Here is a 72,089-nt window from a genome sequence, read left to right on the forward strand (position 1 = left end):
AGCACAGAGCTAAATCTCAGAGAACACAAAAAGACCACAACTACAGTGAAGAAGGTCCAGTTTGCCCCCAGATTTGGAAGAACTATTTGCAATTTCAGACTGCTGGAATATTTGCCCAGCTTTACCCCAAACTCTGATCACATTACAGGAGGCTGTTACAAATCAGATTATCACATGCTGTCTATCCCATTTGTTGTCACATAGATTAGCAACTAATTGTGGTGGTGGAAATCCCATGAACCTTGTTCAAAGGAGAATAAATAATCGTGATTTTGATAATTAGAAGGGGAATTGGGAACGAGACTTGGCCATAAAAGTGTGCCGTTGGAGAAAAGAGTTTTGTTTGACTCAGGAGAATAATCCTAATTTGAGAGTCGAGAAAGAGACAATTCAGGGAAGCTTGAGTGCTTTTTAGTCTCCAAACTTTTTCTTGAGATTGTAAAGATTTAAACGTGGAAAAACAGTTCAACACTCTTGAACTAGGCAGTGGGCCATTATAATTCTTATTTTGTCTGGTGTGGATGAGGCCATCTTCTTCAGTGAAGGTTTGATACTCCAGAATGAGTTAACTCCTGATCATGACATATTGAACCACCTATTATTATTGTTGATGGTGAGCCACGGTGATGCAGTGGTTAAGTGCAGCACTGCTGGCTACTTCTGCTGATCACCGGCTGACAGCAGTTTGGCAGATCGAATCTCACCAGGGTCAAGGTTGACTCAGCCTTCCATCCTTCCGAGCTCGGTAAAATGAGGACCCAGCTTATTGGGGACAATAGGCTGACTCTGTAAACTGCTTAGAAAGGGTAGAATAGAATAGAATAGAATAGAATAGAATAGAATGGAATGGAATGGAATGGAATGGAATGGAATGGAATGGAGTGGAGTGGAGTGGAGTGGAGTGGAGTGGAGTGGAGTGGAGTGGAGTGGAGTGGAGTGGAGTGGAGTGGAATGGAATGGAATGGAATGGAATGGAATAGAATGGAATAGAACAGAACAGAACAGAACAGAACAGAACAGAACAGAACAGAACAGAATAGAATAGAATAGAATAGAATAGAATAGAATAGAATAGAATAGAATAACAGAGTTGGAAGGGACTGTGGAGTTTCGTACCCTATTTTATTCTTGTTGAGTTCATTCTTATTGAGTGCTGGGTTCTGAGATGGTAAACAATTGGAGAGAAAAAATGTTTCTTATCTTTACAGATAGCCTAGATGTGGCTAGGATAGATTCGACACTACAATGACATAAATCAAGATTAGGACAATCTAGAATCCGGATTTAGCATAATGAGTGAAACCGATCAGTATGTGAATTAAGATATATGGAAATTGCTTTGCTTTTCCAATGCTTTCTCTATATCGAAAGAGAGTGTAGAAGGCAGAGGAAATGGCATTGAGAGACCATTGCCAAGTCAAGGTCAGATAAAAGTAGTACTGACTTATATGATGTAGCTTTCCTAATTTGGAATACAGCGAAGGCTGACTGACAAAAAGACCAAGACCAAGAAAGGATACATGCACAAAAATATATTTATATATTTATAGGTAAAGGTTTAAGTGGGTATAGGTAAAGACTTCCCCTGTCAGTCATGATCAACCCAAGGGGCAGTGCTCATCTTTGATTCACAAATGAAGAGCCTTTATCTGAAGATGCTTCCATCGTCATGTGGCTGGCATGACTATGCACTGAAGGTGCATGAAACATTGTTACTTTCCCGCTGAATTGGTACCTATTTATCTACTTGCTTTTACATGCTTTTGAATTGCTAGGTTGGCAGGACACACACACACAGAAACAGACACTGTACACTGTATGTACAGTATATGGAAATAGAAATGGATATTGAAATGGATATGGACATGGATAAAAAACAGGAACAAATTTTATTACTCAGAAGCACATCTTTATTGTCACATCATATCTACATGATTTCCCCCCCAAAAAAAATCATTCCGAATTGTACATATTTTTCTTTTGATTGAAGACTGTCAAAAATAATTTGTCTCATTAATTTATTCAAAGGGACGGAGAAAAAAATTAAAGTTGCTCCAATGTTCATGTTGATATTTTATCTATTCTTAATCTATAGAATGTTATCTGTCACTCTCTTTTTCTCTTTCTTGATCTCTCCCATCTATGTATATCTATCTATTTATCTATCTATCTATCTATCTATCTATCTATCTATCTATCTATCTATCTATCTCATTTATCAAACTATGAATGATCTTATATCATTGAGCCAGAAGAGATCCATCAAATATATATATATAATATTTGAAATTAACTATTTTTTAAAACAAAGTCAGAACATCGCCCCAGAAAATAAAATATAACATCAGCACACCAACCTATATAGTAACAAAAACAGACATCATCATTAGCCATAGTCTTTAATTTAATCTAAAACCATATCAGAACATCTCGGGTCAGTTTATCTGGCCTGGTTTCAGAAATTTTATTAATGTCATAATATGAATTCAGATTAGGACAATTGAAGGATATGATTATTTCAAATATTTTGAGTTGGTTTAGCAACTTTACTACTCAATTATTATAATTCAAAATTCACATGGAATGAAGAAGGAGAAGTGACAACACATAAAACATTATTTCAAAGTATGTGATTTCATGTTGCATGTAAACTGTACAAAAATAAAAACCAACACAAGGAGACTTAATGATTTTTTATCATGAGATGTTCTTTGGTGTTCATGTCAGGTCTCAGGATAATAATGTAGCATTTGGGGATAAAGATGCAGCCCAGTAAACCCAGGCCAGAGGCCAGAATGGAGAAGATCTGCACGGCTACCATGTATTTCCCCTTGGTGCTCAAATATGTGGGAACAAAGGAGATCCAAACGCTACAAAAAACCAACATGCTGAAGGTGATCAGTTTGGCTTCATTAAAAGCCCCTGGCAGATTTCGAGCCAGAAATGCCACCAAGAAACAGATGGCAGCCAAAAAATCCATGTAGCCAAGAGCAGAGTAGAACATGGTGACAGAGCCTTCATTGCACTGCAGCAGGATGTGTTCTGGTTGGGAATGAAAGTCAGAATCTGGGAATGGGGGAAAGACTCCCAGCCACATCATACAGAGGCCTACTTGAATACCAGAGCAGGATAAAACAATAGAGTTGGCCAGACTCTTCCCCAGCCATTTCCTCATGCTGCTGCCTGGCTTTGTCGCCAGAAAGGCCACCACCACCATGACAGTCTTGGCCAGCAAGGAAGACACAGCAACTGAGAAAACAACACTGAAAATGGTTTGTCGAAGGAGACAGGTCATTTTCACGGGGCGACCGATGAATAGAAGGCAGGTCAAAAAAGAAAGCAGGAGTGAAACCAGGAGGATGTAGGTGAGTTCACAGTTGTTGGCTTTGACTATGGGAGTGTCTCGGTATTTCATGAAGATTCCCAGAATAAAGGCGGTGGTTAGGGACAAAGTGATCGCAAAAAAAGCCAGGATGAGTCCCAACAATTCTTGATAGGATAAGAAGCTTATATTTTTGGGGACACACTGATCTCGCTTCTTATTGGAATACTGGTCATCTGGACACTTTTCACAATGGGCTGCATCTGAGAAAAAAAATGGTTATCATGAATCTGTTTCTGCAGCTGTAGGAGCATGAAAACCACATCAGAAATCAATTACTTCATTTTCAAAGAATAATATAATATTTCTGCCCAGGGATATCCATGCGATACTACATTAGTTAACCCTCTTTTTAAAGATGAATGAATGAAGATGAATGTGATTATCAGTTCTCAAATCTTCTTTCCTAAAACAAAGCAAGAAAGTAGCAACTCAGTAGAAATCAGCAAACTTTTATTATTTATTTTAATGTTCACATCATCATCCAAATTTGGCGATAGTGCCCAATCTTTGAAGTTTGTGGATGCCTTCAAGAAATGTAATGTTTTTCTTACTTCTTGATCAAATACCTCCCCCCCCAAAAAAAATAAGATAGAATATTGATTGTATCTTGAATTTTTGGGGTTATTTTTGGAGCCACCTACTGTACCTTCTTGCCCAGAGAATGTTCCTTCCATACACAGAGAACAGTCATAGCAGCAAACTGGGGCTCCCTCTCTCACAAGCTTGGAATAACCTGGAGAGCAACTTTCTGTATATCTTGAATAAGGCACCATCTAAACATAAACAGAAAGATTAGTCAGGTTGATATACTGTATGAATTAGAAGGAATTACTGAAATCAAGTGGCTTCCAAAAGCTCAGGAGCACATTGAGCGAAATCAGTCAAAAAGTAGTGGCATGAACTGTAATTACTCTACTTGCAAGGGGCAAATGAAAGATCATTCTCTTTCTCTATCAATCTCTATTGTAGATCCCAAAATAGACTCACTGCCTTATTTTTTTCCCCAGAGGAAAGTAGTTCCATTACAAAAGGTGTTTCTCCTTAGGGCATGTATGAGAATGCTTACCGTATTTTTCGGACTATAAGACACACCCCAAAAGAGGGTGAAAATTTCAGTGCATCTTATACACCGAACGTAGCCAAAAATGCGAGGCAGGGAGGAAGCAATGGTCTTCGGCAATCCCTGCAGCCTGGAACAGCTGATTGGGGGTATTCTGGGAGACCAATCCACCCGCCAATCAGCATTTATGAGAATGCTTACCGTATTTTTCGGACTATAAGACGCACCAAGATGTTGAAGAGGAAAACAAGAAAAAAAGTTTTTGTCCTCCCGAGACCCCTATGAGCACTCTGTAGGCCTCCCAAACCTCTGTGCATCCTGTTTTTACAAAAAACGGGCCTGTTTTTCCCAAAAAAAGGATGCAAAGGGGGATTGGGAGGCCTGCAGAGTGCTCCTGGGGTCTGGGGCAGGCAAAAATGCAATGGTTGGGAGGGGTATCTTTTTTTTATTAAAAAGTTTTCTTATTTTAAACACATTAAAACAAACACAAAACAGACAACACTTATATACCTATCATTTTTCTGTTGTTAACAGCTCATTTAAGGTGATCCTTTCTTATTATTTACTTATATTCTAATTTATCTTATTCTACTTAAATAATCTAATTTCCCTTATATCAACTACTCTTTCCTTTGATCATCAACACATTCAAGCAACATTATCACAGAAATAAACATTGAAATATTATTTCACTTCCCCCTATAAGAGGGTTGTCTTATACTCCAAAAAATACGGTATATATTTTTTCTCCATCTTTGCTTTCTCAGGAAACCTCCAACATCTAGATTTGTTGAGAGTCCCTATCTTTCTCTCCTACAAATGATCATGGTATCATCATATGTAAATGACTTTTTTAGCTGCCCTCATTTCCTTTGCCACATTCTTAGTGATATCTTTCTTTTATGCAATTCAGTGGGCTAAATCCTTCATATTCTGGATTTTTCTCCCAAAGGTGCTTTTTCAAAAGACAACTGATCTTTGTTTTCCCTTGAAGACTTTTCGCTTATCATTCCAGAAGATTCTTCAGTTCTGACTAAATGGTGGAGTATGGAAGGATCCATATTCCATACAATCATTTGGTCATTAGCAGTCTTTCTGAAAGTTGTTGCGGCCACTTGGAATTTATCTCTGCCCTCAGAGTCACGTGAATAGTGCAAATGATTGTGGTTACAACACTGTCTTTTCAGCAGTTCCAAATCTTTCCATCCTCCACTATTTAGTCAGAACTGAAGAAGTTTCTTGGATGAGAAGTGAAACATCTTCAAGGGAAAACAAAGTCCTTGTGCCTTTTGAAAAAGCAATTTGATAAAACCTGGATGACTGAGAATCTCCATAGACATTCTGGATTTTCTCTTACTGAGAACAAGATAATTTGATGTATTATAAATTATGGCAACATATTCCAGTTCAATAATGTAGATTGCAAATCCCACAATACAATGCAGCAGGTTCCAGTGTATGATAGATTATTGTAAAACCTCTAAAGTAAAATAATATCTAAAGAATTAATAAGGCTTTATGTTCTCTTATTTGGAAGTTATCTCAATTGGCCTCAATAAGACTTATTTCTGAACAGAAAAATTTCCACATCTGGAGATAAAAAGATGAGCAAAATCCAAGCAGCCTCAACTACTTTGTTAAATAAAGTTGGCCATTATAATGGCCAACTTCCCGTGATCTCGATTCTATCCCTCTGTTTATGCAGCCTGCAACTGTGTTGGCTTTTTAGGCAGCTGCTGCACACTGCTGGCTCATATTGAAATGGTTGTCCACTAGGACTCCAAGATCCCCCTCACAGTTACTACTATTGAGCAAGGTACCATATATACTGTACCTGTGCACTTTGTTTTTCTTGCCTAAATGTAGAACCTTACTTTTTTCTCCATTGAATTTCATTTTGTTAGATAGCGCCCAATGTTCAAGTCTGTCAGGATCCTTCTGTATCTTAAGCCTATCTTCCTGAGTGTTGGCTATTCCTGCCAGCTTGGTGTCATCTGCAAATTTGATGAGTTCCCCATCTATCCCCTCATCCAAGTAATTCATTATCTCACATTCTTGAAAACATGGAATAGATAACACCACCATCAGGTGGTCTTGTAACTGGCTAACAAATTATATTCAACATGTAGTGCTCTGGGGAACCTCATCCATATGGAGGAGAGTAAGCACTGGGAACCTCAAGTTTCCATTTTAGGCCCAGCACCCTTCAATATCTTCAAAAAAGATCTAGGTGAGGGAATTGAAGGGTAACTGATCAAATTTGCAGATGACACTAAGCTGGCAGGAATAGCCAACACCCCAGAAGACAAGGTCACGATCCAAAAAGATCTTGACAAATTGAACATGGGCCCCTATCTAACAAAATGAAATTCAAATTAGATAAAAGTAAGGTTTTATACTTAGGCAAGAAAAACCAACAGTATAGGTACAGACTACGTGAAATTTGGCTTAGTTCCAGTAACTGTGAGTAGGATTTTGGAGTCCTAGTGGACAATCACTTAAAAATGAGCCAACAATGTGTGGCAGCAGACAATAATTCCAATGCAATCCTAGGCTGTGTTAATAAAGGGATAAAATCAAGATCACATGAAGTTCTAATATTGCTTTACAAAGCCTTAGTAAGACCATATTTAGAATACTGCATCCAGTTCTGGTCAACACAATATAAAAAAGATATTGAAACACTGGAAAGACTGTAGAGATGAGCAAGAAAAATGCTTAGGGGGCTGGAGGTTAAAACATACCAAGAACAGTTACAGCAGTGGTAAAATCCTACTGGTTCGGACAGGTTTGGGGGAACCGGTAGGGATGATTGGCATCAGTTCGCTGAACCAGTAGCAACCATCCCTGATAGCCCACACATGCCCGCTCTCCTTCAAAATAACATATTGAAATATTGAATCATTAAATAATGGAGGGTTATAGTTGAGCATAAATATGTGTATTACTATTAGAACCATAAAGCCTATTAAATATAAAAACCTGTTAAAACCATAAAAGCCTGTAAATTATAACAAATATAATTATTAATATTTTATTTGCAGTAAAAGGAATGACACTCAGAATACAGTGATTGGCATAAAAATAAAATATGGAAATATGGAATAACTAATAATGTAAGGTTATAATTCAACAAAATATGTGTACTATTATGAGAACTATATATGCTTGTCAACTGTAGCAAATATGATGAATATTATTATTTTTTTGTACCAAAATGTAAGTCACTCAGGTGCCACACTGTTCAGGCACTGATATGGTTGTAAAAAATGAAAAAATAAAATTAAAAAAAACTTAAAAAAAAACATTTAGAGACTGTTTAATGTTAGGGTTCCAAATAATAGGTCCATAGCAAACAAGACTCTAAGGCAAGCAGGTTCCCCAAATATCAGTTTTATTGGACATATATAGGCACAGGCTGGTGAAAACTGACTCTAAATGTTCCCACAGTTTTCACCTAATTAAAGTAAAAGTTTTCCTCCTCTTGCCAAACAGTCAGTCACATGGTCCAATCAAGATATCATCTGGTTGCCTGGTGACTTTACTCATCCTCCCTCCGGCCATCAGTGGGAATATCTTTGGTTCCCATGAGAAAGTATTTTGTTTTGGCTACAAACTCCAGCTATGTCTATTCCTCCCCTCCCTCTCTACCTCTCAGATCCAATGTGGCAACACTGAAGCTTCCAACATGGCCTCAGTCAGGTCAGCTTCAGGGTTGACACTCACTCTCAAATACCACAAACTGGGCAACTGCTCTTTGGAATATCTCACCCCTTTCTACATCTAATTTAATATTAAGGAATTGGAAGGGGAGAATCAATGGAACCTCAAAGAAGAAGACTTACCTGCCATGGCTGTACAATCTGGGATGGTTGATGGTCTCCAACTTGCATTCTCCTCTTACTCCGTTGGGAGGAGGAGGCAGCACTGAGGACCCAGGCCACAATTTGAATTATTTGGGAAATACTGGAGGAATCCTGAGACAGGATTCTTGCAATCACATCATGGGGTGGGAATTCCCAATTCTCTTTTTCTCTGCATTTTTTCCAAACTTTCTTAGATAACACAGGACTTGAATAAGAACATTGAAACGCTTTCTTTCCATACAATAAGACCATGGATGCATAAGATTTGTCATAATACATAGTCCTTCTCTTTGTCTGGATGTGGAAGGAAAACAAAGCATTTTTATTTTGGAGATCAACGAAGAAGTCAAAACTACCTACACTTAAAACTGTCAAAGTTGTTGCAATCCACACCCTTCCCACAATGGATCTATCAATCGTTTGTATTATTACTGCTAAGATTCCTGAGGCCTGAAAATCCAGTTGGAATACTATAATTTTTATTTGACTCTTGATAAGAGAACGGAACTTTTCCCTTTTTTCTTGCATGTGAGTTTCTCCAGCACTTGTCTGCACTTTTGCTTCTGGGACGGTTCCTGAGAGGACAATGCAAATCCCATTTTTTAGAGCAAGAACTTCAAAGTGTCTTTTGAATTTTTCTCCTATTTCATTGTCCTGAGAGAGGAGGCCGATCCACGTCCATTGGAACTGCAGGAGCAGCTGGACAATAGCTGAGTAAGGAGGTTCTTGGTTTGGGGTCATCCGGTATGAAGAAGGAAAATGATGATTTTGCTCAGCCGTCTGGTTGATGACATTATAGTTGATCTAAGATTAAAGAGAGCATAGGAAGTTAGCACCAAACCCCCTCCTAGGAAAATGAGATATTTTAGGGTATATTAAAAGGGAAGAACATTTCCTCTAAAAGGGAGGCAGAAAGTATAATTTGTCTAGAAGAAGTGCATATTAAAAAGCAACATGAATAAATATTGGTAGAGCCAAAATTAGGGAAAATATTCTCTTCATTGCCACAATGTAGGAAAAGAGGAGTTGTTTTATATATTAGAGATACAATCCGAATGAAGTCATGTTAAAGATGAAATTACCCAAGTCATGGGTAATATATATTACACTTATTCCCAAGGAGGACACCGACCCACAACAAATCAAGAATTATAGGCCTATTTCTCTGCTAAACTCAGACTACAAAATCTTTGCTTCAATATTGGCAGAAAGACTTAAATGATATTTAAATAATTTTATACACTCTGATCAAAATGGGTTTCTGCCAAAAAGACAAGTTAAGGACAATATGAGAATAATTCTGGATACTTTGGAATATTACGAGGCACATCCTGAAAAGCAAATGGCTTTGATATTTCTAGATGCTCAGAAAGCCTTCGATAATGTGAACTGGCAATTTATGTTATTACAGCTGGAACAGATGGGCCTTGGCAAAAAATTTATTCAAGCCATAGAAGCCATATACTACAAACAAACAGCAAAAGTAATGATAAATGGAGAATTGACAGAGTCTATTGAAATAAAAAAAGGTACAAGACAAGGTTGTCCACTGTCACCTTTATTGTTTGTATTAACATTAGAAGTGCTAAACAGAAATATTAGAGGAGATAAAGATATAAAGGGGATGAAGATCCAAAAGGAAGAATACAAATTGCAAGCATTTGCTGATGACCTGGTTTTTATTCTTGAAGATCCATTAGAATCAACAACTAAATTGATTGACAAGATAGGAGAATATGGAAAAGTAGCTGGTTTGAAAATAAATAAAGACAAAATGAAGTTTTTGACAAAAAATATGTTAATAAAACAAAAAGAAGAATTGGTGGAAGTATCGAAGATGAAGGTCACAAATAAGGTTAAGTACTTGGGGATATATCTGACAGCAAGATGTAGTTCATTTAAAGAGAATAACTATAATAAACTCAAGCAACAGATAGTGACAGATTTGGCAAAGTGGGAAAATTTACAACTGTCATTGATAGGGAGAATATCAATGATTAAGATGAATATATAGCCTAGAATTCTGTACTTGTTCCAGAGAATTCCAATCAGATTGGGGAAAGATTATTTTGAAGATTTGAATAAAATAGTGATGAAATACATTTGGCAGGGTAAAAAAGCGAGGATAAAACTAAAGTTGTTGCAAAATGCTAGAATGCGAGGAGGTTTTGGCTTGCCTAATTGGGAACTATATTATCAAGCGACATGTTTGATGTGTGTCAAGGAATGGATAATGTTAAAAAATGTTAGATTATTGACTTTAGAAGGACATGATTTGTTATTGGGTTGGCATGGCTTTTTATGGTACAAGGAAACATAAACACAGGGGTATTTTCGAAGACATTTTATACGAGATGCTTTGCTATTAAACTGGGAGAATGTAAAAAGATAACATTATTTAAAAATTCCAGTCTGGTTATCATCTATTGAAGCTTTCTCATATTTGATAATATTTAGAAAGGAAGATAAAATGACAATGTCAACTGCATATAAAGAAAATTTGTATAAGATGTTTTAGAGGTGGCACTTACCCCCAACGAGAATAGTCAGAATGTTCAAGAATAAATTTGAAAAATATTGGAAATGTCATCAGATACCGGGCTCATATTACCATATGTGGTGGACGTGTGTAGAAGCTAAGAGATACTGGACTAAAATCCACACATGGGTGGAAAAAATGACACAAAAACACATAGATTTTAAACCAGAGATTTTTTTATTGGGGATTGTACCTGAAATATACAATAGAGAATTGAGATATTTGATTGTGCATGTATTAACAGCGGCTAGAATTCTGTTTGCTAAAAATTGGAAAAATGAGAAAATCTCAACGCAAGAAGAAGTTATTGAGAAAATAATGGAATGTGCAGAAATGAGTAAATTGATATTTGAAATTAAAGAACAAGAAGATAAACAATACTATAAGATATGGGACTTATTTTATCAATGGTTAGATAAAAAGATATGGAAATGAAATATGGTAGAGATCTTTCTAATACAAGTAATGTAGAATTATATAAAATATAATATAAAGATGTACTATTATTGGAACGATGTAAGAGGATAAAATGAACGGTATAATACAAATTAACTCAAACTTTGAATAGGGTGAAGATGCACAAAAGACTTGTAACCAACCGACACACTGTTTGTATTTGTAATTAAAGATGGTTTTTTGTTTTTTTAATATTTGTTTAGAAATTTTTTTTTTCAAAAAAAAAAAAAAGATAAATAATAAAGCTCAAATTCAAAAGCCCGGAGAGGGCATAAAACTCAGTCACTCACAGCATCTCTTCCCTTTTTTTCTTCACCCAACATCATCAAGGCAAATGATCCTGTCCACCATTAATACCATCTTTCCAAGCAACTTCCTTGAATCCTGCGTCTTTCCCCCCACCTTGGAACTGAACCCAGAAGGATATTTCTTCCAACAGTAGTTTGTGCCACTTTTAATGATAAAAGTCAGATGGTAAATCTAAGGGCCTTTCCACACTGCTGAGAGATGTTTCAAATGATAACTGCATGAATTTTGCTGGTTCTCTGGATGTTCTGTCCTGTTGTCTTGTATGCTGCCTTTGAAACCAGGGAGCTCTGAATTATCTGTGGGTGATGTTCATTGGTGGTCCTCATAGAGCACACCCTTCTGTAACATTATAACTCTGTGGGTCACCCATCCACTCAGTCAATTAGTCAATCAGAATAGAGCTGGAAAGTCTTCTAGTCCAACCACCTGCTCAAGCAGGAGACCCTAGTCCAGGGGTATCAAACTCAAGGCCTGAGGGCCAGGTTGCTTCCCTCCTTGATTAGCTTCCATCCATTGCTTCTTGTCATGCCTTCTGGTGCTTTGGAAAATAAATTGACCTCCTCCTCTTTATGGCAGCCTCACAAATACTAGAATACTGCTATGCACTCATGGAATATCTTTTTAAACTGACAAACATATTAATTTTTTCATAGATTATAACTGCTTATTTGATTGTTTCATACGTTGGGCTTGAAATATTGTTATATCCCCCCTCAGGAATTGTTTAATATTGGTCTATTATTTCATTGTCTTCATTCATATAATTGATTTCAAATAACTCTATATAAACTCTTTAATTGGCTGGATTTCTTTCAGACATTTGAAATGCAGAAGTCAGTTTACTAACCTCCTTTAAAAAAAAAAAAACCCAAACCAACTGACATTTTGCCAAGCTACAGTTCAAAATAGGAAATAATATTATGACATACTTTCTTCTGTGTTGTACATTAATTGTTGTTGTTAGTTGTGAAGTCATGTCTGACCCATCGTGACCCCATAAACAATGTTTTTCCAGGCCTTCCTGTCCTCTACCATCCTCTGTAGTCCAGTTAAGCTCACACCTACTGCTTCAGTGATTTGATCCAACTACCTCATTCTCTGTCGTCTCTTTCTTCTTCTTCACCCAGCATTAGTCTTTCCTCCAGTGAGTCCTTCCTTCTCATTAGGTGGCTAAAGTATTTGAGTTTCATCTTCAGGATCTGGCCTTCGAAAGAGCAGTCAGGGTTGATCTCCTCCAGGACAGTGGTCACCAACTGGACCACTGGTGGACCACAAGAAAATTTTGGTGGTCCACAGAAAAATTATTTGCAGTTTTTATATTGCACTAAATCAGGGGGTCCTCAAACTACGGCCACTGGGTCGGATATGTGCAATGAATGTTTGCATTGCTGCAGAGACAACTGGGGTCTTTGCTGGGGTCATCTTGTGTGGGTCAGAGGAGGGAAGAAATTTTGACTTGGATCTGTTTCAACCTCCTGGTGCGGGGCTTTGGGCAAAGGCTGGAGAGAAGTGCAGCTAGTGGTGAAGAGCCAGACGGCCTTGTTGCATTGAGACTGCATCATGGCCTGGAATTGGCTGACCATCTCAGCCTGCTGAGCCTCCAGGTGTTGGCAACTGGCCTTGTACTCCCGCAGGTCTTGCCTCTGCTTGAAAAGCCTATGCTCATAGTCCTAAGTGAGGTGCTTCTGCTGAACCTCTAGGACTAACCGGTTGATCACCTTGCAGTCCAAGGGACTTGCAGGAGTCTTCTCCCACTACCATAGTTCAAAGGCCTCAGTTCTTTGGTGCTCAGCCTTTTTTATGTACACTATTTTATATATATACACTAGAGAAAGTATGTAAAAGCTGCTTTCTGGAGGTGCCTTCTACTTATCTTGACCCATTCATTGTTTTTTCATATCTTTCTTTTGAATTTTTTACTTCAGTCTCAAGATTATAAAAAAATGAGGAATTCCTCACTGTGAGAGTTATTAAGAGTTGGAACAGCCTGCCTCCTGGAGCTCCACTGCTCGTTATTTTCAAGGAAAACTTAGACAGCAATTTGTCTGTAGTGGTCTGACCATTCCTCCTCTGTGTAAGGAGTTGGACTTTTTATTCTATGATTCTATGGAAAAAAAACCCTCTTTTGTATTGGTCACTAAATTTTCAAAGTGTTTAAAAGTCACTGATTCAACCCTCATACATTCTTTGATAAAGTCTTACTTTTCAAATGTCATAATTTTCAAAATTCCCAATGGTCACATCCAGACTTTTTCTACTACCAGAGGCCTGCTGGCCACAGGGCCCGAAGCCAAAGGATAGATAGATAGATAGATAGATAGATAGATAGATAGATAGATAGATAGATAGATAGATACAGTGGTGGACTGCAACTGATTTAACAACTGGTTCTGTGAGCACACATTTTGCATTCGTGTACAGCGCTCAAAATACACCAATATCAAGCTCTATAGCTTACCTTCTAGGGAAGCCCCGGTAAGTAAAACAGCTGAGGGGTGGAAATCCACCATGCCACGCAAATCAGCTGGGCTGAGAAACACAGAAATATAGGACAGGATAGGGTGGGGGCGGGTAGGTGGGCAGGGACAACTGATCGCCGGAACCACCGGTTTGCTAGAACTGGTCCAAACCAGAAGCAGCCCATCACTTTATGTAAAGACACATATACTTTGTGAATGAACAATTCTTTCAAATCTTCTAATATTTACTCTCTGACTTTCAATTTATTTGGAGAAATATATACAAGTGCTGCTTTCTAGGCAAATATGAACAATTTACAACACGGAATTAGTTTCATTTGGCTTTATACCTGTGGAATTTTATAGATGCTCAGGACATTGGAAATATGATCAAAGAGTTCAGAATCCATCTCTTCAAGAATCGCCAGCAGGTTCTTTTGTCTTCCACATCTGTAGTTTGGGATGTTCTCCTGTCCTGTAGACAGCACATCCAGCATGGCCTCATATGTCATTCTTGCACTGAAAAAGTTCTCATAGATGTTGTAGCCCAGGGTGATGTTGGGTAAGAGCCTTGAATTCTGGTTGACTTCATGAACAGCCAACAAGAAGGGCAGAATGTTGTAGAAGGTGCTTTCACTGCAACGTAAGAAATTTCATCATCTTTTTTTGCTCTATAACAACGATTTATGTGATCAACTTAAAAGCAATTGCATTCTTTTTGCTGATGATGTAAAATTATTCAATTCTACAGATAATGCTGTTGTTTTGCAAAGTGATCACGATTATGAGTCTGAATGGTCAACTTTCGATTCATAAATGCTCTGTCTTACATATTGATAAACATAATCAGAATGTTAAGTATGAGATAGGTGGCATTGATCTAGCAGATGATCCTCATCTTGTAAAGGACCTAGGTGTACTTATCTCTGATGATCTATCCTCCAAAGCTCACTGTAACAGCAATGCTAAAAAAGCATTGAAAGTTGTAAGGTTAATTTGACGAAGCTTTTATTTCTGGAAACATTGTATTGCTAATTAGAATTTATAAAACTTACGCCAGACCAGTCTTAGAGTATTGTTCAACTGTTTGGATTCCCCACCATATATCTGACATCAGTACAATTGAGCGGGTTCACAAGTATTTCACGAGAAAAGTCTTGCACTCTTCTGTACACAAAAGAATTCCCTATGCTACTAGGCTCGAAATTCTCTGTTTGGATAACTTGAAGCCGTGTCGCTTGTGTTCAGGCCTAGGTATTGAATACAAAATTATATGTAATAATGTTTTACAGGTAAATGACCTTTTCTGTTTTAATCGCAATAATATGTGTGCGAACAACTGCTTTAAACACCATGTAAATTGTCTAAGTCTGGAATGCCCTACCTGATTCAGTTGTCTCAGCTACAAATTTCCACAGTTTCAGTCACAAGTTGAGTTCAATGGAACTTACATTATATTTAAGTGGTCAGTAGAGAGTGTGTGCGTAAGTGCACTAATGTGTCTATCGTCCAGAGATAAAATTCAGCAGGTTCTGACAGATTCTGGAGAACCGGTAGTGAAAATTTTGAGTAGTTTGGAGAACTGGCAAATACCACCTCTGGCTGGCCCCAGAGTGGAGTGGTAATGGGGATTTTGCAGCATCATTTCCCTGCCTTGCCCACCAAGCCACACCCACCAAGCCTCACCATGCCCACCAAGCCACACCCACAGAACTGGTAGTAAAAAAATAATTGAATTTCACAACTCCTATCGTCCCTGTCATTGAATTTATATTCTCTTATTCTTGTTCTCATTTTTCTTTGACAAATTTCAATAAAGAAAGAAATAAATCTTCAGTTTGGATTTTCATGAAAGCATGTCATATTTACTGTAGCTTTATATCTACATAGTGCAATGCCAAAAAGATAATCAACTTCTCCTTATTCATGTCAGGGATCTGACAGATGCCCTAATTAAATCATGAGCCTTGAGCCAAGCTTCAAAAGAAATCCAGTTAGTTATTAGGAGCTTCATGTAGGCACTTTCCCAAGTGAAGCCAAATCTGCCCCACGTAAATAATACCCCAACCATGACCTTGTTTTCCTCCTCCCCTCATGGTGTGTCATCAATCACATTTGCCAACGGAGCAATTTTGCGGGCTGTAGAGATCACTCCCCTCCAGCTGCTGTGGTAACCCTGGGATACAGCCTTGAGTGATATAATTCTAGAATGTGCATCTGTCTTTGGCTGCTGTGCTGTTTTGTTGGTTTCCCATCCCACTTGCCTATGGCAACTCGAGGGCAGGCCAGGGATGCTTTGCAAGTTGACGTTTCAATTAAATTATTCAATTTATTTGAATTTTGCAAGTGATAGACATTTTTGAAATTTCTCTGAGAAGAACAGTCCCATTGACACTACTAGGAGCTTCTTGCCAAAAAAAAATATCAGAGAGAGATAGCAAGCTTGTTATGTCAGGATCAAAGGAATCCTATCAAAATCACCAGAACTTATTCTGCCTTTTTCTCCACATTATGACTTGGAGGAAAAAAAATGAGGAAAATTATTCTTATAGTTTAGGAGCCAGGTAAGGAAAATGGTTACAATAGCAAGAAACCTCCACACCATCTTCTTCTCAAATAGAAAGTGTGAAGGTTTCTTACTATTGTAACTGTTTCAATCTGCTTAGAATAAACTTTTTGTAAAACCAAAGCATTTATTTTATCCACTTACCTATTTATAAAGCAAATATATTACTCATATCAATTCAAAACAATCCATAAAATGTAATTAAAATCATACCACTCAGGTGTGGTATCATACCACTCAGGTGTGGTATATTCATATCTCTGATGAATATACAGTAGGGGGGACAAATAGATTTAAGGAATTAGATCTGATAGACAGAGTGCCTAAATAACTATGGACGGATGTTCGCAACATTTTATAACAAACAGCAACTAAAAACATCCCAAAGAAAAAGAAAGGCAAGAAAGCAAAATGGCTAAATAAGTTAAATGAATAAATAAGTTGCTGACTCCACAGTACCAAGGTAATCATTTTGAAAGCAGGCAGAACCCCAAACAGGCAAGATTCATCATGGGACAGTGTTGGCAGTGCCCAGTGTTGAGGCTGACACTTGTGGAAGAATTTAAAAAGGTTTTACAAAATCATCAGGTTCCCCAAGAGCCTTTTCTCTAAAGCAAATTGGGATGAGCAATAATGACTTTCCTTTCTCAAGGTGAGGAATAGGGAAAAGGAAATCATTCCTAGAAAAGACATTGGAGGTATGTGGTTGGAGAAGATGACACAGAAACATATCAGTTTAAAACCTGAACTATTCCTGTTGGGGATTCTACCAGAAGTTTAGAGTAAAGAAAATGTATACTTGATTATTCATGTAATAATTGCAGCTAGAATTGTATTTGCACAAAATTGTAAAAGTGAAGAGATCCCTATGGATGAAAATATGATTAAGAAAATATTAGAATGTGCAGAAATGAATAGAATAGAATAGAATAGAATAGAATAGAATAGAATAGAATAGAATAGAATAGAATAGAATAGAATAGAATAGAATAGAATTCTTTATTGGCCAAGTGTGATTGGACACACAAGGAATTTGTCTTGGTGCATATGCTCTCATAAAAGAAAAAATACATAGATACATAGATTAACACTTGCAATTAAAGGAAAGGAAGAATCTGATTATTATAATATTCTATCAATGGTTAGAGAATAAATATAAAAGCAATGTATTATAAAGGCAAATAAGTTAAGAAGGGAAACGTTATAAGACTATGTATGTTTAATATTAGTAGTAATATAAGAATAAATACAAATAATGAATATGGTGGTAAATTTTAATTGTCATGACACAAAAACGTGTACTCAGACAACATGCTGTTTACTGAAAGAGGGAATGTTTGTATTAAAATAAAATAAAGAAAAGACATTGGAGCAAGTAAAATCAATCACCAGAATCCTTGGATGAGTTGACAATTACCTTTTCAGTTGATGGGTTGGAGGCTTGGAGAATGAAAATGGGTACACTGAAGCTACGAGTGCAGACATTATTCCCATAATCCAGTAGTCTCCTGGCTTGTAGTAATGGAACCACTCATTTTCTTCTACTATCACTTTAAATGGACATTTCATCAGCGTACTGACACAGGGAATTTGAGACAGAAACTGAAGCAGAAAAAGCTGGATATGCAGCAGCAGCAGCATTTGACATACAGTATACTGCAGGAGATCCTTCCTAGAGTTCTTTCTTCAGCACAGAGCTAAATCTCAGAGATCACAAAAAGACCACAGATTTTGTATCTTTGTATTTATTTGGAAATATTTCATTAAGATGTAATTTAGACCAGTTGGCCTGTTCATGGAACACAGCTGTTCTGGAGACTATAAATTTGTTATTATTATCAATGAATCTGTACCCTTTGGTGCCAGTCTCATATCCCATAAATCTGAGTCTTCTGGATACGTTTTCTCCCTTTCTTCTTAATTGCTTAGGTATGTGTACGTCTGCAGTGACTCCGAATATGTGCATGTGTGCTAATTTTGGTTTCCTATTATACATCACTTCATATGGTGTCTTATTTACAATGCTGGACCAGGTTCTATTTTGTGTGTAATTTGAATAATGTAAGGCTTCTGACCAGAATTGTTTGCTTAAGCCAGCATCTTCCAATGTGCATCTAATCATGGTTTGTAATGTTGAATTCTTCCTCTCTGCAATCCTGTTCTGGAACGCAGAAAATGGACTAGATGTGTAATGTAACATTCCTTTGTCTTTTAACCATTGGGAGAATTCTTTAGACATGAATTCACATCCCCTATCTGTCATGATTTGTTTTATTTTGATATTGTGTTGTGTTTCTATGCGTTTGTAAAATTCTTTAAATTTTTGAAAGGTTTCATCTTTGTGTTTTAACGTATAAACAAATCCATAGCGGCTATAATCGTCTACTATTGTCAAGAAGTAACGTTTTCTATAAGTGATTGATGGAGTTAATGGACCAACTAAGTCCATGTGTACTAAATCAAAAATTTTGTTAGTTGATCTAGTAGATTTTCTTGGCCTGGGACTAGTTTTTAGTTTTGTAGATTTACATACTGAGCATTCCAGATAGTTTTCACAATTTTTTATTTTAACACCTTCTGCGTGTTCAGTCATTTTTTGTACTACAGGAAATCTGGCATGTCCTAACTTCCTATGTAAGATGTGAGCACACTCATCATGAAGTGGCTTACCTATTTTTGGTTTTTTTTCATTGTGTGCATCTATGTGATCATGAGATATTTTACATTCATCATTATCACTGTTGCTAATATTTTCATCATCTACTTCAATACAATCTCCCATATCTGAATCAATGTTATGCAACCATTTTTCCTTTGTTATCAGATAAGGTAGGCCTCCTTTAATCATCACAGTGCCTATATTTATTTTATTCTTCTCCAAAGTCGCTTTTCCTTTTGAAAAAACAATGTTAATGTCAGAATCTCTACTTAGTTTTATGGCACTTAGTATGTTATGAGGTATTTCAGGTATTAGCAATACCCCCTCTATTTCTCCTAGACCAGGCAGGGTTACATTCCCTCTACCTAATACTTGAACCTTTTCTTGGTTAGCTACCTTTATTACAAATTTATCTTCTGTAAATGAAGACAATGTATTTTTGTTATTAGTGGTGTGGTTAGTTGCTCCAGAATCAATAAGCCAATTATTGTTCTCATTTTGCTGTATGTTAGTGTTGTCTTGTTTATTTAACCCATTCAGTGAGCCAGATTTTCTATCCTTTGAATTATCTCTGCCCCCTCTATTCTCTTTGTAATTTGGTGGGCTTCTGTATCTATGTCTATCTATGGAAGACTGTCTATAATTGTATTTGTTCCTATATTCTGACCTATGTCTTTCCTTTGAAATCTTGGGGCAATCTCTTCTATTGTGTTCCCTGGATCCACAATTGTGACATTTAAATGTTTCATTATATTTTTCTTGGAAAGCTACTTTCCTATATGGTTTGTGTTCTGTGTGATTGTTAGAACGATTTCTTCTTGAATTGTCTTCTGCTATCAATTTATTGGATAGACTTTCTATGGATAAGTATCCTAGATTGATTGTGTCTAAATGTGACATAAAATTGTCCCATGATGGATCAAGTGAGTTGATAATAACACTTTTCATTGTTTGGTCTGAAATCACCTCCCCCCTCAAATGCAGCTCAGCTCTTATTTTGTTTAAAGATATTAAATGCTCACTTATGGAAACCCCTGGTTTTATCCTAGATGAAAAGAAATCTTTAGACATCCTTGTGGTGGTAGCTACACTATCACTGTGAAACAAATTAAACATGCATTGAATAATTTCTGAAACAGTCAGATTTGGCTTAATGCTGTGATACATTGCAGGAGACACACTAGATATTATTAAGAAAAATGCTCTATGGTGTAAACAATCTATTTTTAGAGTCCAAGGTCTTTTTGGGGGACTAGTGATAAAAAATAGTAAGCTTTCCTTCATAAAGACAACCTGGAGCTGTTGATACCATTCTTGCAAGTTAATGCCATCAACCCTTAGCTTCGGGAAGTCACTGGGTAAATTTCCGACATTATTGGGTCCATTACTTACAACCTGAGGTAGTCCGTGGTCTCGTAAATGCAGAAAATTGCAAAACGGCGTGGGGATGCTCGCAACGAGTCTGCGCGGTCTTCTCGTCAGTTCATGTCTTCCCGGGCCGTCTGCGTAGTCTTGCGCATGCGCGTTGTCCATTTCTTCTTTGGAGTCGTCGTGGAAGGTTCTCCCCATTGCGGCTCGCTCGTTCTGCTCCTCCTCGGACGAATCGGTCCCTGGCTTGACCCTGGGAGTCCCGACGACGGCGGCTGTTCTTCCTCTTCTTTTGAGGGCGTTGGTGCTTGCTTCGGTCTGTGGCGTAGGGCGGTATCGGCAGGGCTCTCTGGGTTCGGGCGTCAGCTCTCTCGTAGTCAGGATGGGAGCGGTCAGGTCTTGAGGCATTGGCTTGCTCGCTCGCTTCTTCGTTAGCTTTTTAGTAATTTTTAGTTTTGGCCCAAATGCGGCAAAAAGCGTTTTCATTGCTGATTTTATTTGGTAGTTTGTTGAATCACCTTCACTTTCTGATTCTGATTCTTCTGAGGTGTTTGAATCTTCTTTTTCATTTTCGTTGTCTGGTAATGTTTTTCGCGCCAGAAATTTTGAATTGAGCTTTTTGATTGGCTCTGCTTCGCTCATCTTGGAGGCCTGTTGAAACCAAGATGGCTGCCATTCAAAATTTCACGCGGGATCACCGTTTTTCTTCTTCGCAATGATTTTCTCTGCAGTCATATCACTCACTATTTTTGGGTCTTTAGACTTTTCTTTAGTGATGTTTTTCTCTTTCGCTGCTCCGCTGTTCTTCAGCATATCTTGGAGGTTCGCGATGAGGCTTTCATCATTCTTCTGGCTCTTTAATAATTTTAATATCTCTGACCTGAGTTCGTTATTCTTTATCTCGATTTCCTCCTGGTCATCATTTTCATCTATTATTTCTTCGTCTTCAGTGGTGTATTCTTCGGATTCTCTCGAAATTGCGTTTGTGGATTCGTTGATTATTTCTTGTTCTGTTTCCATTTCTTTGCTGTAGGCCCTGGTGTTGGGCCTATCTTTCTTAGACATTTTTAAGTTTTTATTGAGTCAATTAACCATCCTCTGCTACCAGCTTGTTGCAATATTTTCAGGATCAGACTCAATAAGATTAGTAAGAATTAAAGGTTTAAATATATTTCCTTTTATTTACAATAGGCATTCTATATTCACTGAATATTCACAGATAGAAGCAAGGAAAAGGGTGCACGTAGCTCCTTATATATACAGTGGGTGGAGCTATATGTGGGAGTGGTGAATTATGAATACATTAAGAAGTGAAGAATAAGTTAACCCCTGATACCCCGTTCATGTACTATTTACACATTAGAGAATAAGGCATTTACATCTGACAGTTTGTATTAAAATAAAATAAAGAAAAGACATTGGAGCAAGTAAAATCAATCACCAGAATCCTTGGATGAGTTGACAATTACCTTTTCAGTTGATGGGTTGGAGGCTTGGAGAATGAAAATGGGTACAATGAAGCTACGAGTGCAGACATTATTCCCGTAATCCAGTAGTCTCCTGGCTTGTAGTAATGGAACCACTCGTTTTCTTCTATGATCACCTTAAATGGACATTTCATCAGCGTACTGACACAGGGAATTTGAGACAGAAACTGAAGCAGAAAAAGCTGGATATGCAGCAGCAGCAGCATTTGACATACAGTATACTGCAGGAGATCCTTCCTAGAGTTCTTTCTTCAGCACAGAGCTAAATCTCAGAGATCACAAAAAGACCACAGCTATAGTGAAGAAGGTCCAGTTTGCCCCCAGATTTGGAAGAGCTATCTGCAATTTCAGACTGCTAGAGTATTTGCCCAGCTTTTCCTCAAACTCTGATCTCATCACAGGAGGCTGTTACAAATCAGATTATCACATGCTGTCTATGCCATTTGTTGTCACATAGATTAACAACTAATTGTGGTGATGGAAATCCCATGAACCTTGTTCAAAGGAGAATAAATAATCATGATTTTGATAATTAGAAGGGGAATTGGGAACGAGCCTTGGCCATAAAAGTGTGCCACTGGAGAAAAGAGTTTTCTTTGACTCAGGAGAATAATCCTAATTTGAGAGTCGAGAAAGGAACAATTCAGGGAAGTTTGATTGTTTTTTAGTCTCCAAACTTATTCTTGAGATTGTAAAGATTTAAATGTGGAAAAACAGTTCAACACTCTTGAATTAGGCAGTGGGCCATTATAATTCCTTCTTATTTTGTCTGGTGTGGATGAGGCCATCTTCTTTAGTGAAGGTTAGATACTCCAGAATGAGTTAATCATGAGTTGACTCTATAAACTGCTTAGAGAGGGCTGTAAAGCACTATGAAGCGGTATATAAGTCTAAGCGCTATTGCTATTGGAGCCCCCTGTTAAATGTCTTGTGTCTTTCAAAATGTAGAAGGGACTATCAATCTTAATGTTTACAAAGAAGATCTAATCAAAATTCCCTGGGGCATTAATCTAAAACAATGGCCCATTATTGACTTCTTCATGATAGCAATAGCAATAGCAGACTTATATAACACTTCACAGTGCCTTGTATATATAAAGCACTGTATGCTACTGTATGTACAGTATATGGAAATGGAAATGGATATGGACATGGATATGGACATGGATAAAAAACAGGAACCAATTTTAATTCTCATAAGCACATCTTATGAGATGTGCTTATGATGTCAGAGCATGTCTACATGATCCCCCCCATCACTCAGAGCTGTACATATTTTTCTTTTGACTGAAGACTGTTAAAAATAATAATTTGTCTCATTAATTTATTCAAAGCGATGGAGAAAAAAAAATTAAAGTTGCTCCAAAGTTCATGTTGAAATTTGATCTATTCTGAATATATAGACTGTTATCTGTCTCTCTGTTTTTCTCTTTCTTGATCTCTGCTATCTATCTATCTATCTATCTATCTATCTATCTATCTATCTATCTATCTATCTATCTATCTATCTATCTATCTATCTTATTTATCTATCTTTGAGTAATCGTACATTATCCAGCCAGAAGAGATCAATCAAATATATATTTTAAATTAACTAGTTTTTTAAAAAAATTCAGAACATCACCCCAGAAAATAAAATATAACAGCCGCACAACCAATTTATATAGTAACAAAAACATACATCACCATTAGCCATAGTCTTTAATTTAATCATAAAAACCATATCACAACATCTCTGGTTACAGTTTATCTGGCCTGGTTTCAGAAATTTTATTAATTTCATAATATGAATTCAGATTTGGACAATTGAAGGATATGATTATTTCAGATAATTTGAGTTGTTTTAGCAACTTTACTATTCAATTATTATATTTTTTTTTGGATTTTTTTTTATTTTTAAACAAAACTTAAAACATAAAACAATTATCATCCATTACAATTACAGAAAGTGTATTGATCGGTTACAAATCTTTTGTGCTTAATCCTCTATCCATCATTTTCTTATTTAACAGTTTATTACTTTATTATTCTCATTTACCAATTATTTAACAGTAAATTGTCCTCTATAAGGGGGAAAAAAAAACCCCTTTATATGTTTTATTATCTTATCCATATCATATTTCATATTTCATTTCCATTCTTTCTTGTCTAACCATTGATAAAATAAATCCCATATCAAATAATATTGTTTGTCTCCTTGTTCCCTAATTCCAGTTTCTAGCAAATACAATTCTAGCTGCCATTAAAACATTCACAATTAAATATCTCATTTCTCTACTGTATATTTCTGGTAAAATCCCCAATAAAAATATCTCTGGTTTAAAGTCAATATGTTTCTTTGTCATTTTTTCCAACCATTTGTGGATTTTAGTCCAATATCTTTTAGCTTCTGCACATGTCCACCACATATGGTAATATGAGCCCGGAGTCTGATGACACTTCCAACATTTCTCCGATTTATTCTTGTACATTCTGGCTATTCTTGCCGGAGGTAAATGCCACCTGTAAAACATCTTATACAGATTTTCCTTATATTTATCCGGCTGTGCGGATCTGGATGGGGAGGAACAGGCTCAGGCTCAACCCATCCAAGACCGAGTGGCTGTGGTTTCTGACATCCCGATATAGTCAGTTGACGCCATCGCTGACTATTGGGGGCGAATCGCTGGCCCCCACGGAGAGGGCTCGCAACTTGGGCGTCCTCCTGGACTCACGGCTGTCTTTAGAAGAGCACTTTATGGCCGTGACCGGGAGGATTTTTCATCAGGTTCGCCTGATTCGCCAGTTGCGTCCCTTTCTGGATTGTGACTCCCTACACACAGTCACTCATGCCCCCGTCACCTCCCGCCTGGACTATTGTAATGCTCTCTACATGGGGCTCCCCTTGAGGAGCACCCGAAGGCTCCAACTGGTGCAGAGTGCGGCCGCACGGGTGGTTATGGGAGCAACATGGCGCTCCCGTGTAACACCTCTCCTGCGCGAGCTGCACTGGCTCCCAGTGGTCTTCCGTGTGCGCTTCAAGGTTTTGGTTACCACCTTCAAAGCACTCCATGGCTTAGGACCTGGTTATTTACGGGACTGCCTACTACCACAAATACCCTCACACCGGCCGGTACGCTCTCATAGAGAGGGGATTCTCCGGGTGCCGTCAGCCAAGCAGTGTCGACTGGCAGCTCCCAGGGGGAGGGCCTTCTCTGTGGGGGCACCTACTATCTGGAATGAGCTCCCCCCCGGAAATACAGAGGATCCCGGATCTACGCACCTTCCGTCGTACTCTTAAGACCCTCTTATTCCAACAAGCTGGCCTGGCCTAATTTTTTCTCCCCTTTTTAAATTTTAAATTGTAATTTTTAATTTGTTTTAAATTTATTGGGATTTTAATTGTCGTGGGCTAAATTATTTAATTTGGTTTTAAATTGTTTTTAACTTTTGTATTTCTGTATTTTATCCTGTGCCTGTTCGCTGCCCTGAGTCCTTCGGGAATAGGGCGGTATACAAATTTAATAAAATCTAAATCTAAATCTAAATATGCTGTTGACATTGTCATTTTATAATTCTGCAACCATATTTTTTCCCATTTCTCTAAGTCAATCCCATGACCCACATTTTTCCCCCATGCAATCATTGTTTCTTTAACTTGTTCTTCTGCCAATTTTACTTCTAATAAATGACTGTACAATTTTTTAATTACATGGTCATCAGAACCTGTTAAGATTTTATCTAAGTTTGTCAAGTTATTATAAAAACCCTCCTTTTTAGAATCTTCATCATATCTTGACTGTATTTGCATATATGAAAAACAATCCATTTCAAACTCTTGTTCTTCTAGTTCTTGCTTCGACTTAAGTTCACCCCTTTCATTTAATAATTCACCATATCTAACAATTTGTTCCTTTCTAAATGTTATTGCGTATGAGACTGCTTCAATAGGTGATAACCAGACTGGAATTTTTAAATAGTAACATTGTTTAATCTTCTCCCAGTTTAATAACAAAGACTCTCATATCATATGTCTTCTGAAATAACCCTGTACTTTTGTACTTTTATACCACATAAAAGCCTGCCAACCCAACAATAAATCATGTCCTTCTAAAGTCAACAATCTAATATTCCTTAGCGTTAAGCTATTCTTTAATCCACATCAAGTTACAAGCTTGATAATATAATTCCCAATCCGGCAAACCAAAACCTCCTCTTGATCTAACATCTTGCATCAATTTTAGTTTTATCCTTGCCTTTTTGCCCTGCCATATATATTTTAACACCATTTTATTTAAATCTTTAAAATATTTTTTCCACAACTTAATTGGAATTGTCTGAAATAAGTATAAAAGTCTGGGCAGTATATTCATTTTAATAGTTGATATTTTCCCTATCAATGATAGCTGCAAATTCTCCCATTTTGTTAGATCTGTCGCTATCTGTTGTTCAATTATTATAATTATTATAATTCAAAATTCTCATGGAATGAAGAAAGATAAGTGACAACACAGAAAACATTACTTCAAAGCATGTGATTTTATGCTGCATGTAAACTGTACAAAAATAAACACCAGCAAAAGGAGACTTAATGATTTTTTATCATCAGATGTTCCTTGGTGTTCATGTCAGGTCTCAGGATAATAATGTAGCATTTGGGGATAAAGATGCAGCCCAGTAAACCCAGGCCAGAGGCCAGGATGGAGAAGATCTGCACGGCTACCATGTATTTCCCCTTGGTGCTCAGATAAGTGGGAACAAAGGAGATCCAAACGCTACAAAAAACCAACATGCTGAAGGTGATCAGTTTGGCTTCATTAAAGGCCCCTGGCAGATTTCGAGCCAGAAATGCCACCAAGAAACAGATGGCAGCCAAAAAACCCATGTAGCCAAGAGCAGAGTAGAACATGGTGACAGAGCCTTCATTGCACTGCAGCAGGATGTGTTCTGGTTGGGAATGAAAGTCAGAATCTGGGAATGGGGGAAAGACTCCCAGCCACATCATACAGAGGCCTACTTGAATACCAGAGCAGAATAAAACAATAGAGTTGGCCAGACTCTTCCCCAGCCATTTCCTCATGCTGCTGCCTGGCTTTGTGGCCAGAAAGGCCACCACCACCATGACAGTCTTGGCCAGCAAGGAAGACACAGCAACTGAGAAAACAACACTGAAAATGGTTTGTCGAAGGAGACAGGTCATTTTCACGGGGCGACCAATGAATAGAAGGGAAGTCAAGAAAGAAAGCAGGAGTGAAACCAGGAGGATGTAGGTGAGTTCACAGTTGTTGGCTTTGACTATGGGAGTGTCTCGGTATTTCATGAAGATTCCCAGAATAAAGGCGGTGATTAGGGACAAAGCGATGGCAAAGAAAGCCAGGATGAGTCCCAACAATTCTTGATAGGATAAGAAGCTTATATTTTTGGGGACACACTGATCTCGCTTCTTATTGGAATACTGGTCATCTGGACACTTTTCACAATGGGCTGCATCTGAGAAAAAAAATGGTTAGCAAGAATCTGTTTCTGCAGCTGTAGGAGCATGAAAACTGCATCAGAAATCAAATACTTCATTTTCAAAGAATAATATTTCTCCCCACTGATATTAATATTATACAACATTAAAATAATCAAACAGTCTTTTTAAAAGCTGAAGATGAATGTGATTATCAGCTCTCAAAACTATCCTCTTTCCCAAAACCAAGCAAAAAAGTAACAACTCAGTAGAAATCATCAACCTTTCATTATATGTTTTAATGTTCACATCATCCAAATTTGGTGATAGTGCCCAATCTTTGAAGTTTGTGGATGCCTTCAAGAAATTTAATGTTTTTCTTGCTTCTTTATCAAATATCCCTCCCAAAAACAAGATAGAATATTGATTGTATCTTGATTTTTTTTTTTTGGTTATTCTTGGAGCCACGTACTGTACCTTCTTGCCCAGAGAATGTTCCTTCCATACACAGAGAACAGTCATAGCAGCAAACTGGGGCTCCCTCTCTCACAACCTTGGCATAACCTGGGGAGCAACTTTCTCTACATCTTGAATAAGGCACCATCTAAACATAAACAGAAATATTAGTCAGGGTGATATACTGTATGAATTAGAAGGAATTACTGAAATCAAGTGGCTTTCAAAAGCTCAGGAGCACATTGAGCGAAATCAGTCAAGAAGTAGTGGCATGAACTGTAATTACTCTACTTGCAAGGGGCAAATGAAAGATCATTCTCTTTCTCTATCAATCTCTATTGTAGATCCCAAAACAGACTCACTGCCTTATTTTTTTTCTCCAAAGGAAAGTAGTTCCATTACAAAAGGTGTTACTCCTGAGGGCATGTGTATGAATGATATAACTTACCGTATTTTTTGGAATATAAGACCCACTTCCCTCCCCCTCAAAAGAGAGTGAAAATTTCAGTGCATCTTATACACCGAACATAGTCAAAAATGCGAGGCATGGAGGAAGCAATGGTCTTCGGCAATACCTGCAGTCTGGAACAGCTGATTGGGGGTATTCTGGGAGTCTACCCGCCAATCAGCTGCTCATACTGAATCAGGCTGCAATAATATGCTGAAGCTGACCTGGCTGTTTGTGCAAGGACTGTCACAGTTTGCAGCAGCAAGGAAAACACAAGTAGAACAGAGGAGTTTCAGTTTCAGTTTCAGATATCAGCACAGCATGCAGCTTTAGAATAATCAACCTAAGCCACGCCCAGGCTCCTTTCATGTTGCTCCCACAGCAAATACTGTTTCAGTTTCCAAACAGTCCTCAACTCTCTCACACACTGACAGGATGCTAGCCAGCTGAATACTGATGGATGCTGGTAGGCAGAGGCAGATATTTTTTTTCTTATTTTCCTCCTCCAAAACCAAGGTGCACCTTATACTCTGGAGCGTCTTATACTCTGAAAAATACTGTATATATTTTTTCTCCATCTTTGCTTTTCATATTCTGGATTTTTCTCCCAAAGGTGCTTTTTCAAAAGACAACTGATCTTTGTTTTCCCTTAAAGACATTCCACTTCTCATTCCAGAAGTTTCTTCAGTTCTGACTGAATGGTGAAGTATGGAAGGATTTATAATCCTTGCAGACATCTGGTCGTTAGCAGACTTTCTGAAAGTTGTTGAGGCCACTTGAAATTTATCTGCACCCTCAGGGCCACCTGAATAGTGCAAACGGGTGTGGAACCTTCCTGCGATTGCTGAATCTATATCTATATCCTGTTTACAACACAGTCTTTTCAGCGGTTCCAAATCTTTCCATCCTCCACCATTCAGTCAGAACTGAAGAAGCTTCTTGGATGAGAAGTGAAACATCTTCAAGGGAAAACAAAGTCCAGGTGCCTTTTGAAAAAGCACCTTTGATACAACCTGGATGACTGAGAATCTCCATAGACATTCTGGATTTTCCCTTACTGAAAAGAAGATAAATTCGATGTACTATAAGTTATGGCAACGTATTCCAGTTTAATAATGTAGATTGCAAATCCCGCAATACAATGCAGCAGATTCCAGTGTTTGATAGATTATTGTAAAACCTCTAAAGTAAAATGATATCTAATGAATTAATGAGGCTTTAAGTTCTCTTATTTGGAAGTGAGGGAATTGAAGGGTAACTCAACTGGCCTCAATAAGAATTACTTCTGAGCAGAAAAATTTCCACATATGGAGATAAATAGAAGAGCAAAATCCAAGCAGCCTCAACTACTTTGTTAAATAAAGTTGGCCATTGGATGGCGCTTTGATTGACAGATATCTTGACTTCCGAGGAGGCTTGTCTTTCTACATTCCCAATTTTCACCCCTGCATCTGATTTGTTCAAAGCTGATGTCCACTGCATGATATCAAAGTCACCAACAGGAACTCCATTTTCATCAAAAGAAATCCCATCTCTGGAAATATTGTGATTTTGGAAGTTGCTCAGAAACTTATGAAGCTGCAGGAAAAAAAAACATTCCAATTTGACCCTTTATTCAATATTTCTCTTGCTATTATTCCGGATTGTTGGTACTCTGAATAATTCAACCTCTTCAAATCACCACTACAGTCTGAAACAGATCGATTCAGCATTTCATGGGAAGCTTCTTTCAGTCATTCTCCAGGAATTTACAGTTGTTTTTCAAATATTTAGAGAAGAGAAGAGAAGAGAAGAGAAGAGAAGAGAAGAGAAGAGAAGAGAAGAGAAGAGAAGAGAAGAGAAGAGAAGAGAAGAGAAGAGAAGAGTTGAAAGTGACCTTGGAGGTCTTCTAATCCATCCCCCTGCTTAGGCAGGAAACCCTACACCACTTCAGACAAATGGCTATCCAACATCTTCTTAAAAACGTCCAGTGTTGGAGCACTCACAACTTGTGGAGGCAAGTTGTTCCACAGATTAATTGTTCTGTTAGGAAATTTCTCCTTAGTTCTAGGTTGCATCTCTCCTTGATTAGTTTCCACCCATTGTTTCTTGTCCTATCCTCAGGTGCTTTGGAGAATAGCTTGACTCCCTCTTCTTCTTGGCTGCCCCTGAGATATTGGAACACTGCTATCATGTCTCTCCAGTCCTTCTTTTCATTAAACTAGACATACCCAGTTCCTGCAATGGTTGTTCATATGTTTTAGCCTCCAGTCCTCTAATCATCTTTGTTGCTCTTCTCTGTCCTCTTTCTAGAGTCTCAACATCTTTTTTACATTGTGGCAACCAAAACTGGATGCAGTATTCCAAGTATGGACTTACCAAGGAATTATAAAGTGTTACTAACACTTCACGTGATCTTGATTCTATCCCTCTGTTTATGCAGCCGACAACTGTGTTGGCTTTTTTGGCAGCTGCTGCACACTGCTGGCTCATATTTAAATGGTTGTCCACTAGGACTCCAAGATTCCCCTCACAGTTACTACTATTGAGCAAGGTACCACATATACTGTACCTGTGCACTTTGTTTTTCTTGCCTAAATGTAGAACCTTACTTCTTTCTCCATTGAATTTGATTTTGTTAGATAGTGCCCAATCTTCAAGTCTGTCAAGATCCTTCTGTATCTTGAGCCTATGTTCCGGAGTGTTGGCCATTCCTGCCAGCTTGGTGTCATCTGCAAATTTGATGAGTTCCCCATCTATCCCCTCATCCAAGTAATTCATTATCTCACATTCTTGAAAACATGGAATAGATAACACCACCATCAAGTGGCTTTGTAACTGGCTAACAAATTATATTCAAGATGTAGTGCTCTGGGGAACCTCATCCACATGGAGGGAAGTAAGCAATGGGGAACCTCAAGTTTCCATTTTAGGCCCAGCACCCTTCAATATCTTCAAAAAATATCTAGGCAAGGGAATTGAAGGGGAACTCATCAAATTTGCAGATGACACTAAGCTGGCAGGAATATCCAACACCCCAGAACACAACTTACGATCCAAAAAGAACTTGACAAATTGAACATGGGCCCCTACCTAACAACATGAAATTCAAATTAGATAAAAGTAAGGTTTTATACTTAGGCAAGAAAAACCAACAGTACAGGTACAGACTACATGAAATTTGGCTTAATGCCAGTAACTGTGAGTAGGATTTTGGAGTCCTAGTGGACAATCACTTAAATATGAGCCAACAATGTGTGGCAGCAGACAAAAATGCCAATGCAATCCTAGGCTGCATTAATAAAGGGATAGAATCAAGATCACATGAAGTTCTAATATTGCTTTACAAAGCCTTAGTAAGACCACATTTAGAATACTGCATCCAGTTCTGGTCAACACAATATAAAAAAGATATTGAAACACTGGAAAGACTATAGAGATGAGCAAGAAAAATGATTAGGGGGATGGAGGCTAAAAGATACCAAGAACAGTTACAGCAGGGGTAAAATCCTTCTGGTTCGGACCGCTTTGGGTGAACCGGTAGGGATGATTGGCATCAGTTCACCAGACCAGTAGCAATAATCCCTGGTGATCCACACATGCCCACTCGTCCGCTTGCCCGCTCACCTCTTCCGACTCTCTCACCCCTTCTGTCTCACTCGCTGCTTCTGGTTGCTCGGCCCACCCACCAACTCCCACCCTATATAAGTTCCCTTTGCCATGCGGCCCGGCTACTTGCCTCACCAGTCGCCTCACCTGCTCAGCTCACCAAAGGGAAGCAATGCATGCCGCCTGTTCGCCCTTCGACTTGGGTTGGTGCTGGGGCCCGGGCACATGCGATTCCCTGAGGCCCTGCAGCTGCCACCCACTCACTGCCCACCTCGACCGGGTCAGGGAAATCACCATTCCATGTCTCCGGCCTTGCCAAAGAGCCACCACCCGCTTGCCGCCCACCTCGACCGGGTCAGGGAATGCATCATTTCCTGGCTCCGGCCTTGTCCTGGAGCCGCTGCCTACATGCTGCCCACTGCCCACTCTCCCTTTGCCACATTATTGTCCTTAACTTCCTCTCTTAGGTGGCTGCCAGGGAAGGCAAGCCAGGGCTGAGCCATCGCCGCTGGGCTGAATGCCAGCCTGTATCTCGGTCCCCTTGTCGCAAGATGCCTGCAGCCGCAGCCTCTGAGGTCCTTTCAAACTCTTATTATTCTACACTTTATGTTCTATGTTTTGCTGCTTCACCATCACAGCCCCATCTGGGGCAAGACCATTTGCAGATATGGGAAAACATGTAATGGGAAAAGATGGAGAATACAATTTTGCCATCAGACCTGATCAAGATGAAGTTAGCGGATTTAGGTAGCAAAGTTCAATCTTAATCCAGAACAAACAATCCAGTTCAACTCCATAGCTTGGAGATCACTTTGTGATCACAATAAAGGGTTGAGGATTGATTGATTTTATTTTATTTTTATTTTATTTCAAATTTATATACCGCACCTTCTCCCAAGGGACTCAGGGGGGTGTACAGCCAGATAAAAACATACAATACAAACATTAAAAACAATTAAAAGAATATATATTAATTTGGCCCCAGTTTAAAATGACAAACCAATTAAAATATTTAAAAATATGTTAAGCCAGCCCGGCTTGCTGGAAAAAGAAAGTTTTAAGGGCACAGCGGAAGGCACCGAGGTCTTGGATTCTCCTTATCTCTGGGGGCAGCTGGTTCCATAGGGTAGGTGCCCCCACAGAGAAGGCCCTCCCCCTGGGGGTCACCAGCCTACATTGTTTGGCTGATGGCACCCCGAGGAGGCCCTCTCTGTGGGAGCACACAGGTCGATGGGAGGTTGTCAGTAGCAGCAGGCGGTCTCGAAGATAACTAGGTCCTATGCCTGGAGCGCTTTAAAGGTGGTAACCAACACCTTGAAGCGCACCCGGAAGACCACTGGGAGCCAGTGCAGCTCGCGCAGGAGCGGAGTTATGTGGGAGCGCCAAGCAGCTCCCGTAATTACCCGCGTGGTCGCATTCTGGACCAGTTAGAGCCTCCGGGTGCTCTTCAAGGGGAGCCCATGTAGAGAGTGTTGCAGTAGTCCAGGCGAGAGGTGACGAGGGCATGAGTGACTGTGCACATGGAATCCTGGTCAAGAAAGGGTCGCAACTGGCGAATCAGGCGAACCTGACAAAATGTCCCCCTGGCTACAGCCATCAGATGTTCCTCCAAGGACAGCTGCGTATCCAGGAGGACTCCCAGATTGCGTGCCCTCTCTGAGGGGGCCAAAGACTCGCCCCCAATAGTCAGCGATGGAGTCAGCTGACTATATCGGGATGTCGGGAACCACAGCCACTCAGTCTTGGAAGGGTTGAGCTTGAGCCTGTTCCTCCCCCTCCAAATCCGCACAGCCTCCAGGCACTGAGACATCACTTCAAGGGCATCGTTGGGGTGGCCTGGGGTGGAGATGTACAGCTGGGTGTCATCAGCGTACTGGTGGTACTTCACCCCAAAGCCACGGATGATCTCACCCAGCGGCTTCACATAAATGTTGAACAAAAGGGGCGAGAGGACCTACCCCTGAGGCACTCCACAAATGAGAGGCCTCGAGGTTGACCTCTGCCCCCCTGCCAACACAGACTGCAACTGGTCGGAGAGAAAGGAGGAGAACCACCATAACATGGTGCCCCCCATCCCCAACTCTTCCAACCGGTGCAGCATGATACCATGGTCGATGGTATCAAAAGCCGCTGAGAGGTCTAACAGGGCTAGAACAGAGGAGCAACCCCTGTCCCGAGCCCTCCAGAGATCATCTACCAACACGACCAATGCCATTTCCATGCTGTGCCCAGGCCTGAAACCCGACTGGAATTGTGGAAACTGTCGTGCGACCACACTCTCAACAAACTTTGCCATGAAGTGAAGGTTGGAGACAGGACGGTAGTTGGCCAATACTGCCGGGTCCAGGGAGGGCTTCTTGAGGAGAGGCCTCACCACCGCCTCTTTCAAGGCTGTGGGGAAGTGACCCTTACTCAACGAAGCGTTAATAATTCCCTGGAGCCAGCCTCATGTAACCTACCGGGAAGCCAGTACTAACCAGGAGGGACACGGGTCCAGTAAACATGTGGCCGCACTGAGTCTTCCCAAAATCCTGTCCACATCATCCGGATTCACAGAGTCAAACTCTTCCCAGATAACATTCTCAAGACTGTTCCTCGTCACCCTGCCCGAATCTACCTAGTCAGAGTCCAAATCCCCCCGGATCTGAGCGTTTTTGTGATACAGGTATTGTCAGAAATCCTCAGCCCTGCCTTCCAGGGGGTCCTCCCGCACTCCTGGATGGAGCAGGGAGTGGGTCACCCTGAACAGGGCAGCTGGACGATTCTCTGATGATGCAATAAGAGCGGAAAAGTAATTAAACTTTTCCACTTTTATCGCCACTAGGTAGGTCTTAATATGCGACCTTACCACTGTTCGGTCAGATTCAGCGAGACTGGCCCTCCAACCGCTCTCCAGGCGTCTTTTCTGGCGCTTCATCTCCCTCAGCTCCTTGGTAAACCAAGGAGCCACGAGGGATCGGCACCGGGTCAGAGGCCGCAGAGGCACGACTCGATCCATGGCCCCACCAGCCGCCCAATCCCAGGCAGCCACCAGGTCCTCAACCGAGTCATGTGCCAGATTCTCAGGAAGTGGCCCAAGCTCCATCTGGAACCTATCAGGATCCATCAGGCACCTGGGGCAGACCCAAATTATTGGCTCCGCCTACCTATGGCGCGGTGTAGCGGTTCGAAGGTCCAGGCAAAGGAGTGAGTGATCTGACCATGACAAGGGTTCCATGTCTATATCCCCTATAACAAGACCACTCAACCACTGGCCAGAGACAAAAATCAAGTCCAGAGTGTGACGCCCCCTGTGGGTGGGGCCATGAACTAGCTGGTTAAGGTCCATGGCCATCATGGAAGCCATGAACTCCTGAGCCGTCTCAGACGTTTCACCAATGGACGGCAAGTTGAAATCACCCATGACCATAAGCCGGGGTGTATCAACTGCCACGATGGCTATCATGTCAAGGATCTCGGGCAGGGCTGTTTTGCCACATGGCAGGGAGCCAGCTATGCAAGCAACAAGCCCATCTGAACCCCATGACCCCATCTCACAAAGAGATGGAATATTCTGATGCTTATTTAATTTTGAAAATTACGTTGTCACCATAGAGCTATTTCTGTCACAAAAGCATCTCAAACTAGCACAGGTTGTTTAACTTAGGAAGATGTTTCTCTATCATCTCACTCTAACTCAGGGTTCCAAGTAATAGACCCATAGCAAACAGGACTCTGAGACAAGCAGATTCCTCAAATATCAGTTTTATTGGACATATCATATAGGCATAGGCTGGTGAAAACTGACTCTAAATGTTTCCACAGTTTTCACCTAATTAAAAGTAAAAGTTTTCCTCCCCTTTCCAAACAATCAGTCACATGGTCCAATCAAGGTGTCATCCGGTTGCCTGGTGACTTCACTCATCCTCCCTCCGGCCATTGGTGGGAATGTCCTTGGTTCCTAGGAGAAAGTATTTTGTTTTGGCTACAAAACTCCAGCTATGTCTATTCCTCCCCTCCCTCTCTATTCCTCAGCTCCAATGTGGCAACACTGAAGCATCAAAATGGCCTCGGTCAGGTCAGCTTCAGGATTGACACCCACTCTCAAATACCACAAACTGGGCAACTGCTCTTTGGAATATTTCACCCCTTTCTACATCTAATTTAATATTGAGGAATTGGAAGGGGAGAATCAATGGAATCTCAAAGGAGGAGACTTACCTGCCATGGTGGTACAATCTGGGGTGGTTGATGGTCTCCAACTTGCATTCTCCTCTTACTCCGTTGGGAGGAAGAGGCAGCACTGAGGACCCAGGCCACAATTTGAATTATTTGGGAAATACTGGAGGAGTCCTGAGACATGATTCTTGTAATCACATCATGGGGTGGGAATTTCCAATTCTCCTTTTCTCTACATTTTTTCCAAACTTTCTTAGATAACACAGGACTTGAATAAGAACATTGGAACGCTTCCTTTCCGTACGATAAGAACATAGATGCATAAGATTTAATGTAATAATACTGAGTCCTTCTCTTTGTCTGGATGAGGAAGGAAAACAAAGCATATTTATTTTGGAGATCAACCAAGAGGTCAAAAATACCTACACTTGAAGCTGTCAAAGTTGTTGCAATCCATACCCTTCCCACAATGGATGTATTAGTCATATCAATCGTTTGTATTATTATTGCTAACATTCCTGAGGCCTGAAAATCCAGTTGGCATACTATAATTTTTATTTGACTCTTGATAAGAGAATGGAACATTTTTCTTTTTTCTTGCATGAGAGTTTCTCCAGCACTTGTCTTCATATTTGCTTCTGGGACGGTTCCTGAGAGGACAATGCAAATCCCATTTTTTAGAGCAAGGACTTCCAAGCGTCTTTTGAATTTTTCTCCTTTTTCATTGTCCTGAGAAAGGACCCCGATCCACGTCCATTGGAAATGCAGGAGTAGCTGGACGATTGCTGAGTAAGGAGGTTCTTGGTTTGGGGTCATCCGATATGAAAAAGGAAAATGATGATTTTTCTCAGCCATCTGGTTGATGACATTATAGTTGATCTAAGATAAAAGAGAAGGTATTGGTAGTGTAGGAAGTTAGCACCCACCCTCCTAGGAAAATGAGATATTTTAGGAAATATTAAAAGGGAAGAATATTTCCCCTAAAAGGGAGGCAGAAACTCAGGCCCCCCACACCTTTGTCAATGAGCCATTAAGCCCTGAGCCAATCTATTCTACACTCTCACTTATGACTGTCTGACTGTAAGCTTGTTGCTGGTATCCTTAAGATTTATATTGACTGTTTCCCTATGATTATCGTTAAGTGTTGTACCTTATGATTCTTGAGGAATGTATCTTTTCTTTTATGTAGTCAGAGAGCGTATGCACCAAGACAAATTCCTTGTGTGCCCAATCACATTTGGCCAATAAAGAATTCTATTCTATTCTATTCTATTCTATTCTATTCTATTCTATTCTATTCTATTCTATTCTATTCTATTCTATTCTATTCTATTCTATTCTATTCTATTCTATTCTATTCTATTCCATTCTAGCACCATCCAGCAAGGCTCAACCAAACTTGGACTCAAAACACAGCCTACAGAGTTGTCTCTGCATGGCCCCATGGGAGTCTGAGAACCAATCAGAATACAAGCTCAAATGCAAAAGCTCAGAGAGGGCATAAAACTCAGGCACTCTCAGCATCTCTTCCCTTTTTTTCTTCACCCAACATCATCAAGCCATGTGATCCTGTTCACCATTAAAGCCATCTCTCCAAGCAACTTCCATGAATCCAGTGTCTTTCCCCCAACTTGGAACTGAAGAAGGAAGAAGTTGTAAAAAAAGTGCTTTTAAAAGTAAAAAAAAAAAAAAAAAGCCTCTGATGATCGTGGGATTTTCGGGCGATCCAGTCCGAACTGGGAGCATTTCACCCCTGTGTCTGATCCATCGTGACCCCATGGACAATGTTTCTCCAGGCCTTCCTGTCTTCTACCATCCTCTGGAGTCCATTTAAGCTCACACCTACTGCTTCAGTGATTCGATCCAACTACCTCGTTCTCTGTCGTCTCCTTCTTCTTCCTTACCCAGCATTAGGCTCTCCTCCAGTGAGTCCTTCCTTCTCAATAGGTGGCCAAAGTATTTGAGTTTCATCTTCAGGATCTGGCCACTAAAGAGCAGTCAGGGTTTATCTCCTCTAGGAAAGTGGTCACCAACTGATGGTCCATGGACCAGTGGTGGTCCACGAGAAAAATGTGGTGGTCCTCAGAAAAATTATTTGCAGTTTTTATATTGCACTAAATCAGGGGTCCTCAAACTACGGATACGTGCAATGAACATTTGTGTTGCTGCAGAATCTCCCCATTTGGGATCTTCTTGTGTGGGTCAGAGGGGGGAAGAAATTCTGACTTGGGTTCTCTTTCAGCCCCCTGGTGCGGGGCTTTGGGTGAAGGCTGGAGGGAAGTGCCGCTGGTGGTGATGAGCCGGAGGGCCTTGTTCCAGTGAGACTGCATCATGGCCTGGGATTGGCTGACCATCTCAGTCTGCTGAGCCTCCAGGTACCAGTAACTGGCCTTGTACTCCCGCAGGTCTTCCCTCTGCTTGGAAAGCCTATGCTCGTAGTCCTCAGTGAGGTGCTGAGCATCCCTATTGGTCAGATTGAATTTGAAGTGAGCCAGATGTTTTGCCAACTCTTTCTCATGGTGGCTGCTTAGCTCCAACAACTGCTTCCTGTTGGGGCCCCAAGGAGCCCAAGCGGGTAGGCGAGGAGTGATAAGTAGAGGTTGGCAAGGCGCCCCTCGATGTGAGTGACATCAAGTTGGCCACACTCACCCAGACGGTCATTAGTCAAATCATATTAGCGGTCCGCAGGATTTAAAATTATGAATGTAGTGGTCCCTGAGGTCGAAAAGGTTGGGGATCCCTGCTCTAGGACTAACCGGTTGATCACCTTGCAGTCCAAGGGACTCACAGGAGTCTTTTCCCGCACCATAGTTCAAAGGCCTCAGTTCTTTGACGCTCAGCCTTTTTTATGTACACTATTTTTTATATATACAATAGAGAAAGTATGTAAAAGCTGCTTTCTGGAGGTGCCTTCTACTTATCTTGACCCATTCATTGTTTTTTCATATCTTTCTTTTGAATTTTTTACTTCAGTCTCAACATTATAAAAATGAGGAATTCCTCACTGTGAGAGTTATGAAGAGTTGGAACAGCCTGCCTCCTGGAGCTCCACTGCTGGATATTATCAAGGAAAACTTGGACAGCAATTTGGCTACAGTGGTCTGAACATTCCTCCTCTGTGTAAGGAGATGTACTTTTTATTCTATGGTTCTATGGAAAAAATCTCTTTTGTATTGGTCACTAAATTTTCAAAATGTTTAAAAGTCACTGATTCAACCCTCATACATTGTTTGACAAAGTCTTACTTTTCAAAAGTCATAATTTTCAAAATTCCCAATGGTCACACCCAGACTTTTTCTACTACCAGAGGCCTGCTGGCCACATGGCCCAAAGCCAAAGTATGTATATTCATAGAATGGTAGACTGCAACCGATTTAAAAACTGGTTCTGTGACCTCACACTTTGCATTTGTGTACAGCGCTCAAAATACACCAATATCAAGCTCTATAGCTTACCCTCTAGTGCTGCCTTCTAGGCAAATCTGAACATTTTACAACCCAGAATTAATTTCATTTGGCTTTATACCTGTGGAATTTTATAGATGCTCAGGACATTGGAAATATGATCAAAGAGTTCAGAATCCATCTCTTCAAGAATCGCCAGCAGGTTCTTTTGTCTTCCACATCTGTAGTTTGGGATGCTCTCCTGTCCTGTAGACAGCACATCCAGCATGGCCTCATAGGTTATCCTTGCATTGAAAAAGTTCTCATACATGTTGTAGCCCAGGGTGATGTTGGGTAAGAGCCTTGAATTCTGGTTGACTTCATGAACAGCCAACAAGAAGGGAAGAATGTGGTGGTAGGTGTTCTCACTGCAATGTAAGAAATTTCATCATCTTTTTTTGCTCTATATCAATGATTTATGTGATCAACTTAAAAGCAATTGCGTTCTTTTTGCCGATGATGTAAAATTATTCAATTCTACAGATAATTCTGTTGTTTTGCAAAGTGATCTCAACTATGTTTCTGAATGGTGTCTGAATGGTCACCTATTTGACAACTTCAAATTTCGATTCATAAATGCTCTGTCTTATATATTAGTAAACATAATAAGAATGTCAAGTATAAGAAAAGTGGCATTGATCTAGCACAGTGGTCACCAACTGGTTGTGGCTGCTTAGCTCCAACAACTGCTTCCTGTTGGGGCCCTAAGGAGCCCAGGCGGGTAGCCGTTGAGTGGCAAGTAGAGGCTGGCAAGGCGCCCCTCGACATGAGTGACATCAAGTTGGCCACACCCACCCAGCTGGTCATTAGGCAGATCATATTAATGGTCCACAGGATTTCAAATTATGAATTTAGTGGTCCAAAACCTTGGGGACCCCTGATCTAGCAGATGATCCTCATCTTGTAAAGGACCTAGGTGTACTTATCTCTGACAATTTATGCTCCAACGCTCACTGTAACAGCATTGGTAAAAAAGCATTAAGAGTTGTAAGGTTAATTTGATGAAGCTTTTTTTTTTCTGGAAACATTCTATTGCTCATTAGAGCTTATAAAACCTATGCTAGACCAATCTTAGAGTATTGTTTAACTGTTTGCAATCCCCACCATATATCTGACATCAGTTCAATTGAGTGGGTTCAGAAGTACTTCACAAGAAAAGTCTTGTACAATTCTTTACACAATAGAATTCCCTATGCTACTAGGCTCAAAATTCTCAATTTGGATAATTTAGAACTGCGTCCCTTGTGGCCAGGCCTAGGTATTGCATCCAAAATTAAACATAGTAATATTTTACCTGTAAATGACTTTTTCTGTTTTAATCGCAATAATATGTCTGCAAACAACCGCTTTAAATTCCATGTAAATTGTTCTAAACTTTACTGTAAAAATATGATTTCTGTAATAGAGTTGTCAAAGTCTGGAATGCCCTACCTGATTCAGTTGTCTTAGCTACAAATTTTCACAGTTTCAGTCACAAATTGACTTCCATGGAACTTACATCATACTTAAGTGGTCAGTACAGAGAGCATGCATAAGTGCACTAATGTGCCTATCGTCCAGGGGTAAAATTCAGCAGGTTCTGACAGGTTCTGGAGAACTAGTAGTGGAAATTTTGAGTAGTTTGGAGAACTGGCAAATCCCACCTCTGGCTGGCCCCAGGAGTGGCGTGGGAATGGGGATTTTGAAATGTGCATCTGTCTTTGGTTGCCATGCTGTTTCGTTGGTTTCCCATCCCCCTTGCCTATGGCAACTCAAGAGCAGGCCAGGGATGCTTTGCAAGTTGACATTTAAATTAAATTATTCAATTTATTTGAACTCTGCAAGTGATAGACATGTTTGAAATTTCTATGAGAAGAACAGTCCCATTGACACCACTAGGAGCTTCTTGCCAAAAGAAATATCAGAGAGAGATAGCAAGCTTGTTATGTCACGATCAAAGAAATCCTATCAAAATCACCAGAACTGATTCTGCCTATCATTTTCTCCACATTATGATTTGGAAGAAGAAAATGAGGAAAATTATTCTTACAGTTCAGTAGCCAGGTAAGGAAAACAGTTTCAACAGTAAGAAACTCCCACACCTTCTTCTACTCAAAAAGAAAGTATGAAGGTTTCTTACTATTGTAACTGTTTCAATCTGCTTAGAATAAACTTTTTGCAAAACCAAAGCATTTATTTCATTTACTTACCTATTCACAAAGCTAATATATCTCTCATATCAATTCACAACAATCCATAAAATGTAATTAAAATCATACCACTCAGGTAGGAACTAAATCATATCCCTGATACAGTAGAGGTGGGCATGGCTTATTTTGTGGGCATGGCTTGATGGTCATGTGACAGCGGGCATGGCTTGATGGTCATGTGACTGGGTAGGCATGGCCAACTCAATGTCACTCACGTGAAGGGGTGCCTCGCGTGGCCCCTCCCCTCCCAGCCATTCCTTGTTACACCCAGCATCAATGTATCTATAGTTCTCTAAAATGTTGTTCGCTTTTTTTCAACTTTATTATTTACATACTATAGATGTACTTAAGACCACTAAAACCACTAAGTACCACTGTACTTAAGACCACTATAGACCACTGAAAGGAGGAAATGGCTCACAGGCTTTGCTCAATAGTGTGATAAGTAACAGGCTTTCAAGAGGCTGCCAGAAAGAAATGTTGGGGGGGGGGTTGTATTTTCCAAAGCACCAGAAGGCAAAACAAGAAACAATGGATGGAAACTGAACAAAGAGACAAGTAACCTAAAACTAAGGAGAAACTTACTGACAGTGAGAACCAATATAGGTGCAGAAATATTTCAGTCATAATTTCAAATATAAAATAGCCATTCGTGTAATACAACCTGCATATTGTTCAAAACAGTCATTAGTATTATGGCTGATGTTTGACAGCAAGCCTAAAAGTCAAAGATTACAAGAGTGCTTCTTTCTCTGTATGTATACAAAACACCACATACCAGGAATAGCATATTAAGGTGGACTTATGCAGTGGTGGGTTTCAAAAATTTTTACTACTGGTTCTGTGGGTGTGGTGTGGTGGGTATGGTGTGGCGTGGCGTGTCAGGGATGACAGGGGAAGGTTACTGCAAAATCCCCATTCCCTCCCCACCCCACTAACCTGCTCTGGGAAGGAATCAAACTCCCCCCCCTCTTCATTTCCCCAAATAAAATATTACTCATAAGAAAAGCAAGGAAAAATCAATCTGCTAACAAGGAACCTGCCTGATACTCATTCCACATTCCTGCCAGCTGAAACTTTGCAAGAAGAAAACAGCTATCGGTGCTTAAAGATAATAGAAAGCGGAAGCCGGAAGTTCAGCCATTTACAAGCAGGCAGAAAACTCATTCAAGACAGGATATTTCACAATGGAATTCACCCAAACCTTTTTAGAAACACAAAGTCCATGTTGCACAAACCCCAAAACTTCAAAAACATAGAACCATATAAGAATCCCTCCTTTTATCCAGTTTGTTGTTCAGCTGACCCAGAAACAAACTGCTGAATGTCATTTCACTTCTGCAAGCAAATGCCTCCCTCCAGCAGCTGCTTCTTGGCTTGTCAATTTCATGTGACAGCGTCTATTTTTTTTTTTCCTTCTTCTATACCAAGTGATCTCCTGGCTGAGAAATGAGTCCTGATTTTTTCCTTCTAGCATATCAGTTGGGAGGCTTTTTGGCTTCTCAATGTAAAGCGACGGTGTCTTGTTTTTTCCCCCCTCTTCTTGTCACATGAGCCCTGATTTTTTCCTTTTAGCTGATCAGCTGGGAGTCGTGAGGCAAAGAATAGATTGGGGGCGGGGCCAGGCAGAGGTGGTATTTACCGGTTCTCTGAACTATTCAAAATTTCTATTACCGGTTCGCAAGAACTGGGGAGAACCGGTAGTAACCCACCACTGTGACAAATAGATTTAAGGAATTAGATCTGATAGACAGAGTGCCTGAAGAACTATGGATGGAGTATCGCAACATTATACAAGAGGTAGCAACTAAAACCATCCCAAAGAAAAAGTAATGCAAGAAAGCAAAATGGCTGTCTGAGGAAGTTTTGCAAATAGCTGAGGAAAGAAGGGAAGCGAAAGGCAAGGGAGAAAGAGAAAGATACACCCAATTGATTGCAGAATTCCAGAGAATAGGTAGAAGAGATAAGAATACCTTCTTAAATGAACAGTGAAAAGAAATAGAAGAAAACAATAGAATAAGGAGGACCAGAGATCTCTTCAAGAAAATTGGAGACATGAAGGAAATGTTTCATGTAAAGATGGGCATGATAAAGGACCAAGATGGCAGGGACCTAACAAAGGCAGAAGAGATTAAGAAGAGGTGCAAAATTACACAGAAGAACTATACAAGATCCTTTTCTTCCCAGTCCTCAAGAATGCTAATAAGGGATGCTACCAAGTGTACATGTATAGGTTGTGATCATATCATATGATTTCTTCCTGTTATATCACCCTGAAGAGGACTAAGAGTTGGATTCAAGTGCTAGATTAGCGAGGGGTATTACCTATCTGAAGATGGATATCTCTTTAGCAAGCCTTCCTTAGACCTAGAGATTTGCTGCAAAATATTCATGGCTTCCAAAAGAAAGGCTGAGCGCCAAAGAATTGAGGCCGTTGAACTATGGTGCTGATGAAGACTCCTGTGAGTCCCTTGGACTGCAAGGCGATCAAACTGGTCAGTCCTAGAGGATATCAACCCTGACTGCTCTTTAGGAGGCCAGATCCTGAAGATGAAACTGAAATACTTTGGCCACCTAATGAGAAGGAAGGACTCACTGGAGAAGACCCTAATACGGGGAAAGAAGAAGGGGACAGCAGAGAATGAGTTGGCTGGATGGAATCATTGAAGCAGTCAGAGTGACCTTAAATGGAGTCTGGGGGATGGTAGAGGACAGGAAGGTCTGGAGGAACCTTGTCCATGGGGTCGCAATGGGCTGGACATGACTTTGCAACTAACAACAACAACATTCGTGGCTTTAGAGTTATTGTCCTATATTCTACAGTTAACAACAGTTAATAGGATTCCTCTGCGACTAAACATTAATTTATCACATAAAGTCTCTCCCCTCCTTGAATTTGGTGTTTAAAAAGTATCACTTTTATTTAAACCAAAAGGAACAGAGAAGCCACAAAAGAGGCAAAAGTGTTAAAGGGTGGAAAGAAAGAGTGTAGAGGGTTGTAGGAATTAAAGAGTAAATGTAAGGAAGGGGAAGAAACTGTGGGGAGAAAATTCAAGAGATCTCACTCTGTTCTAAGGTATCATTCAATCACTTTATTGGGAGTTACTGTTTAACTATTGTTAATAAATCAATAAAATAAATATGAATAAATAAGTTGCTGACTCCACAGTACCAAGGTAATTGTTTTGAAAGCAGGCAGAACCCTATCCAGGCAAGATTCATTGAACTTAAAAAGAAACTTTACAAACTCAGGTTTTACAAAATCATCAGGTTCCCCAGGAGCCTTTCCTCTAAAGCAAATTGGGATGAGCAATAATGACTTGACTTTATCAAGGTGAGAAATAGGGGAAAGGAAATCATTCCTAGAAAAGACATTGCAGGTATGTAGTTGGAGAAGATGATGCAGCAACATATCAATTTAAAACCTGAACTATTCCTGAACTGTTGGGGATTCTACTAGAAACTTTTAGTAAAGAAAATGTATACCAATTATTCATGTAATAACTGCAGCAAGAATTGTATTTGCACAAAATTGTAAAAGTGAAGAGAACCCTATGAATGAAAATATGATTAAGAAAATATTAGAACGTGCAGAAATGAATAGAATAGAATAGAATAGAATAGAATAGAATAGAATAGAATAGAATAGAATAGAATAGAATAGAATAGAATTTTTTATTGGCCAAGTGTGATTGGACGCACAAGGAATTTGTCTTGGTGCATACGCTCTCAGTGTACATAAAAGAAAAGATACATAGATACATAGATTAACAGTTGCAATAAAAGGAAATGAAGAATATAATTATTATAAAATATGGGAGTTATTCTATCAATGGTTGGAGAATAGATATGAAAGCAATGTATTATAAAGGCAAATAAGTTAAGAAGTGAAAACTTATAATATTAGTAGTAATATAAGAATAGATACAAATAATGAATATGGTGGTAAATTTTAATTGTCATGACACAAAAATATGTACTCACTGTTTACTGAAAGAGGGAATGTTTGTATTAAAAGAAAATTTAAAAAATATATTTATATATATAAAGAAAATACATTGGAGCAGGTAAAATCAATCACCAGAATCCTTGGACGAGCTGACAATTACCTTTTCAGTTGGTGGATTGGAGGCTTGGAGAATGAAAATGGGTACAATAGAGCTATGATTTCAGACATTATTCCCGTAATCCAATAATCTCCTGGCTTGTAGTAATGGAAACACTCGTTTTCTTCTATGATCACCTTAAATGGACATTTCATCAGCGTACTGGCACAGGGAATTTGAGACAGAAACTGAAGCAGAAAAAGCTGTATATGCAGCAGCAGCAACATTTGACATACAGTATACTGCAGGAGATCCTTCCTAGAGTTCTTTCTTCAGCACAGAGCTAAATCTCAGAGATCACAAAAAGACCACAACTACAGTGAAGAAGGTCCAGTTTGCCCCCAGATTTGGAAGAGCTATCTGCAATTTCAGACTGCTAGAGTATTTGCCCAGCTTTACCCCAAACTCTGATCTCATCACAGGAGGCTGTTACAAATCAGATTATCACATGCTATCCATGACATTTGTTGTCGCATTGATTGGCCACTAATTGTGGTGGTGGAAATCCCATAAACCTTGTTCAAAGGAGAATAAATAATCATGATTTTAATAATTAGAAGGGGAATTGGGAACGAGCCTTGGCATAAAAGTGTGCCGTTGGAGAAAAGAATTTTGTTTGACTCAGGAGAATAATCCGTATTTGAGAGTTGAGAAAGGAAGAATTCAGGGAAGTTTGATTGTTTTTTAGTCTCCAAACTTATTCTTGAGATTATAAAGATTTAAATGTGGAAAAACAGTTCAACACTCTTGAACTAGGCAGTGGGCCATTATATTTCCTTCTTATTTGGTCTGGTGTGGATGAGGTCATCTTCTTCAATGACGGTTAGATACTCCAGGATGGTTAACTCCAGATCATGACATATTGAACAACCTATTGTTGTTGATGATGAGCCATCAGTGGTTAAGTGCAGTACTACAGGCTACTTCTGCTGATCACCAGCAGCCAGCAGTTTGGCAGATCGAATCTCACCAGGGTCAAGGTTGACTCAGCCTTCCATCCTTCCCAGTTTGGTAAAATGTGGACCCAGATTGTTGGGGGCAAATATGCTGACTCTGTAAACTGCTTAGAGAGGGCTGTAAAGCACTACGAAGCAGTATATAAGTCTAAGTGCTATTGCTATTGGAGCCCCCTGTTAAATGTCTTGTATCTTTCAAAATGTAGAAGAGACTATCAGTCTTAATGTTTACAAAGAAGATCTAGTCAAAATTCCCTGGGGCATTAATCTGAAACAATGGCCCATTACTGATTTCTTCACAATAGCAATAGCAATAGCAGATTTATATAGTACTTCACAGTGCTTTGTATATACAAAACACTGTATGCTACTATATGTACAATATATGGAAATGGAAATGGAAATGGATATTGAAATGGATATGGAAATGGATAAAAAAAAACAGGAACCAATTTTAATATTCATAAGCATATCATTGTCAAATTAGGTATCTACATGATTTTTTCCCCAAATCATTCAGAGCTGTACATATTTTTCTTTTGATTGAAGACTGTAAAAAAATAATTTGTCTCATTAATTGATTCAAAGGGATGGAGAAAAAAATTAAAGTTGCTCCTATTTTCATGTTGATATTTTATCTATTCTTAATACAGGTTATCTGTTTCTCTGTTTTTCTCTTTCTTGATCTCTTCTATCATCTCTCATCTATCTATCTATCTATCTATCTATCATCTATCTATCTATCTATCTATCTATCTATCTATCTATCTATCTATCTATCTCATTTATCTAACTATGAATGATCTTACATCATTGAGCCAGAATAGATCAATCAAATATATACAGAATTTGGAATTTAACTATCAATGCAGAAAATAAAATATAACATCAGCACACCAACCTATATAGTAACCAAAACACACATCATTAGCCATAAACTTTAATTTAATCTAAAACCGTATCAAAACATCTCTGGTAAAAGTTTATCTAGCCTGGTTCCAGAAATTTTATTAATGTCATAATATGAATTCAGATTAGGACAATTGAAGGATATGATTATTTCAGATAATTTGAGTTGTTTTAGCAACTTTATTACTCAATTATTATAATTTTTATAATTCAAAATTCTCATGGAATGAAGAAAGATAAGTGACAATACATAAAACATTACTTCAAAGTATGTGATTTTATGCTGCATGTAAACTGTACAAAAATAAACACGAGCACAAAGAACCTTAACGGTTTTTTATCATCAGATGTTCTTTGGTGTTCATGGCAGGTCTCAGGATAATAATGTAGCATTTGGGGATAAAGATGCAGCCCAGTAAACCCAGGCCAGAGGCCAGGATGGAGAAGATCTGCACAGCTACCATGTATTTCCCCTTGGTGCTCAGATAAGTGGGAACAAAGGAGATCCAAACGCTACAAAAAACCAACATGCTGAAGGTGATCAGTTTGGCTTCATTAAAAGCCCCTGGAAGATTTCGAGCCAGAAATGCCACCAAGAAACAGATGGCAGCCAAGAAACCCATGTAGCCAAGAGCAGAGTAGAACATGGTGACAGAGCCTTCATTGCACTGCAGCAGGATGTGTTCTGGTTGGGAGTGAAAGTCAGAATCTGGGAATGGGGGAAAGACTCCCAGCCACATCATACAGAGGCCTCCTTGAATACCAGAGCAGGATAAAACAATAGAGTTGGCCAGACTCTTCCCCAGCCATTTCCTCATGCTGCTGCTTGGCTTTGTGGCCAGAAAGGCCACCACCACCATGACAGTCTTGGCCAGCAAGGAAGACACGGCAACTGAGAAAACAACACTGAAAATGGTTTGTCGGAGGAGACAGGTCATTTTCACGGGGCAACCGATGAATAGAAGGGAGGTCAAGAAAGAAAGCAGGAGTGAAACCAGGAGGATGTAGGTGAGTTCACAGTTGTTGGCTTTGACTATGGGAGTGTCTCGGTATTTCATGAAGATTCCCAGAATAAAGGCAGTGGTTAGGGACAAAGCGATGGCAAAGAAAGCCAGGATGAGTCCCAACAATTCTTGATAGGATAAGAAGCTTATATTTTTGGGGACCCATTTATTGTTTTTTCATATCTTTCTTTTGAATTTTTCATTTCAGTCTCAACATTATAAAAATTAGGAATTCCTCACTGTGAGAGTTATGAAGAGTTGGAACAGCCTGCCTCCTGGAGCTCCACTGCTGGTTATTTTCAAGGAAAACTTGGACAGCGATTTGGCTACAGTGGTCTGACCATTCCTCCTCTGTGTAAGGAGTTGGACTTTTTATTCTATGATTCTATGGGGAAAAAAAACTCTTTTGTATTGGTCAGTTAATTTTCAAAATGTTTAAAAGTCACTGATTCAACCCTCATACATTGTTTGACAAAGTCTAACTTTTCAAACGTCATAATTTTCAAAATTCCCAATGGTCACACCCAGACTTTTTCTGCTACCAGAGACCCGGTTTAAAAACTGGTTCTGTGAGCTCACACTTTGCATTTGTGTACAGCGCTCAAAATACACCAATATCAAGCTCTATAGCTTACCCTCTAGTGCTGCCTTCTAGGCAAATCTGAACATTTTACAACCTAGAATTAATTTCTTTGGCTTTATACCTGTGGAATTTTATAGATGCTCAAGACATTGGAAATATGATCAAAGAGTTCAGAATCCATCTCTTCAAGAATCGCCAGCAGGTTCTTTTGTCTTCCACATCTGTAGTTTGGGATGTTCTCCTCTCCTGTAGACAGCACATCCAGCATGGCCTCATATGTCATTCGTGCATTGAAAAAGGTCCCATAGAAGTTGTAGCCCAGGGTGATGTTGGGTAAGAGCCTTGAATTCTGGTTGGCTTCATGAATAGCCAACAAGAAGGGCAGAATTTGGTAGAAGGTGTTCTCACTGCAATGTAAGAAATTTCATCATCTTTTTTTTGCTCTATATCAATGGTTTATGTGATCAACTTAAAAGGAATTGCATTCTTTTTGCCGATGATGTAAAATTATTCAATTTTACAGATAATTCTGTTGTTTTGCAAAGTGATCTCAACTATGTTTCTTAATGGTGTCTGAATGGTCATCTATTTGGCAACTTCAAATTTCAATTCATAAATGCTCTATCTTATATATTAGTAAACATAATAAGAATGTCAAGTATAAGAAAAGTGGCATTGATCTAGCACAGTGGTCACCAACTGGTTGTGGCTGCTTAGCTCCAACAACTGAGGCCCTAACTGGGGCGCCAGTAACTGGCCTTGTAGTCCCACAGGTCTTCCCTCTGCATGGAAAGACAATGCTTGTAGTCCTCAGTGAGGTGCTTCTGCTGAGCCTCCTTCTTGTTCAGATCCAATTTGAACTGAGCCAGATGTTTTGCCAACTCTTTCTCATGGTTGCTGCTTATCTCCAACAACTGCTTCCTCTTGGGGCCCTAAGGAGCCCAGGCGGGTAGGTGAGGAGTGGCCATTAGAGGCTGGCAAGGCGCCCTTTGACATGATTGACATCAAGTTGGCCACACCCACACAGCCAGTCATTAGGCAGATCATATTAGTGGTCCGCGGGATTTAAAATTATGAATTTAGTGGACCCTGAGGTCCAAAAGGTTGGGGATCTCTGATCTAGCAGATGACCCTCACCTTGTTAAGGACATAGGTGTACTTACTGTATCTCTGACAATTTATGCTCCAACGCTCACTGTAACAGCATTGGTAAAAAAGCATTAAGAGTTGTAAGGTTAATTTGATGAAGCTTTTTTTTTTCTGGAAACATTCTATTGCTCATTAGAGCTTATAAAACCTATGCTAGACCAATCTTAGAGTATAGTTCAACTGTTTGGAATCCCCACCATATATCTGACATCAGTACAATTGAGTGGGTTCAGAAGTACTTCACGAGAAAAGTCTTGCACAATTCTTTACACAATAGAATTCCCTATGCTACTAGGCTCAAAATTCTCAGTTTGGATAATTTAGAACTGCGTCCCTTGTGGCCAGGCCTAGGTATTGCATCCAAAATTAAACAGTGATATTTTACCTGTAAATGACTTTTTCTATTTTAATCGCAATAATATGTCGGTGAACACTTTAAATTCCATGTAAATTGTTCTAAACTTTACTGTAAAAATATGATTTCTGTAATAGAGTTGTCAAAGTCTGGAATGCCCTACCTGATTCAGTTGTCTCAGCTACAAATTTTCACAGTTTCAGTCACAAATTGACTTCCATGGAACTTACATCATACTTAAGTGGTCAGTACAGAGAGCATGCATAAGGGCACTAATGTGCCTATCATTCAGGGGTAAAATTCAGCAGGTTCTTACAGGTTCTGGAGAACTAGTAGTGGAAATTTTGAGTAGTTTGGAGAAATGGCAAATCCCACCTCTGGCTGGCCCCGGGAGCGGCGTGGGAATGGGGATTTTGCGGTATCCTTCCCCTGCCACACCGACCAAGACACACCATGCCCATCAAGCCACACCCACAGAACTGGTAGTAAAAAATTTTGAATTTCACCACTGCTATCGTCCCTTTCATTGGATTTTTATCCTCTTATTCTTGTTCTCATTTTGCTTAGACAAATTCAAATAAAGAAAGAAAGAAATATTCAGTTTGGATTTTCATGAAGGCATATCATATTTACTGCAGCTTTATATCTATATAGTGCAATCAGTGGTGGGATTCATCCAGTTCGTACCACTTTGGGAGAACCGGTTGTTAACTTTCTGAGCAGTTTGGCAAACTGGTTGTTGGAAGAAATCATTAGGACAGAGAACCGGTTGTTAAATTACTTGAAGCCCACCACTGAGTGCAATGCCAAAAAGTTAATGAACTTCTCTTTATTCATGTCAGGGATCCAACAGATGCCCTAATTAAATCATGAGCCTCAAACCAAGCTTCAAAAGAAATCCAGTTAATTATTAGGAGCTTCATATAGGCACTTTCCCAAGTGAAGCCAAATCTGCCCCACGTAAATAATGCCCCAACCATGACCTTATTTTCCTCCTCCCCTCATGGTGTGTTATCAATCACATTTGCCAACGGAGCAATTTTGCAGGCTGTAGAGATCACTCCCCTCCGGCTGCTGTGGTAACCCTGGGATACAGCCTTGAGAGATATAATTCTAGAATGTGCATCTGTCTTTGGCTGCTGTGCTGTTTTGTCAGTTTCCCATCCCACTTGCCTATGGCAACTCGAGAGCAGGCCAGGGATGCTTTGCAAGTTGACGTTTCAATTAAATTATTCAATTTATTTGAATTTTGCAAGTGATAGACATTTTTGAAATTTCTCTGAGAAGAACAGTCCCATTGACACCACTAGGAGCTTCTTGCCAAAAAAAATATCAGAGAGAGATAGCAAGCTTGTTATGTCAGGATCAAAGGAATGCTATCAAAATCACCAGAACTGATTCTGCCTTTTTCTCCACATTATGACTTGGGGGGAAAAAATGAGGAAAATTATTCTTATAGTTCAGGAGCCAGGTAAGGAAAATGGTTACAATAGCAAGAAACCTCCACACCATCGTCTTCTCAAAAAGAAAGTGTGAAGGTTTCTTACTATTGTAACTGTTTCAATCTGCTTAGAATAAACTTTTTGCAAAACTGAAGCATTTATTTAATCCACTTACCTATTTATAAAGCTAATATATCATTCATATCAATTCACAACAATCCGTAAAATATAATTAAAATCATACCACTCAGGTGTGAACTAAATCATATCTCTGATGAATATACAGTAAAGGTGACAAATAGATTTAAGGAATTAGATCTGATAGACAGAGTGCCTTAAGAACTATGGACGGAGTATCGCAACATTGTACAAGAGGTAGCAACTAAAACCATCCGAAAGAAAAAGAAAGGCAAGAAAGCAAAATGGCTGTTGAGGAAGGTTTGTAAATAGCTGAGGAAAGAAGGGAAGCGAAAGGCAAGGGAGAAAGATAAAGATAAACCTAATTGAATGCAGAATTCCAGAGAATAGCTAAAAGAGATAAGAGTGCCTTCTTAAATGAACAGTGCAAAGAAACAGAAGAAAACAAAAGAATAGGGAGGACCAGAGATCTCTTCAAGAAAATTGGAGATATGAAGGGAACGTTTCCTGCAAAGATAGGCATAATAAAGGACCAAAACAGTAGGGACATAACAGAGGCAGAAGATATATATATATATATATATAATATTTGAAATTAACTATTTTTTAAAACAAAGTCAGAAAATCACCCCAGAAAGTAACATATAACACCAGCACATCAACCTATATAGTAGCAAAAACACACATCATCATTATCCATCGTCTTCAATTTAATCTAAAACCTAATCTAAAATTTTATTAATGTCATAATATGAATTCAGATTAGGACAATTGAAGGATATGATTATTTCAGATAATTTGAGTTGTTTTAGCAACTTTATTACTCAATTATTATAATTTTTATAATTCAAAATTCTCATGGAATGAAGAAAGATAAGTGACAATACATAAAACATTACTTCAAAGTATGTGATTTTATGCTGCATGTAAACTGTACAAAAATAAACACGAGCACAAAGAACCTTAACGGTTTTTTATCATCAGATGTTCTTTGGTGTTCATGTCAGGTCTCAGGATAATAATGTAGCATTTGGGGATAAAGATGCAGCCCAGTAAACCCAGGCCAGAGGCCAGGATGGAGAAGATCTGCACGGCTACCATGTATTTCCCCTTGGTGCTCAGATAGGTGGGAACAAAGGAGATCCAAATGCTACAAAAAACCAACATGCTGAAGGTGATCAGTTTGGCTTCATTAAAAGCCCCTGGAAGGTTTCGAGCCAGAAATGCCACCAAGAAACAGATGGCAGCCAAAAAACCCATGTAGCCAAGAGCAGAATAGAACATGGTGACAGAGCCTTCATTGCACTGCAGCAGGATGTGTTCTGGTTGGGAATGAAAGTCAGAATCTGGGAATGGGGGAAAGACTCCCAGCCACATCATACAGAGGCCTACTTGAATACCAGAGCAGGATAAAACAATAGAGTTGGCCAGACTCTTCCCCAGCCATTTCCTCATGCTGCTGCCTGGCTTGGTGGCCAGAAAGGCCACCACCACCATGACAGTCTTGGCCAGCAAGGAAGACACAGCAACTGAGAAAACAACACTGAAAATGGTTTGTTGGAGGAGACAGGTCATTTTCACGGGGCGACCGATGAATAGAAGGGAGGTCAAGAAAGAAAGCAGGAGTGAAATCAGGAGGATGTAGGTGAGTTCACAGTTGTTGGCTTTGACTATGGGAGTGTCTCGGTATTTCATGAAGATTCCCAGAATCAAGGCGGTGGTTAGGGACAAAGCGATGGCAAAGAAAGCCAGGATGAGTCCCAACAATTCTTGATAGGATAAGAAGCTTATATTTTTGGGGACACACTGATCTCGCTTCTTATTGGAATACTGGTCATCTGGACACTTTTCACAATGGGCTGCATCTGTGGAAAAAAAATGCTTAGCATGAATCTGTTTCTGCAGCTGTAGGAGCATGAAAACTGCATCAGAAATCAGTTACTTCATGTTCAAAGAATAATATTTTTGCCCAGTGATATTATACAACATTAGTTATACTAATCAAATAGTCTTTTTAAAAGCTGAAGATGAATGTGATTATCAGCTCTCAAAACTTGTCCTCTTTCCCAAAACCAAGCAAAAAAGTAACAACTCAGTAGAAATCAGCAACCTTTCATTATATGTTTTAATGCTTTCAACGTCATCTAAATTTGGTGATAGTGCCCAATCTTTGAAGTTTGTGGATGCCTTCAAGAAATTTAATGTTTTTCTTGCTTCTTTATCAAATATCCCTCCCAAAACAAGATAGAATATTGATTGTATCTTGAATTTTTATGGGTTATTTTTGGAGCCACCTACTGTACCTTCTTGCACAGAGAATGTTCCTTCCATACACAGAGAACAGTCATAGCAGCAAACTGGGGCTCCCTCTCTCACAACCTTGGCATAACCTGGGGAGCAACTTTCTGTACATCTTGAATAAGGCACCATCTAAATTTAAACAGAAATATTAGTCAGGGTGATATACTGTATGAATTAGAAGGATTTACTGAAATCAAGTGGCTTCCAAAAGCTCAGGAGCACATTGAGCGAAATCAGTCAAGAAGTAGTGGCATGAACTGTAATTACTCTACTTCTAAGGGGCAAATGAAAGATCATTCTCTTTCTCTATCAATCTCCATTGTAGATCCCAAAACAGACTCACTGCCTTATTTTTTCCCCAAAGGAAAGTAGTTCCATTACAAAAGGTGTTTCTCCTGAAGGCATGTGTTAGAATGATATAACTTACCGTATTTTTTGGAATATAAAATGCATTTCCCTCCCCCCCAAAAGAGGGTGAAAATTTCAATGCATCTCATACACCGAACGTAGCCAAAAATGCAAGGCACGGAGGAAGCAATGGTCTTCGGCAATCCCTGCAGCCTGGAACAGCTGATTGGGGGTATTTTGGGAGACCAATCCATCCGCCAATCAGCTGCTCATACTGAATCAAGCTGCAATAATGTGCTGAGGCTGACCTGGCTGTTTGTGCAAGGACTGTCACAGTTTGCAGCAGCAAGGAAAACACAAGTAGAACAGAGGAGTTTCAGTTTCAGTTTCAGAGATCAGCACAGCATGCAGCTTTAGAATAATTGACCTAAGCCACGCCCAGGCTCCTTTCATGTTGCTCCCACAGCAAATAATGTTTCAGTTTCCAAACAGCCCTCAACTCTCTCACACACTGACAGGATGCTAGCCAGCTGAATACTGATGGATGCTGGTAGACAGAGGCAGATTTTTTTTTCTTATTTTCCTCCCCGAAAACTAAGGTGCACTTTATACTCCGGAGTGTCTAATCCTCCGAAAAATACGGTATATATTTTTTCTCCATCTTTGCTTTTCATGTTCTGGATTTTTCTCCCAAAGATGCTTTTTCAAAAGACAACTGATCTTTGTTTTCCCTTAAAGACATCCCACTTCTCATTCCAGAAGCTTCTTCAGTGCTGACTGAATGGTGAAGTATGGAAGGATTTATATTTCTTACAGTCATCTGGTCGTTAGCAGACTTTCTGAAAGTTGTTAAGGCCACTTGAAATTTATCTGCACCCTCAGGGCCACCTGAATAGTGCAAACGGGTGTGGAACCTTCCTGCAATTGCTGAATCTATATCTATATCCTGTTTACAACACAGTCTTTTCAGCGGTTCCAAATCTTTCCATCCTCCACCATTCAGTCAGAACTGAAGAAGCTTCTTGGATGAGAAGTGAAACATCTTCAAGGGAAAACAAAGTCCAGGTGCCTTTTGAAAAAGCACCTGTGATACAACCTGGATGACTGAGAATCTCCATAGACATTCTGGATTTTCTCTTACTGAAAAGAAGATAAATTTGATGTACTATAAATTATGGCAACATATTCCAGTTTAATAATGTAGATTGCAAATCCCGCAATACAATGCAGCAGATTCCAGTGTGTGATAGATTATTGTAAAACCTCTAAAGTAAAATGATATCTAATGAATTAATGAAGCTTTATGTTCTCTTATTTGGAAGTGAGGGAATTGAAGGGTAACTCAACTGGCCTCAATAAGAATTATTTCTGAGCAGAAAAATTTCCACAGATGGAGATAAATAGAAGAGCAAAATCCAAGCAGCCTCAACTACTTTGTTAAATAAAGTTGGCCATTGGATGGCGCTTTGATTGACAGATATCTTGACTTCCAAGGAGGTTTGTCTTTCTACAGTCCCAATTTTCATCCCTGCATCTGATTTGTTCAAAGAGGATGTCCACTGCATGATATCAAAGTCACCAACAGGAACTCCATTTTCATCAAAAGAAATCCCTTCTCTGGAAATATTGTGAGGTTGGAAGTTTCTCAGGAACTTATGAAGCTGCAGGGGAAAAAAAACATTGCAATTTGAGCCTTTATTCAATATTTTTCTTGCTATTATTCCGGATTGGAGGTACTCTGAATAATTCAACCTCTTCAAATCACCACTGCAGTCTGAAGCTGATTGATTCAGCATTTCATGGGAAGCTTCTTTCAGTCATTGTCCTGTATTTTACAGTTCTTTTTCAAATATTGAGAAGAGAAGAGAAGAGAAGAGAAGAGAAGAGAAGAGAAGAGAAGAGAAGAGAAGAGCGTAGTTGAAAGTGACCTTGGAGATCTTCTAGTCCATTCCCCTGGTTAGGCAGGAAACCCTACACCACTTCGGACAAATGGCTATCTGTTAGATCGGCGTGGGGAAAGAAAGACGCAACCAGCTCTGGTCCATTCAGCACTTTATTTAAGCACAAGAATAAGACGAGCGGCTGTGCTGCCGGGGCTCTTTAAATACGCTCCGGCAGACTCAGCCGTCCAATGACAGTTCTTTAAATCTCCCGCCGGAGGATTAGCCAATCCCCAGCGGATGTCCTTATAAGGACATAACACTCCTCCCCCCTTAGTCTGAAAGCTGTCCATCAAAGTCAATATGCGGTAACAAACTCACGCAGGTAGGCGGGATACCTGACGGTCCTAGAAGACCTGCGCAGTTCACTCCGAGCTTCGCCGCTGACCTGGGTGGGCGAAGCTCCTGTCCTCTCCGGCTCCCCGGCTGGGGCAACCCGGAGTCCGGCCGTCGAGTGTGCGGGACCCGTCCCAGCACCTCCGGCCGCAGCATCTGGATCTTCCTGCTGGTGTCGCCGGTCCTTCCCTCACCCGGATTCTCTGGAACCTCGCGGTTGGACATCGCTGCTGTCTGGTGGGTGCCGTCCCAAGCCCGGTAAGTCCACTGGTGTTATTTTAGACTTCTGCGGCTCCCGATGATGTTGATGTTGATCGTGGTCGACCTCGCCGGGTGGTGTTCGCCTCCTCGGTCGGGTTCGTGCAGGTCGACTTCGCAGGGTTGGTGCTGGTCGACCTGGTCGGGTTGGTGGTTGAGGTCTCCCTCACCGGTCGGTGGCTGGCTGGCTCTGCTGGGGTGTTGTATGCCCTCCTCGCCTAGTTGTCCCCGGTCTACTCGTCTGGGACGGAGGTCTCCCTGGCTGGGGTGTTGTTTGTCGCCCTTGCTGGGGGGGTGTGGCTCTTCCCCCCTGTGTAGCCCCCGGTCTACCTCAATGCTGTGGTGGAGGTCCTCTTGCTGGGATGGCGGGTGCCCTACTCGCTGGGTTGGTGTCGATGTCCCTCAGGCCGTGGGTACCGGTCTACTGCTATGGATTTCCAACAGTTCAGCTCACGATAGTGGCATTGGTCGGCCTCGTCGGGGTGTTGTAGGCCTACCTCGTCGGGCGTTGTTGGCCTACTTCGTCGGGGTGTGGTAGGCCTACCTTGTTGGGGGGTTGCAGGCCTACCTTGTCAGGGGGTTGTAAGCCTACCTCGTCAGGCTGGTTTCTTCCCGTTCCCCTCCACCTTTTCCGGAGCTGGTCGATGTGACGTCTACAGACCTGTCCATCTTTCAGCTCCACTCTGTAGGACTTCGGGCCAGTTGAGCTCTCGATCTTGCCTTTCAGATACTTCGGAAACCCGTGAAAATTAAGTGCAAAAACCAGATCTCCTGTGGCGAAGGTGCGGGACGGATGGCTGGCATCTGATGGCACCTCTGGGTTGTACTGGGGGTGCAGTCGATCCAGATGTGACCTCAGTCTTCTCTCCATCAGCAGCTCCGCCGGGCTTTTCCGCATCGTTGCGTGCGGCATGATGTGCTGGGTTAGGAGGAACTGGTCAATTCTCTCTTGCCAGTCGCCGGTGCCCATTTTGGTGAGGGCTTCCTTCATGAGCCTCACCATCCTCTCAACCTGCCCATTTCCAGCCGGTCTGTAGGGGGCAATCAGGGCATGGCAGAAGCCCAGTCCTGCCAGTAACATCTCCATGGGCTTGGAGGTGAGCTGTGGCCCGTTGTCCGGCACAAGTACATTCGGCAGCCCGTGTGTCACAAAAAGCCTCCGGAGTGCCCTTGTGGTGGCCTCTGTTGTTGTAGATGCCATGGGCATGATTTCCAGCCATTTCGAGAAGGCATCCACCACGATGAGGAGGTATTTTCCACTCATCAGCCCTGCGAAATCATTGTGGATCCTTGACCACGGGCTGCTGGGCATCTCCCATTCGGATGAGTGGGCGCGGGGTGGCGCTGGCTCGGATTCCTGGCACAGGTCACATCTGGCCCCCCAGGTCTCAATGTCTTTGTCTAATGTGGGCCACCACACGTAGCATCATGCCAACCCCTTCATGCGCACGATGCCAGGGTGCCCCTTGTGCAGTGTCTCTAGGGTGTTCTGCTGGAGTGCTCGGGGAATCATGACCCTGTCGCCCCAGAGGATGCAGCCCTTCATTGTGGTTAGTTCTTGCTGCTTCCTGATGAATGGGGTAAATTCTTCTGCCACCCTCTCTGTTGGCCACTCCCGCAGGACCCAGGAGAGTACCTGTTTGAGAGTTTTGTCCTTCTGGGTCTGCGCTGCCACATCTGCAGAGGTGACTGGGCAAATGGGGTCATCATCAATGTGAAATAGTCCGAGTGTGGGGGCGGGGTCCACCACTGGCTCCTGAGATGGGCATCGGCTCAGGGCATCGGCGTTTCCGATGGTCTTGCCGGCTCTGTGGATTAGTTTGTATGAGTACCTGGCAAGGAAGATGGCCCGGCGTGTCATCCTGGGCGACATGTAGCCGGGTGTGGGTTTGTCGCCTGGTAACAGTCCCAACAGTGGCTTGTGGTCCGTGATGACCATGAAGCTTCTGCCATACAGGTACTTGTGGAAACGCTTGATGCCAGCCACGATGGCCAAGGCTTCCTTGTCCAGCTGGCTATAGTTGCTCTCGGTGCTGGACATCGTCTTGGAGAAATAGGCGATGAGTGCCTCAGAGCCGTTGGGAAGTTCGTGGCTGAGGACTTTGCCGATCCCGTATGGTGATGCATCGCAGGTCAACAGTAGTGGAAGCGTCTTGTGATATTGGATGAGCACGCTGTCTGAGGAGAGGAGCCCTTTGATGGTCTTGAAAGCTGCTTCCTCTTCTGTCCCCCATCTCCACGGTACCGCTTTCCCCAGCAGGCGATGGAGCGGTTCAGCAGCTGTTGCCTTTTGTTTTAAGAAGACACTGTAAAAATTCAGTAGTCCCAAAAAGGCTTGAAGCTCCGCTTTGTTTTTGGGGGCTGGAGCTTCGTGGATTGCCGTAACTTTTGCTTTGGTGGGGTGGATGCCAGTGCCATCTATGAGATAGCCCAGGAACTCGACCTCCTGGACCCCAATGATGCACTTGTCTCTCCTGACTCTAAAACCCTTCTCCTTAAAGCACTGTAAAACTTGTTTTAGTCGCTCAAGTAGTTGGTTTTTAGAGTGCCCGGAGATTAAGACATCATCGAAGTACGGCACCACCCCTGGAATGCCTTGGAGAAGGCATTCCATCACTGATTGAAAAATTCCTGGGGCTGCGCTGACTCCAAATTGGAGACGGTTACATTTAAATGCGCCTCTGTGGGTGACAATGGTTTGAGCCTCCACAGTTTTTTCGTCTACTGGCAGTTGCTGGTAAGCCTGGGCCAGGTCCAGTTTGGTGAATATTGTCCCACTCCCAAGTGAATGCAGCAGATGTTGCACCACTGGAACTGGGTATGCGCTCTGTGACAGGGCCTTGTTGATTGAACACTTATAGTCAGCACAGATGCGCACAGATCCATCATGCTTCATGGGGGTCACAATGGGCGTCTCCCATGCCGCATGATCGATTGGTTCCAAGATGCCTTGGGCTATCAGCTTATCTAGCTGAGCATCTACTTTGGGCCTCAAGGCAAACGGAACTCTGTGAGGCTTAAGCCTAATGGGTGTAATTGCCTTATCAAGATTAAAGGAAATGGGCTTCCCCACAAATTTCCCCAGCTTACCATCAAAGACTTCCTTGAACTCTTCGAGGAGGGTGTCGAGTTCATCCTGCCGAATCTGATTAACCCCTCTGATCCCGAGCCCTAATGGCTTGAACCACTCCATGCCTAGCAGGGTCGGGCAGCTGTGCTCGACGATGGTGATGGGGAGGTTGCCTTGGAACTCGCAGAAAAAGGTTTGTAGTGAGGTTCTTCCCAGGACTCCGATGGGGTTTCCTCCAAAATCGACTAGCCTGGAGCGTAGGAGTTTCAGGTCCTTTTTGCGGATGTCTGGCTTGATGCGCTTGAGATGTTGCCAGTCCATAATGGAGTAGATTGAGCCTGAATCTACCTCCATTGTACATGGGGTTCCTTCCAAGTGTACGGTCATGTGGCACTTTGTGGCGATGTCGTCATCGTAGGAGAAGTCTATGGTCGTCTGGTGCACCGCTCTCCTCTGGTTCCCGTCGCTCTCACCGCGTCTGGACTGGTAGGAGGATCGTTTGGATGACCTTGCGTTGACCTCCTGATTTTCGCGTGGCCAGTGGCTGGATGGCTCCGGGGCTGGCTCCTCAGCTCTGCAAGCTTCAGCAATGTGACCCCTTCTGTTGCAACATCTGCAGGTTGCATCCCTCCACTTGCAGTTGACTCTGGCATGGTCCCCTCTGCAGCTGGCACAGCGCTCCCCCCGGTCGCTTTTCCGAGCGGTTTCCCGCTTCGGGGGTCTGGAGACCTTGTGCACGGCCGATATTTCATCGGATTCTGATCCAGCCGTGGAATCCTCAGTCGATGATTGCGCAGCTCTGCGAATCTTGTGGATTCCTTTTGCCCGGAGCACTGCGGCTGCTGCTCTCTCAGAGGTCTCGGAGGCCGTAGCTTCCTCCACCATGTCCTTGAGCACAAGATTCTTCTTGCTCAGGCACTTTTTTTGTAGGGCCCTGTCCCTCATGCCAAAAACCATGTGGTCAGCTATGGCATTGTCCACGTGATCGAATTCACAGCTGGCTGCGATTTGGCGCAGGGCGGCCACGAATTCCTTGATGGTTTCACCTTCCTTTTGATCCCTCTGGTGGAAGGTGAATCGATTAGCCACTGGTGTTCCCGTTGGGCCATAGTGGTCCTGCAGAATTTGTTGCAGGTCCATCCATGGGAATTCTTCGATGTCCCTTGGTGCCACCAGGTCGATGGCCATCTCGAGGACATCAGTGCCGCAGTTTGCCAGGAAATTACCCTTCTTGCGGTCGTCATCGGCATCCCTGATGTTGTTGCCTCTCAGGAATTGCCGGAATCTGATCATGTAGGACTTCCATTTCTCCTTCCCTGGGCGGAAAGGGGCAAGGGTCAGCAATGTGGCTTCTGCTGTTGCCATGCCGCTGGAAGATGCCTACGAGTGACTTCAGCTGCTAGTGACTTAGCTCTTGAGGTTGGCTTCGTGCCACGAGGTTCGTCGCTTGGTTCTTGACTCCTTCATCGCCAGTGTTAGATCGGCGCGGGGAAAGAAAGAGGCGACCAGCTCTAGTCCATTCAGCACTTTATTTAAGCACAAGAATAAGATGAGCGGCTGTGCTGCCGGGGCTCTTTAAATACGCTCCGGCAGACTAAGCCATCCAATGACAGTTCTTTAAATCTCCCGCCGGAGGATTAGCCAATCCCCAGTGGATGTCCTTATAAGGACATAACACTATCCAACATCTTCTTAAAAATGTCCAGTGTTGGAGCATTCACAGCTTCTGGAGGCAAGTTGTTCCACTGATTAATTGTTCTAACTGTCAGGAAATTTCTCCTTAGTTCTAAGTTGCATCACTCCTTGAGTAGTTTCTACCCATTGCTTCTTGTCCTACCCTCAGGTGCTTTGGAGAATACCTTGACTCCCTCTTCTTTGTGGTAGCCCCTGAGATATTGGAACACTGCTATCATGTCTCCCCAGTCCTTCTTTTCATTAAAATAGACATACCCAGTTCCTGCAACCGTTCTTCATATGTTTTAACCTCCAGTCCTCTAATCATCTTTGTTGCTCTTCCCTGCTCACTTTCTAGAGTCTCAACATCTTTTTTACCTTGTGGCAACCAAAACTGGATGCAGCATTCCAAGTATGGCCTTACCAAGGAATTATAAAGTGTTATTAACACTTCACGTGATCTTGATTCTATCCCACTGCTTATGCAGCCCACAACTGTGTTGGTTTTTTTGGTAGCTGCTGCACACTGCTGGCTCATATTTAAATGGTTGTCCACTGGGACGCCAAGATCCCTCTCATAGTTACTACCATTGAGCAAGGTGTCACATATACTGTACCTGCATTTGTTTTCTTGCCTAAATGTAGAACTTAACTTTTTTTACCATTAAATTTGATTTTGTTAGATAGCGCGCAATGTTCAAGTCTGTCAGGATCCTTCTGTATCTTAAGCCTATCTTCCGGAGTGTTGGCTATTCCTGCCAGCTTGGTATCATCTGCAAATTTGATGAGTTCCCCATCTATCGCCTCATCCAAATAATTCATTATCTCACATTCTTGAAAACATGGAATAGATAACACCACCATCAGGTGGCTTTGTAACTGGCTAACAAATTATATTCAACATGTAGTCCTCTGGGAAACCTCATCCACATGGAGGGAAGGAAGTATTGGGGTTCCCCAAGTTTCCATTTTAGGCACAGCACTCTTCAATATCTTCAAAAAAGATCTAGGTGAGGGAATTGAAGGGTAACTGATCAAATTTGCAGATGACACTAAGCTGACAGGAATAACCAACACTCCAGAAGACAAGCTCAAGATCCAAAAAGATCTTGACAAATTGAACATGGGCCCCTACCTAACAACATGAAATTCAACATAGATAAAAGTAAGGTTTTACACTTATTCAAGAAAACCAACAGTATAGGTACAGACTACGTGTCAAGATTCCGAAAGATGCCCTAATTAATTCACGCGCCATGATCCAAACTTCAAAGGAAATATATTCATTTATTAGGAGCACCATTCTGGCAATACTCGGATGCAGTTAGGACTGATCCTATGTAGATTTACATTCCCCTATGACCCTGTCTCTCCCCTCCTCTCTGGCCATGTCATAAATCACATTCTCCAATTAACCACTTTGGCTGGCTGTGAAACCTAACACCCTCCTTCTGATTGCGGTGAGAAAGAGTGTATGGAATTCACTCCAGTCCTTCCGCCCTCCTGCTCATGGCAACTTGAAAGCTTTGTAAGTTGACACTACATGAAATTTGGCTTAATGCCAGTAACTGAGAGAAGGATCTTGGAGTCCTAATGAACAATCACTTAAATATGAGCCAACAATGTGTGGCAGCAGACAAAAATGCCAATGCAATCCTAGGTTGCGTTAATAAAGGGATAGAATCAAGATCCCATGAAGTTCTAATATTGCTTTACAAAGCCTTAGTAAGACCACATTTATAATACTGCATCCAGTTCTGATCGACACAATATAAAAAAGATATTGAAACACTGGAAAGACAGTAGAGATGAGCAACAAAAATGATTAGGGAGCTGAAGGCTAAAACATACCAAGAACAATTACAGCAGGGGTAAAATCCTACTAATCTGGACCGGTTTGGGTGAACCGGTAGGGATGATTGGCATCAGTTCGCCGAACCATAGCAATCATCCCTGGTGGCCCACACATGCCCGCTCGCCTCTTCCAGCTCTCTCGCCTCTTCTGGCTCACTCGCTGCTTCTGGCTGCTCAGCCCACCCACCAACTCCCACCCTATGTCAGTTCCCTTTGCCATGCAGCCCAGCTACTTGCCTCACCAGTCACCTCTCCTGCTCAGCTCACCAAAGGTAAGCAATGCATGCCTCCTGCTCGCCGTTCGACTTGGGTTGGGTGCCACGGCCCGGGCCCAGGAACATGCGATTCCCAGAGTCCTTGCAGCTGCCACCCACTCACTGCCTGCCTCGACCGGGTCAGGGAATGCATCATTTCCTGGCTCCGGCCTTGTCCCTGAGCCGCTGCCCACTCTCCTTTTGCCACATTATGTGTCCTTAACTTAAGGGAAGGCAAGCCAGGGCTGAGACATCGCCACTGGGCTGAATGCAAGCTTGCATCTTGCCTCCCCCCCTCCTTGTCGCAAGATGCCTGCAGCCGCAGCCTTTTTTTTTGGTGCTCCTGTAGGTGCTTCTTGTCCCAAAAGATGCAGCAGCTGCAGGCTTCTTGTAGCAGAGCCGCTCTCCTTCTTAAACATGTCGCAGCCATCACCACTCTTTTCCATGTGCTGGGTGCACATGCACACATCATTTACTTATTCATTCAGCATTTATCAGTGGTGTGCGCATGTGCATGGAACAGGGTGGCAATGGCGGCGGCACATTTAAGAAAGGGAGCAGCTTCCTGTAACTTTCGCTACAACAAGACTGCAGCTGCTGCATCTTTGTCTGAAATGGTGCAGGGTCACCTGCTCTATTTGTGGGTTGGACTAGAAAAACCTCTGAGGTCCTTTCAAACTCTTATTATTCTATGTTTTATGTTCTATGTTTTGCTGCTTCACCATCACAGCCCCCTCTGAGGCAAGACCACTTGCAGATATGGGAAAACATGTAATGGGAGAAGATGGAGAATACAATTTTGCCCTCAGACCTGATCAAGATGAAGTTAGCAGATTTAGGTAGCAAAATTCAATCTTAATCCAGAACAAACAATCCATCTGAACTCCTTAGCTTGGAGATCACTTTGTGATCACAATAAAGGGTTGAGGGTTGTTGGAATATTCTGATGCTTGTTTAGTTTTGAAAATTACGTTGTCACCATAGAGCTATTTCTGTCACAAAAGCATCCCAAACTAGCACAGGTTGTTTAACTTTGGAAGATTTTTCTCTATCATCTCTCGCTAACTCACCATCAGGTTTCCAAGTAATATGCCGATAGCAAACAGGACTCTGAGGCAAGCAGGTTCCTCAAACATCAGTTTTATTGGACATGTCATATAGGCATAGGCTGGTGAAACCTGACTCTAAATGTTCCCACAGTTTTCACCTAATTAAAAGTAAAAGTTTTCCTCCCCTTTCCAAACAATCAGTCACATGGTCCAATCAAGGTGTCATCCGGTTGCCTGGTGACTTCACTCATCCTCCCTCCGGCCATTGGTGGGAATGTCCTTGGTTCCCAGGAGAAAGTATTTTGTTTTGGCTACAAAACTCCAGCTATCTCTATTCCTCCCCTCCCTCTCTATCCCTCAGCTCCAATGTGGCAACACTGAAAATCAAAATGCCTTGGTCAGGTCAGCTTCAGGATTGACACCCACTCTCAAATACCACAAACTGGGCAACTGGTCTTTGGAATATCTCACCCCTTTCTACATCTAATTTAATATTGAGGAATTGGAAGGGGAGACTCAATGTAAACTCAAAGGAGAAGACTTACCTGCCATGGCTGTACAATCTGGGGTGGTTGATGTTCTCCAACTTGCATTCTCCTCTTGCTCCGTTGGGAGGAAGAGGCAGCACTGAGGACCCAGGCCACAATTTGAATTATTTGGGAAATACTGGAGGAATCCTGAGACATGATTCTTGCAATCACATCATGGGGTGGAAATTCCCAATTCTCCTTTTCTCTACATTTTTTCCAAACTTTCTTAGATAACACAGGACTTGAATAAGAACATTGGAACGCTTCCTTTCCATACGATAAGAACATAGATGCATGAGAATTAAAGTCATAATACTGAGTCCTTCTCTTTGTCTGGATGAGGAAGGAAAACAAAGCATATTTATTTTGGAGATCAACCAAGAGGTCAAAACTATCTACACTTAATGCTGTCAAAGTTGTTGCAATCCACACCCTTCCCACAATGGATGTATCAATCGTTTGTATTATTACTGCTAACATTCCTGAGGCCTGAAAATCCAGTTGGAATACTATAATTTTTATTTGACTCTTGATAAGAGAAAGGAACATTTTCCTTTTTTCTTGCATGAGAGTTTCTCCAGCACTTGTCGGCAGATTTGCTTCTGGGACAAATCCTGAGAGGACAATGCAAATACCATTTTTTAGAGCAAGAACTTCAAAGCGTCTTTTGAATTTTTCTCCTTTTTCATTGTCCTGAGAAAGGAGGCCGATCCACGTCCATTGGATGTGCAGGAGCAGCTTGACGATTGCTGAGTAAGGAGGTTCTTGGTTTGGGGTCATCCGATATGAAAAAGGAAAACGATAATTTTGCTCAGCCGTCTGGTTGATGACATTATAGTTGATCTAAGATAAAATAGAAGGTATTGGTAGTGTAGGAAGTTAGCACCCACCCCCTCCTAGGAACATGAGATATTTTCAGTAACGGTATAGGTTCCCCTCACAGATATGTGCTAGTCGTTCCTGAGTCTAGGGGGTGGTGCTCATCTCTGTTTCAAAGCCCACCCCCTCCTAGGAAAATGAGATATTTAGGAAATATTAAAAGGGAAGAATATTTCCCCTAAAAGGGAGGCAGAAACTCCGCCCCCCCACCCTTGTCAATGGGTCATTAAGGCCTGAGCCAGTCTATTCTACATAACAAAGATCTACCTGCTTCAGGCAGAACCATAATAGCAATTTCAAAGCCCTTTCAGTACTTCACCATCCAGCAAGGCTCAACCAATCATCGACTCAAAACACAACTTACAGAGTTGCCCCTGTATGGCCCTATGGGAGTCTGACAACCAATCAGAATAAAGTTCAAATTCAGAGGGGGCATAAAAATCAGTCACTCTCAGCATCTCTTCCCTTTTTTTCTTCACCCAACATGATCAAAGCATATGATCCTGTCCACCATTAATACCATCTTTCCAAGCAGCCACCATGTTTCCAGTGCTTTTCCCCCATTTGTAACTGAACCCAGAAGGATATTTCTTCCAACAGTAGTTTGTGTCAGTTTTAATGTTAAAAGTCAGATGGTAAATCTAAGGGCCTTTCCACCCTGCTGAGAGACGTTTCAAATGATAAGTGCATGGATTTTGCTAATTCCCTTGATGTTCTGTCCTGTTGTCTTTTATGCTCCCTTTGAAACCAGGGAACTCTGAATTATATGTGGGTGATGTTCATTGGTGGTCCTCATAGAGCACACCCTTCTGGTCACATTAGAACTCTGTGGGTCACCCATCCACTCAGTCAATTAGTCAATCAGAATAGAGCTGGAAAGTCTTCTAGTTCAACCACCTGCTCAACCAGGAGACCCTAGTCCAGGGGTATCAAACTCAAGGCCCGAGCCTGGATCTGGCCTGCAGGGTGCTTAGATCTGGCCTGTGTGGCCACCCTTGAAATAGTAAAGGACCAACTCACAGTGCCTCTGTCAGTAAAAATGGAGTTAGAGGTGGCCGGGCATGGCCCTCCCAAGCTCTGTTTTGGCAGGCAGAGGGTTGCAGGTGGCCAGAGTATTTGAGTTTCATCTTCAGGATCTGGCCTTCTAAAGAGCAGTCAGGGTTTAGCATCTCTAGGAAAGTTGTCACCAACTGATGGTCCATGAGAAAATTTAGGTAATCCTCAGAAAAATTATTTGCATTTTTTGTATTGCACTAAATCAGGGGTCCTCAAACTACGGCCCCTGGGTCGGATATGTGCAAACACTAACAGAGGAAGAAAAAGAATTTTTAGATAAGGAGATTATGATAGGGGACCTAAAAGAAGCATTGAAGAGACAAAAAAATAATAAAACTCCGGGGACAGACAGTCTACCAACGGAGTAGACCGTTGAGTAGACCAAAGAGGGGGCGGATACCACATTAATAAAAAACTATAGGCTGATTTCTTTATTGAATACCGATTATAAAGTCTTAATGAGTATAATTGCCAATAGGATGAAAAAATTATTACATAACAAAATACATCAGGATCAAAACGGTTTTTTGCCCACAAGACAGATAAAAAAATAACTTAAGAATGGTAATGGATGTTTTAGAATATTATGAGGTGCATCCAGAAAGACAGGTAGCGCTGATCTTTCTGGATGCACAAAAACCGTTTGACCAAGTAAACTGGCAATTTATGAAGCAGCAAATCAAAAGTATGAATTTTGGAGAGAGATTTACTAAAATGATAACATCAATATATCAGAACCAAAAAGCATGTGTCTTGGTGAATGGGGATCCAACAAAATTCTTTGGAATAAATAAAGGAGTAAGGCAGGGATGTCCGCTGTCCCCCCTACTTTTTATTTTAACTTTGGAAAACTTGTTAATTAGAATTAGAGCAAATAAAGAAATTCAAGGATTAAAGATTAAGAGAGAGGATTACTCAAGAAGGAAGTATTCAATCAAGAAGGAAGTATTCAATACACAGGAGTTAAAGTTTGATACTTGCAATTGGAGTTCCTCCTGCCTTTGCTCTGCCTGCTTTTGTATCCAAAATAGTGTTAAAATGTTGCAGGGATGGTCACGGTGTCTTGTTCTGCTAAATGCAGAAGCGTCCCGGGTCTGGAGCTTGTGTCAGTCTTCTAGGGAGCTTTCACCCTTCGTGCCCCAGGAATTATTCCTGGGACTCTTGGGGAGCTCTACCCAAGGCTGGCTGCTCTCTTTCCCCTCTTTTCCCGAGGGGAAAATTTTCAAGCCGCTAAACAGCTGTTTTTCACTGTTTTAGCGGCTTTAACACATCGCACGGCTAGTGCTCCGAAAGGAGCTGCTATCGACGATGCGTTGCCACCGGAAGCTCCTATTTTTTTAAAGTACACTAGAGAAAGTATGTAAAAGCTGCTTTCTGGAGGTGCCTTCTACTTATCTTGACCCATTCATTGTTTTTTTTAATCTTTCTTTTGAATTTTTTACTTCAGTCTCAACATTATAAAAATGCGGCTGTAGTGGTCTGACCATTCCTCCTCTGTGTAAGAAGATGTACTTTTTATTCTATGATTCTATGGAAAAAAATCTCTTTTCCATTGGTCACTAAATTTTCAAAATGTTTAAAAGTCACTGATTCAACCCTCATACATTCTATGACAAAGTCTAACTTTTCAAACGTCATAATTTTCAAAATTCCCAATGGTCACACCCAGACTTTTTCTACTACCAGAGGCCTGCTGGCCACAGGGCCCAAAGCCAAAGTATGTATATTCATAGAATGGTGGACTGCAACCAGTTTAAAAACTGATTCTGTGAGCTCACACTTTGCATTTGTGTACAGCACTCAAAATACACCAATATCAAGCTCTATAGCTTACCTTCTAGTGCTGCCTTCTAGGCAAATCTGAACATTTTACAACCCAGAATTAATTTCATTTGGCTTTATACCTGTGGAATTTTATAGATGCTCAAGACATTGGAAATATGATCAAAGAGTTCAGCATCCATCTCTTCAAGAATCGCCAGCAGGTTCTTTTGTCTTCCACATCTGTAGTTTGGGATGTTCTCCTGTCCTGTAGACAGCACATCCAGCATGGCCTCATAGGTTATCCTTGCATTGAAAAAGTTCTCATACATGTTGTAGCCCAGGGTGATGTTGGGTAAGAGCTTTGAATTCTGGTTGACTTCATGAACAGACAACAAGAAGGGCAGAATTTGATAGAAGGTGTTCTCACTGCAATGTAAGAAATTTCATCATCTTTTTTTTTTTTTAAAAATGATTTATATGCCGCCCTTCTCAGAGACTCAGGGCGGCTTACAATGCATTTTTGTTCTACATCAATGATTTATGTGAACAACTTAAAAGGAATTGCGTTCTTTTTGCCAACGATGTAAACATATTCAATTCTACAGATAATTCCTTTGTTTTGAAAGTGATTATGTGTCTGAATGGTCATCTATTTGGCAACTTCAAATTTCGATTCATAAATGCTCTGTCTTATATATTAGTAAACATAATCAGAATGTCAAATATAAGAAAAGTGGCATTGATCTAGCACAGTGGTCACCAACTGGTGGTGGCTACTTAGTTCCAACAACTGGGGACCTAAGGAGCTCAGGCGGATAGGCGAGGAGTGGCAAGTAGAGGCTGGTAAGGCGCCCTTTGACGTGAGTGACATCAAGTTGGCCACACCCACCCAGCCGGTCATTAGGCAGATCATATTTGCGGTCCGTGGGATTTCAAATTATGAATTTAGTGGTCCCTGAGGTCCAAAAGGTTGGGGATCTCTGATCTAGCAGATGACCCTCACCTTGTTAAGGGCATAGGTGTACTTACTGTATCTCTGACAATTTATGCTCCAACGCTCATTGTAACAGCATTGCTAAAAAAGCATTAAGAGTTGTAAGGTTAATTTGACGAAGCTTTTTTTTCTGGAAACATTGTATTGCTCATTAGAGCTTATAAAACTTATGCTAGACCAATCTTAGAGTATTGTTCAACTGTTTGGAATCCCCACCATATATCTGACATCAGTACAATTGAGTGGGTTCAGAAGTACTTCACAAGAAAAGTCTTGCACAATTCTTTACACAATAGAATTCCCCATGCTACTAGGCTCAAAATTCTCAGTTTGGATAATTTAGAACTGTGTCCCTTGTGGCCAGGCCTAGGTATTGCATCCAACATTAAAGTGATATTTTAACTGTAAATGACTTTTTCTGTTTTAATCGCAATAATATGTCGGCAAACACTTTATATTCCATTTAAATCATTGTAAACTTTACTGTAAAAATATGATTTCTGTAATAGAGTTGTCAAAGTCTGGAATGCCCTACCTGATTCAGTTGTCTCAGCTACAAATTTTCAGTTTCAGTCACAAATTGACTTCCATGGATCTTACTTCATACTTAAGTGGTCAGTACAGAGAGCATGCATAAGGGCACTAATGTGCCTATCGTCCAGGGGTAAAATTCAGCAGGTTCTGACAGGTTCTGGAGAACTAGTAATGGAAATTTTGAGTAGTTTGGAGAACTGGCAAATGCCACCTTTGGCTGGCTCCAGGAGTGGTGTGGGAATGGGGATTTTGCAGTATCCTTCCCCTGCCACACCGACCAAGCCACACCATGCCCACCAAGCCACACCCACAGAACTAGTAGTAAAAAAATTTGAATTTCACCACTGCTATTGTCCCTTTCATTGAATTTTTATTCTCTTATTCTTGTTCTCATTTTTCTTTGACAAATAAAGAAAGAAAGAAATCTTCAGTTTGGATTTTCATGAAAGCATATCATATTTACTGCAGCTTTATATCTATATAGTGCAATCAGTGGTAGGATTCAGCCAGTTCGCACCACTTTGGGAGAACCGGTTGTTAACTTTCTGAGCAGTTTGGCAAACTGGTTGTTGGAAGAAATCATTACGGCAGAGAACCGGTTGTTAAATTACTTGAATCCCACTACTGAGTGCAGTGCCAAAAAGTTAATCAACTTCTCTTTATTCATGTCAGGGATCCGACAGATGCCCTAATTAAATCATGAGCCTCAAAACAAGCTTCAAATGAAATCCAGTTAGTT

General features: G+C 40.9%; 2 protein-coding genes and 1 long non-coding RNA gene across 3 annotated transcripts; all 3 read right to left on the minus strand.

Annotated features, from left to right (window-relative positions):
- Nucleotides 1-26,619: 26,619 nt before the first annotated feature.
- Nucleotides 26,620-28,172, minus strand: LOC148115628 (vomeronasal type-2 receptor 26-like). The gene is made up of 2 exons (XM_087885089.1): nt 28,063-28,172; nt 26,620-27,623 (listed from the first exon to the last, which is right to left on the minus strand). The coding sequence occupies exons 1-2, from the start codon at nt 28,088-28,090 to the stop codon at nt 26,722-26,724; spliced, it is 930 nt and encodes a 309-aa protein (XP_087741215.1). The 5' UTR covers nt 28,091-28,172; the 3' UTR covers nt 26,620-26,721.
- A 7,633-nt stretch (nt 28,173-35,805) lies between these two features.
- Nucleotides 35,806-37,114, minus strand: LOC117657862 (uncharacterized). The gene is made up of 2 exons (XR_015731982.1): nt 36,278-37,114; nt 35,806-36,017 (listed from the first exon to the last, which is right to left on the minus strand). It is a non-coding gene; the product is annotated as an uncharacterized LOC117657862 (long non-coding RNA).
- A 16,194-nt stretch (nt 37,115-53,308) lies between these two features.
- On the minus strand, nt 53,309-56,819 carry LOC148115629 (vomeronasal type-2 receptor 26-like). Its single transcript, XM_087885090.1, has 2 exons — nt 54,813-56,819; nt 53,309-54,374 (listed from the first exon to the last, which is right to left on the minus strand). The coding sequence occupies exons 1-2, from the start codon at nt 54,937-54,939 to the stop codon at nt 53,473-53,475; spliced, it is 1,029 nt and encodes a 342-aa protein (XP_087741216.1). The 5' UTR covers nt 54,940-56,819; the 3' UTR covers nt 53,309-53,472.
- Nucleotides 56,820-72,089: the final 15,270 nt, after the last annotated feature.

This window comes from Pantherophis guttatus, chromosome 2, assembly GCF_059756535.1.
Source record: "Pantherophis guttatus breed Tessera chromosome 2, ASM5975653v1, whole genome shotgun sequence".
NCBI lineage: Eukaryota > Metazoa > Chordata > Lepidosauria > Squamata > Colubridae > Pantherophis > Pantherophis guttatus.

Bases quoted from the DNA above. Each gene is read 5' to 3' on its own strand.
- LOC148115629 (XM_087885090.1), bottom strand. From the start codon at position 54,939: ATGGTGCCTTATTCAAGATGTACAGAAAGTTGCTCCCCAGGTTATGCC. The intron at 54,375-54,812 runs GTACAGTAGGTG...TTTTTTCCACAG, and splicing joins AACATTCTCTGTGCAAGAAG to ATGCAGCCCATTGTGAAAAG.
- LOC148115628 (XM_087885089.1), bottom strand. From the start codon at position 28,090: ATGGAAGGAACATTCTCTGGGCAAGAAG. The intron at 27,624-28,062 runs GTACAGTACGTG...TTTTTTTCTCAG, and splicing joins AACATTCTCTGGGCAAGAAG to ATGCAGCCCATTGTGAAAAG.